This window comes from Ranitomeya imitator, chromosome 3 (genome assembly GCF_032444005.1).
Source record: "Ranitomeya imitator isolate aRanImi1 chromosome 3, aRanImi1.pri, whole genome shotgun sequence".
Lineage (NCBI taxonomy): Eukaryota > Metazoa > Chordata > Amphibia > Anura > Dendrobatidae > Ranitomeya > Ranitomeya imitator.
The window spans coordinates 164,841,449-164,913,537 of NC_091284.1; positions in this window are offsets into that span (position 1 = coordinate 164,841,449).

Sequence of the window (72,089 nt, forward strand, 5' to 3'; positions counted from 1 at the left end):
GGGTATTTAATGAACGACTTGCACTCACAACAAACACACGTATACAATTGTACACTAGCGCATGGCCGTGCGGTCATGCGAAGCTTATATAGCTGTAGTACTTTCAGGACCTTCCAATAAAGGACCAATGGGCAGCTGCCACAGAAGTTAGCCCTTTCAGGACCTGCCAGGAGGACCAATGGGAACCACTGCAGCATCTGAGCATGTGACCCTTGATCTCCAACGGGAGATCTCACCCTGGGCATGCTCAGAAGGGAAAAAGGAGGACTTAGTCCCAAAAGCGTCCGCTTGCTGCTGCCCAGCACTGGTTTTAATGGCAAAAGCTGGAGAAGCAACAGCAAGCCTAAACACAGAGTGAGACTGAGCCAGATGCAAGGACCGACGTCTCCGCTGAGCAGGTTTACCTGCGGCATGAGAAGAATGGGAGACCGCAGCAGAAGCGGCCTGAGATTCCCCCTGTGCAGAAGCGGGAACTCGACCCCTAACACTAGCTTTACCAACTTCCCAAAAAATATATTTGAGATGAATAAATTTGTCATGAATCACAATACTTCAAAGCCTTTAATGGACAAGGAAAATACTACAGGTATAATACTCTAAGGTCTCCTAGGACTGTATTGAATCAATTTTGAGCTCTTACAAACACAGGATTAATAATATCCAATGACTTCAACATATCTGGCTAAGGGAAAATGGATTCATGGGGCATGTATGAATCTAACATAGGACTATTAAAACAAGAAAGTGTGCAAAAATATTTTCTACAACTTGCAAACTTTGTGAAATACACAGCTGTGTTTACATTTCTGGATTATGGAGATTTTCCTTTTGTCTTAAAAAAATTGATGTCTTGCACATGCTTCAATCCAAAAAGCATGATTTCTGTGACTCACAAGCCTTGGATTTAGGATTTTAGTTTATTAACAAAACTAGGACCTAAAAGTATTAAAATACCCTCCTTATCTGCAGTGTGTGAGGAAAAAAATGGCAGTAATTAAAATGCTGCTACTGCAGTGTATCACAGTGTATCACAGATCACTCAATTCAAATTCACAATGGCTATGGAGGAACAGCCTTTTACATCACTGATGACATCCAGTTTTATTTTTTAATTATTATTTTAGTGGTTTAAAAAAATTCAGAACTCTGTAAGAAAACTCAGTTCATTTTGCCCTTTTCTGAGATCCAGAACTACGTGCAGATTTAAAAAATTACATAGTAAATGTGAAAACACTTGGTTAAGCATATATGAAACAGAACTTGCAAAGAATACAAATTAAATTAATGGAAAAATAAACTTTAAGAATGGTGCCAGGCAGCCAGAATAAGAAAAATGTGTCTCCTTTTTTCTGAAAACAGCACAATATTTGTCTACATTAGCGATAGGCATACCCATGGATGTTTGATTCCATAGTGTTTTCGCCGAACATTTAAAAAAGTTTGGTTCAGACACTAGAACAGTACCCGAACTCAAGACCGAACACTGACCCGATTCAAATGAATGGTGGGCTCTAACATCCGGTATTTCTCACGCTGTCATCTATGTTACAGTGTGAGAAAAATCATCTTTGATTAGCGGTAAATTCATTACCACCGGTCAGAACAATGTGGTTTCCACGCTGTCACACAGATGACAGCTTGTGAGCCAGCAGCTCTGGTTGGCGATAAAAAGGTTACCTCCAATCACAGGCATCCGCTGATGAGAGTACTACTCTCATCATCATACGCCTGGTCATACTGATAGCAGAGAGAGTAGGCGTATGCTGATGAGAGCATTCACCAGCCAGCACCTATGCAATAAATGAAAGCCAAAAAATGGCGTGGAGACCCCTCTATTTTTTCTAACCAGCATAGGTAAAGCTGAAAGATTCGGGCTGTCACCAGCCTAAAAATAGCAGCCCGCAACCGCCCCAGTGCTCCAACTCTGCTACATCTGGATTGCATGGAAATAAGTAACACGGCACTCTGGAGTAATACTGCTGGTGGTGGGCAAGTCGGGAAAGCCAAATCATTTGACAAGTTGAATCCTACTAAAATATTACCATATAAAATATTACCATTAGTGTTGAGCATTCCGATACCGCAAGTATCGGGTATCGGCCGATATTTGCGGTATCGGAATTCCGATACTGAATTCCGATACTTCCCGCGTATCGGATACCGGAATCGGAAGTTCCCAGAATTCAAATTGAACGCAGCAGCCAATGAGGAATGAATGAAAGTGTGGGCACATCCTGTTTAGCATGGTGGGCATGTAAGTACTGGCAAGGCTTGGATTGGCTGCTGAAATGATGTCACTCTGCACTATAAAAAAGCGCTGCCGCCATTTTGCGCTCACTCTGCTGTGATTTCAGTTAGGGACAGGACGCTGTGTTCTAACTGAGGGCCAGTTGAGCTAGCTAATTGCTTTATTTTCCTTTCCAAAGGCTAATTTAGCAAAACGCTGTGTGTTCTTCACTGTTCACCTTGCTCTTGCCTTGCAGCGCTGTTTTAACAGCGTTCTGCAAGGTCTCTGTGTGTGTGTGTGTGCAGCTCACTCTGTAGTCTGTGTGCAGCCATATACCCGGTTGTATTCAGCTCAGGGGGGGTTCACACTGCCTCACACAGTTGTTCTTTTTTGCTCTTAGTGCAGCCTGCTGCACATTTTTTCTCAAATTTCCTATTAGTGTTTTTCCACCAGTCTCCAGCTCTATTGTGGAAAAACACTACATAGGATAACCTAGAGGGGGGTTTTTGGGCCTTGCAGCGCCGTTTACGGCTGTCTGCACGGTCTCCGTGTGAGCCCAGCTCGCCCTGTAGTCTGTGTGCAGCCATAGCCGGTTGGATTCAGCTCAGGGTTCGTTACTGGCTCATACCTTGAGAAAAATTTTCCTTTTTTTCAAATAGTGCAGCCTGTTTAAAATTTGAAAAAAAAAATTCCTATTAGTGTCTTTCCACTCGTATCCAGCTAAATAGTGGAAAAACACTATATAGGATAACCTAGAGGAGGGTTTTTTGGCCTTGCAGCGCCGTTTACGGCTGTCTGCACGGTCTCCGTGTGAGCCCAGCTCGCCCTGTAGTCTGTGTGCAGCCATAGCCGGTTGGATTCAGCTCAGGGTTCGTTACTGGCTCATACCTTGAGAAAAATTTTCCTTTTTTTCAAATAGTGCAGCCTGTTTAAAATTTGAAAAAAAAAATTCCTATTAGTGTCTTTCCACTCGTATCCAGCTAAATAGTGGAAAAACACTATATAGGATAACCTAGAGGAGGGTTTTTTGGCCTTGCAGCGCCGTTTACGGCTGTCTGCACGGTCTCCGTGTGAGCCCAGCTCGCCCTGTAGTCTGTGTGCAGCCATAGCCGGTTGGATTCAGCTCAGGGTTCGTTACTGGCTCATACCTTGAGAAAAATTTTCCTTTTTTTCAAATAGTGCAGCCTGTTTAAAATTTGAAAAAAAAAATTCCTATTAGTGTCTTTCCACTCGTATCCAGCTAAATAGTGGAAAAACACTATATAGGATAACCTAGAGGAGGGTTTTTTGGCCTTGCAGCGCCGTTTACGGCTGTCTGCACGGTCTCCGTGTGAGCCCAGCTCGCCCTGTAGTCTGTGTGCAGCCATAGCCGGTTGGATTCAGCTCAGGGTGCGTTACTGCCTCATACCTTGAAAAACAATTTCCTTTTTTTCAAATAGTGCAGCCAGTTTAAAATTTGAAAAAAAAAATTCCTATTAGTGTCTTTCCACTTGTATCCAGCTAAATAGTGGAAAAACACTATATAGGATAACCTAGAGGAGGGTTTCTTGGCCTTGCAGCGCCGTTTACGGCTGTCTGCACGGTCTCCGTGTGATTTAAACTAGCTCTGTAGCCCGATCTGCACCAAAAAAAAGGTTAAGTTCACCAAACACAACTTACACTTGTGTAGGCCACATTTGAAAAATAATAAAGTTTAGTCCACAATTTACAACATTAGTGTTTCTTACACCTGTTAGGAGGAGCATTACAGGAATAAGCACACTAAGGCCTTAGTACTTTTCTGCTTATCTTTATCTGTCAACCAAGATGAAGAGGGCAGGGAGTAAGGCACGTGGGCGTGGGCGCGGAGCAGGGAGAGGAGCAGGGAGAGGACGTGGTGATTCTGTGCCTGCTGCGGGCGCCGGTGACTCGTCGTCACTCAGTTTCAGCAGGGAACAGTCCTTCATGCGCAGCTTTGTCGGAGAGCGCCGTGCACCGCTGCTGCGTGAAGACCAAATTGAAGCCGTTGTCGGGTGGATGGCAGCTAACGCCTCGGCATCGACTTCAGTTAGTGCCACATCCTCTCAGGCCCAGAGCACTGGAGAGCAGCCATCTGTCTCTTCACCACCTGCCAAATTGGCCAGGCAGTCAGAGAGCCCAGGACAGGAGCCGTCTCTACTTCTGTTCTCTGAATCTCTTGGCTTGGAAACAGGGGGCCAGCCAAGCAGCATTGGAGAAATGGAAGAAGAGGCAGTGTGCAGTGATGCCCAACACCTTTTTCTCTCTGACTCTGAAGAGGCAGGTGGGCCAGTGCCTCCGGTGACCACAGCGCAGTACGCATCTGATGATGAAACTCAGGTGCCGCTTTCTCGTGCGTACTGTGCTGCTGAGACTACCCAGGAGGAGCAGTTGGTGGCAGAGGGTAGTGGAGATGATGAGGTCCTTGACCCATCGTGGCGTGAGGAACAGGAAGGTGGTGGGAGCAGCTCAGAGGAAGAGCTTCCTCTTACGGGCCAAAGAGGGAGAGGGAGGGGGAAGACTGCGGAGCCTGTAGCCTCCACTTTGGCACCCGTTAGGAGCCTGTCTCTTTCCAAAGCCAAAAAGGGCGCTCCCAAGACTTGCAGTGCCTGGTCCTTTTTTGACACAGTTGCAGATGACATTTGTTTTGTCAAATGCAAGCTGTGTCATCATAAAGTAAAAAGAGGGAAAAATGTCAGCAACCTCAATACCACAAATATGTGGAAACATGTGCGGACCAGGCACGCGGTGGAGTTACAGAAACACACTGAAGATGTAGGCCAACCAACAGCGGCAGCTACCACCTCTTCAGCTCGTGTTGCCTCTTCCTCCAGCTCACGCACAGCTGGTTTGGCTTCCTCCCAGAGACCTTGTGTAATTCCACCCACAGCACCACCTTCCCAGTCATCCTCACACTCCCAGTCTACTCTACAGCCATCGGTAGTACAGGCATGGGAGAAAAGGCGGGCATTCTCGGCCAACCACCCCCGAGCACAGGCTCTGAATGCAGGCATTGCCAAACTGTTGTCCCTGGAAATGCTCTCGTTCAGGCTGGTGGAGACTGACAGCTTCCGTGACTTGATGGCATTGGCAGTCCCACAGTACAAGGTGCCCAGCCGCTTTTACTTCAGCAGGCAGGCTGTCCCTGCCCTGCACAGGCATGTTGAGGCAAACATAAAACATGCGCTACTGAACGCCGTCAGTAGCAAGGTCCACCTCACCACCGATGCGTGGACCAGTCAGCATGGACAGGGGCGATATGTTTCCCTCACTGCCCATTGGGTTAATGTTGTTGAGCCAGGTACAGATCGTGCGAGTGGCGCAGGACGTGTCCTGCCCACTCCAAGGATTGCAGGAATCCAGTCTGTACGCATCGACTCCTCCTCTTACACCAGTTCCTCTGATTCCTCTCTGCAGGATCCGTCACAGTCCACCTCCACATGGACCCGTGAACGTTTACCTATGACCGACATGAGCACAGCCGTGGCCAAACGTCAGCAGGCCGTCTTGAAACTAGTTTCATTGGGGCATCGAAGCCACACAGCGCAGGAGCTCTGGAATGCCATCAAGCAGGAGAGCGATGTGTGGTTACTGCCAGCGAATCTCCAGCCAGGCATGGTAGTGTGTGACAATGGCCGAAATCTGGTGGCAGCTTTGGCCCTTGGCAACCTCACTCACATCCCATGTCTGGCACATGTGCTCAATTTGGTTGTGCAGAGTTTTCTGAGGGACTATCCGGATCTTGATGCCCTGCTGCACAAGGTCCGCCTAGAGTGTGCTCACTTGCGGCGTTCCAGCTTGGCCAGATCCCGCATTGCTGCTCTGCAGCGCCGATTCCGCCTTCCGGAACACCGCATCATATGTGACCTACCTACCCGGTGGAATTCCACGTTACATATGTTGGAGCGGTTGTGTGAGCAGCAGCAAGCAGTTATGGAGTACCAGCTGCATCAGGCGCAAAGAAGTCGCAGTCAGCGCCGATCAGACTTCACAACCACAGAGTGGGCCACTATGAAGGACGTCTGCCAGGTTTTGCGTCCTTTTGATTATTCCACGCGGATGGCAAGTGCAGATGATGCACTAGTCAGCATGACTGTCCCCCTTATCTGCCTGCTTCAGCAAACTTTGCAAGGGTTAAGGGATGATGTGGTGGAAGAGGTGGAGGATGAGGAGTCACCTTTTCCATCAGCTTCTGGAGAGTCAGCGCCACGTGGTTCCTCACAAAGGGGTACGCAGGGGCCAATTTGTGAGGAGGATGAGGAGGAGTCAATGGAGGAGGAAGAGCTCCGTCCAGAGGAGGGAGCGACACAATTGTCCAGTGGTCAGTGTGTACAGCGAGGGTGGGGTGATGACGAGCGGGCAGAGATCATGTCTCAAGCAGGGGACAGCGTTTCTGGGCCGGTTGGCACTCTGCAGCACATGGTGGATTTCATGCTGCAGTGCCTGAGAAACGACCGCCGCATCGACCACATTCTCAACATGCCTGATTATTGGGTGTTCACCCTCCTCGATCCTCGCTACCGGGACAACGTCCAAAACCTCATCCCTGCGTTGACCCGGGAGCGTAAATTGCGGGAGTACCACGACACACTGGTGAATTCCATCATCTTCTCCTGTCCAACTGAGAGGAGTGCTGCTAGTGCTTTACAAAGCAGCTCAGTGCGTCGAGGCAGTGGGGGAGGCTCTGCCCAAAGAGGGAGCAGAAGCAGTGCCTCTGCCCAAGGCAAGCCCAGTATGGCACAACTCTGGCACACTTTTGTGTGCCCGCCCCAAATGTCTACACCATCACCGGCGGCTCCAGTCAGCAGGAGGCAACGGTTCCGTCAGATGGTGACAGACTACATGGCTTGCCCTCTTACTGTACTCCCAGACGGCTCTTCCCCGTTCAAGTTTTGGGTCTCTAAGCTGGATACATGGCCAGAGCTAAGCCAGTATGCATTGGAGGTGCTGGCTTGCCCTGCGGCTAGTGTCTTATCGGAACGTGTCTTTAGTGCCGCAGGTGGTGTACTAACAGACCGTCGCATGCGACTATCCTCCGATAACGTTGACCGGCTTACTTTCCTGAAAATGAACCAGGCCTGGATCTCGCAGGAATTTGCCACTCCTCTGCCTGATTAAGTAATTGGGTGTCATCCAGGTCTCCTGCTGTGTTCATCTTTCTACCACCTGAACTGCTATTCCTGGGCTCCAACACCGCCAGTTGCGGCTCAGAAGTGCAGGCTGCACAGTAAAAACATACGACCCAGTGTTATTGGGTTTCAGTAACGTCAGCTGATCCCCAGCTGTGTAGCCGGCAATGTGTCCTGCGACCGCCACGCTGGCACAACAACCTAAATGTAAGGGAACCTGTCCCCCCCCCCCCCCCCCGTCGTTTGTTACTGAAAGAGCCATCTTGTGCAGCAGTAATGCTGCACAAGGAAAAGGTAGCTCTTTTTTTTTAGCTCTTTGCACACGCAGAACTTAACACTTATAAAATGTGTTCACTGATACCGTTATACCGTCCCGGAGCTGGGACTTTCCTTCGTAATGTGACGCAGCACAGCCGTCATTCCTACCCCCTTGGTGCCATGCGCTGCCTCCTCAGCGTTGTTTTAAGCTGTCACGGAGCCTGCGCTGTTCTGTTATCCCTTGGGCATGCCCTATTTGCGCTGCCTGTCTTCTGACATAATTTGGTGTCAGGCTGGCTGCGCCTGTGCGGCCGCGGTGCCCGAGATCCCGCCTCGCAGTGTCTTCTGATTGAGTCACACTGCGGGCCTGGGATCCATGGGCATGCGCAGTGCATATCTTCCCCTCGGGCTCTCGCTCATTTCCCTCCGCCTTCTTTAGACTGTGCGCCGTCAGCTGATCCCTAGCATGCCACGGCCGTGACACCGCACAGTCTGAAGAAGAGGGAAGGAGGGGAGTGAGAGTCGAGGTTATGCACTGTGCATGCCCATGGTTCCAAGGCCCGCAGTGGGATTACGTTAGATGAGACTGCGAGGTGGGATCTGGAGCAGCGTGGACGCACAGGCACTGACAGCCTGACACCAAATTATGTCAGAAGACAGGCAGCGCTAATTGGGCATGGCCAAGGGCTAACAGAACAGCGCAGGCTCCGTGGCAGCTTAAAACAACGCTGAGGAGGCAGCGCACGGCATCAAGGGGATAGGAATGACAGCTGTGCTGTGTCCCATTACGAAGGAAATTCGCACCTCCGGAACGGTTTAACGGTATAAAGGGACACATTTTTAGTGTTTACTTCGGTGTTTGCAAGGAGCATAATTAAAAGAGCAACCTTTTCCTTTTGCATCCTTAGTGCTGCACAACATGGCTCTTTCAGCTACAAACGTCTTGGGGGGGGGGGTTAAAGGTTTCCTTTCAACTTGCTCCAATCAGGCTTCGGCCTACACTCTGTTCCTCTGCTCCTCCTGCTGTCCCTGGGCTCTAACACCGCCAGTTGGTGCCTGGAAGTGCTGTGTGCACAGTCAACAGTCGCTCCTCTGTTATTGGGGTTCAGTAACGTCAGCTGATCCCCAGCTGTGTGTGCGGCAATACCTCCAATCTGCTCCTCCTGCTGTCCCTGGGCTCTAACACCGCCAGTTGGTGCCTGGAAGTGCTGTGTGCACAGTCAACAGTCGCTCCTCTGTTATTGGGGTTCAGTAACGTCAGCTGATCCCCAGCTGTGTGTGCGGCAATACCTCCAATCTGCTCCTCCTGCTGTCCCTGGGCTCTAACACCGCCAGTTGGTGCCTGGAAGTGCTGTGTGCACAGTCAACAGTCGCTCCTCTGTTATTGGGGTTCAGTAACGTCAGCTGATCCCCAGCTGTGTATCCGGCAACGTGTCATGCGACCGCCACGCTGGCACAACTAAAATGTAAGGGGACCTGTCCCCCCCCCCCAGGCGTTTGTTACTGAAAGAGCCACCATGTGCAGCACTAATACTGCACAAGGGAAAGGTCGCTCTTGAAATTATGCTCCTTGCAAACGCTGAACTACACACTCATGTAATGTGTCCCCTCACACCGTCCAACCGTCCCGGAGGTGGGACTTTCCTTTGTAATGTGACACAGCACAGCCGTCATTGCTACCCCCTTGGCACCGTGCGCTGCCTCCTTAGCGTTGTTTGATTCCGTCATGGACCCTGCGCTGTTATGTTATCCCTTGGCCATGCACAGTTTGCGCTGCCCGTCCTCTGACATCATTTGTTGTCGTCCTGGCTGCGCCTGTGCGTCCACGCTGCCCGAAATCACACCTCGCAGTGTCGTCTAATGTGATCCCACAGTGGGCCTGGTATCCATGGCCATGCGCAGTGCATATACTAGCCTCTCACTCCCCTTCTTCACGCTTCTTCAGACTAGGCGGCGTCAGCTGATCCCTAATAGCATGCCACGGCCGTGACGCCGCACAGTCTGAAGAAGCAGGAAGGAGGTGAGTGAGAGGCGATGATATGCACTGCGCATGCCCATGGATCCCTGGCCCGCAGTGGGACTACATTAGATGACACTGCAAGGTTGGATCTCGGGCAGCTTGGACGCACAGGCACTGCCAGCCTGACACCTACATGATGTCAGAAGACGGGCACCGCTAACTGTGCATGGCCAAGGGATAACATTACAGTGCGGGCTCCGTGACAGAACCAAACAACGTTGAGGAGGTGGTGCCCGGCACCAAGGGGGTTGGAATGACGGCTGTGCTGTGTCACATTACAAAGGAAAGTCCCACTTCCGGGATGGTTTGACGGTGTGAGGGGACACATTATATGAGTGTGTACTTCAGCGTTTGCAAGGAGCATAATTTTCGGAGCCACCATTTTCCATGTGCAGTATTACTGCTGTACAAGATGGCTCTTTCAGCAACAAATGCCTGGGGGGGGGGGGTTAAAGGTTCCCTTTCAACTTGCTCCACTGCAGGCTTCGGCCTACACTCTGCTCCTCTTTGATTCCCTGGGTTTCAACACTGTCAGTTGCCACCTGGAAGTGTTGTCTACACAGAAAAAAACACTAGGTGATGTGTCAGTGGGGTTCAGCACCGCCAGCTGTTCCCCTGCTGTGTAGTCGGCAACGTGTCCAGCACAAGCCACGCTGGCACAACAGAACAAAAGCTGCCACCAGTGCAGGCTTCGGCCTACACTCTGCTCCTCTCCTCCTCCTGCTGACCCTGGGCTCAAACACCGCTAGTTTTTGCCCGGAAGTGCTAGCTGCACAGAGAAAAACACCAGCCAATGTGTTAGTGGGGTTCAGCAACGCCAGCTGTTCCCCTGCTGTGTAGCCGGCAACGTGACCTGCAAACGCCATGCAGGCACAGGAACTGAAATTAAAAGGGAACCTGGCCCCACCCCCCCAGGTGTTTCTATGTATAACAGCCACCTAGTACAGCAGTACTGCTGCATTTGTACAAGGTGGCTGACTTTTTCTCCTTGCCCACGTGGAACTCAACACGTACAAAATGTGTCTCATTGAGACCATTCCACTGTCCCTGAGGTGTGACTTTCCTTTGTAATGATACGCAGCACCCCCCTTGGTAGCGTTTCCCGTCTTTTGTCATCATGGTTAGCTGGCTGCGCCTGTGCATCCGCCCTGCTAGAAACAACGCCCCTCGTTGTCATATTTATTTTGTCAGCGAGGGTGTGGTTTATGGGCACGAGCAGTGCATATGTTCGCCTGTCTTAACTCATCTCCTTCCGCCTTCTTCAGACTGTGCGGCCTCCTGGCCGTGGTAGGCGATAAGGGATCAGCTGAGGCCGCCCAGTCTGGAGCCGGTGTAAGGACATGTGTAAGCGGCAAACCTATTTACTGCACAAGGCCACGAATCCCAGCCACGTAGTGTGATTGTTTGAAAACACACTGTGGGTCTGGGATTCATGTCCATCGCTAACCGCAACGGCCGACATGAAATGAGGTCAGAAGACAGGAAGCGCTCACAGCGCATGGCCAAGGGATCACAATAGCGCAGACTCCTGTACAGCAAATAACAACGCTCAGGAATCTGCGCCCAGTACCTAGGTGCAAATTTTGACACCTGTGCTGCGTCTCGTTAAAAAGACAAGTCACGCCTCCACAACTGTTTGACAGTATAATGGGCTAAATAGTGTACGTGTTTTAGTCAGCGTGTGCAAGGAGCAAAACAAATAGAGCAACCTTTTACTTGTGCAGCATTAATGCTGCACAAGGTGTGGCTCTTGTACCTTGCAACACCTGAGGGGGGGGTTAAAGGTAACCTTTGAAATTGGTTCAACTAGGCTTCGGCCTACACTCTGCTCCTCTACTCCTCCTGCTGACCCTGGGCTCAAACACCGCTAGTTTTTGCCCGGAAATGCTAGCTGCACAGAGAAAAACACCAGCCAATGTGTTAGTGGGGTTCAGCACCGCCAGCTGTTCCCCTGCTGTGTAGTCGGCAACGTGTCCAGCACAAGCCACGCTGGCACAACCGACCAAAAGCTGCCACCAGTGCAGGCTTCGGCCTACACTTTGCTCCTCTCCTCCTCCTGCTGACCCTGGGCTCAAACAACGCCAGTTTCTGCCCGGACATGCAATCTGCACAGAGAAAAACACCAGTCAATGTGTCAGTGGGGTTCAGCAACGCCAGCTGTTCCCCTGCTGTGTAGCTTGCAACGTGACCTGCAAACGCCACGCAGGCACATGAACTGAAATTGAAGGGAGCCTGCCCCCCACCCACAGGTGTTTCTATGTATATCAGCCACCTTGTACAGCAGTACTGCTGCATTTGTACGAGGTGGCTGACTTTTTCTCCTTGCCCACGTGGAACTCAACACGTACAAAATGTGTCTCATTAGAGACCATTACAATGTCCCTGAGGTGTGACTTTCCTTTGTAATGACACGCAGCACCACCCTTGTTAGCGCTGCCCGTCTTTTGACATCATTGGTTAGCTGGCTGCGCCTGTGCATCTCCCCTGCTCGAAACAACGGCCCTCGGTGTCTTATTTTTTTGGACAGCGAGGGTGTGATTGATGGGCATGTGCAGTGCATATGTTTGCCTGTGTTCACTCATCTCCTTCCGCCTTTTTCAGACTGGGTGTCCTCATGGCCGCGGCAGGCGATAAGGGATCAGATGAGGCCGCCCAGTCTGAAGCAGGTGTAAGGACATGTGTGAGCGGCAAACATATTTAGTGCACCAGGGCACGAATCCCAGCACCGCAGTGTGATTTTTTAAAAACACACTGTGGGTCTGGGATTCATGTCCATCGCTAACCGCAACGGCCGACATGAAATGAGGTCAGAAGACAGGAAGCGCTCACAGCGCATGGCCAAGGGATCACAATAGCGCAGACTCCTGTACAGCAAATAACAACGCTCAGGAATCTGCGCCCAGTACCTAGGTGCAAATTTTGACACCTGTGCTGCGTCTCGTTAAAAAGACAAGTCACGCCTCCACAACTGTTTGACAGTATAATGGGCTAAATAGTGTACGTGTTTTAGTCAGCGTGTGCAAGGAGCAAAACAAATAGAGCAACCTTTTACTTGTGCAGCATTAATGCTGCACAAGGTGTGGCTCTTGTACCTTGCAACACCTGAGGGGGGGGTTAAAGGTAACCTTTGAAATTGGTTCAACTAGGCTTCGGCCTACACTCTGCTCCTCTACTCCTCCTGCTGACCCTGGGCTCAAACACCGCTAGTTTTTGCCCGGAAATGCTAGCTGCACAGAGAAAAACACCAGCCAATGTGTTAGTGGGGTTCAGCACCGCCAGCTGTTCCCCTGCTGTGTAGTCGGCAACGTGTCCAGCACAAGCCACGCTGGCACAACCGACCAAAAGCTGCCACCAGTGCAGGCTTCGGCCTACACTTTGCTCCTCTCCTCCTCCTGCTGACCCTGGGCTCAAACAACGCCAGTTTCTGCCCGGACATGCTAGCTGCACAGAGAAAAACACCAGCCAATGTGTTAGTGGGGTTCAGCACCGCCTGCTGTTCCCCCGCTGTGTAGCCGGCATCGTGTCCAGCACAAGCCACGCTGGCACAACCGACCAAAAGCTGCCACCAGTGCAGGCTTCGGCCTACACTTTGCTCCTCTCCTCCTCCTGCTGACCCTGGGCTCAAACAACGCCAGTTTCTGCCCGGACATGCTAGCTGCACAGAGAAAAACACCAGCCAATGTGTTAGTGGGGTTCAGCAACGCCAGCTGTTCCCCTGCTGTGTAGCTTGCAACGTGACCTGCAAACGCCACGCAGGCACATGAACTGAAATTGAAGGGAGCCTGCCCCCCACCCACAGGTGTTTCTATGTATATCAGCCACCTTGTACAGCAGTACTGCTGCATTTGTACGAGGTGGCTGACTTTTTCTCCTTGCCCACGTGGAACTCAACACGTACAAAATGTGTCTCATTAGAGACCATTACAATGTCCCTGAGGTGTGACTTTCCTTTGTAATGACACGCAGCACCCCCATTGTTAGCGCTGCCCGTCTCCTGACATCATTGGTTGGCTGGCTGTGCCTGTGCGTCCCCCCTGCCCGACACAACGCCCCCCGTTGTCTCATATATTTTGACTGCGAGGGTGTGATTGATGGGCACGAGCAGTGCATATGTTCCCCTGTTTTCACTCCCCTCCTTCCGCCTTCTTCTGACTGTGCGGCCTCATGGCCGCGGCATGCGATAAGGGATCAGCTGAGGCCGCCCAGTCTGAAGCAGGTGTAAGGACATGTGTGAGCGGCGAACATATTTACTGCACAAGGCCACGAATCCCAGCACCGCAGTGTGACTTTAGGAAAAGCCACTGTGGGTCTGGGATTTATGGCCATCGTTAACCGCACCGGCCAACATGAAATGAGGTCATGAGACGGCCTGCACTAACAGGGTATTGCCAAGGGATAACACAAGAGCGCAGACTCCTGTACAGCAAATAACAACGCTCAGGAATCTGCGCCCAGTACCTAGGTGCAAATTTTGACACCTGTGCTGCGTCTCGTTAAAAAGACAAGTCACGCCTCCACAACTGTTTGACAGTATAATGGGCTAAATAGTGTACGTGTTTAATTCAGCGTGTGCAAGGAGCAAAATTAAATAGAGCAACCTTTGACTTGTGCATCATTAATGCTGTTCAAGGTGTGGCTCTTGTACCTTGCAACACCTGAGGGGGGGGGTTAAAGGTAACCTTGGAAATTGGTTCAACTAGGCTTCGGCCTACACTCTGCTCCTCTACTCCTCCTGCTGACCCTGGGCTCAAACACCGCTAGTTTTTGCCCGGAAATGCTAGCTGCACAGAGAAAAACACCAGCCAATGTGTTAGTGGGGTTCAGCACCGCCAGCTGTTCCCCCGCTGTGTAGCCGGCATCGTGTCCAGCACAAGCCACGCTGGCACAACCGACCAAAAGCTGCCACCAGTGCAGGCTTCGGCCTACACTTTGCTCCTCTCCTCCTCCTCCTGCTGACCCTGGGCTCTAACACCGCTAGTTTTTGCCCGGACATGCAATCTGCACAGAGAAAAACACCAGTCAATGTGTCAGTGGGGTTCAGCAACGTCAGCTGTTCCCCTGCTGTGTAGCTTGCAACGTGACCTGCAAACGCCACGCAGGCACATGAACTGAAATTGAAGGGAGCCTGCCCCCCACCCACAGGTGTTTCTATGTATAACAGCCACCTTGTACAGCAGTACTGCTGCATTTGTACGAGGTGGCTGACTTTTTCTCCTTGCCCACGTGGAACTCAACACGTACAAAATGTGTCTCATTAGAGACCATTACAATGTCCCTGAGGTGTGACTTTCCTTTGTAATGACACGCAGCACCACCCTTGTTAGCGCTGCCCGTCTTTTGACATCATTGGTTAGCTGGCTGCGCCTGTGCATCTCCCCTGCTCGAAACAACGCCCCTCGGTGTCTTATTTTTTTGGACAGCGAGGGTGTGATTGATGGGCATGTGCAGTGCATATGTTTGCCTGTGTTCACTCATCTCCTTCCGCCTTCTTCAGACTGGGTGTCCTCATGGCCTCGGCAGGCGATAAGGGATCAGATGAGGCCGTCCAGTCTGAAGCAGGTGTAAGGACATGTGTGAGCGGCAAACATATTTACTGCACCAGGGCACGAATCCCAGCACCGCAGTGTGATTTTTTAAAAACACACTGTGGGTCTGGGATTCATGTCCATCGCTAACCGCAACGGCCAACATGAAATGAGGTCATAAGACAGGAAGCGCTCACAGCGCATGGCCAAAGGATCACAAGAGCGCAGACTCCTGTACAGCAACTAACAACGCTCAGGAAGCTGCGCCCATGCAAAAAGGTGTTTTCGACACCTGTGCTGCTTTTCTTTAAAAAGACAAGTCACGCCTCCACTACTGTTAAACAGTATAATGGGCTAAATAGTCTACGTGTTGCATTCAGCTTGTGCAAGTAGACAAATTAATAGAGCAACCTTTTACTTGTGCAGCATTAATGCTGCAGAAGGAGTGGCTCTTGTTCTTTGTAACACCTGAGGGGGGGTTAAAGGTAACCTTTGAAATTGGTTCAACTAGGCTTCGGCCTACACTCTGCTCCTCTCCTCCTCCTGCTGACCCTGGGCTCTAACAACGCTAGTTTTTGCCCGGAAATGCTAGCTGCACAGAGAAAAACACCAGCCAATGTGTTAGTGGGGTTCAGCAACGCCAGCTGTTCCCCCGCTGTGTAGCCGGCATCGTGTCCAGCACAAGCCACGCTGGCACAACCGACCAAAAGCTGCCACCAGTGCAGGCTTCGGCCTACACTTTGCTCCTCTCCTCCTCCTCCTGCTGACCCTGGGCTCAAACACCGCTAGTTTTTGCCCGGAAATGCTAGCTGCACAGAGAAAAACACCAGCCAATGTGTTAGTGGGGTTCAGCAACGCCAGCTGTTCCCCCGCTGTGTAGCCGGCATTGTGTCCAGCACAAGCCACGCTGGCACAACCGACCAAAAGCTGCCACCAGTGCAGGCTTCGGCCTACACTTTGCTCCTCTCCTCCTCCTCCTGCTGACCCTGGGCTCAAACACCGCTAGTTTTTGCCCGGAAATGCTAGCTGCACAGAGAAAAACACCAGCCAATGTGTTAGTGGGGTTCAGCACCGCCAGCTGTTCCCCTGCTGTGCAGCTTGCAACGTGACCTGCAAACGCCACGCAGGCACATGAACTGAAATTGAAGGGAGCCTGGCCCCCACCCCCAGGTGTTTCTATGTATAACAGCCACCTTGTACAGCAGTACTGCTGCATTTGTACAAGGTGGCTGATGTTTTCTCCTTGCCCACGTGGAACTCAACACGTACAAAATGTGTCTCTTTGAGACCATTCCACTGTCCCTGAGGTGTGACTTTCCTTTCTAATGATACGCAGCACCCCCCTTGGTAGCGCTTCCCGTCTTCTGACATCATTGGTTGGCTACTTGCGCCTGTTCGTCCGCCCTGCCTGAATAAAATGCTCCTCGTTGTCTTAATTATTTTGACTGCGAGGGTGTGATTGATGGGCACGAGCAGTGCATATCTTCGCCTGTCTTAACTCATCTCCTTCAGCCTTCTTCAGACTGTGCAGCCTCATGGCCGCGGCATGCAAGAAGGGATCAGCAGAGGCCGCCCAGTCTGAAGCAGGTGTAAGGACGTGTGTGAGCGGCCAAAATATTTACTGCTCAAGGCCACGAATCCCAGCACCGCAGTGTGGCTTTATGAAAAGACACTGTGGGTCTGGGATTTATGGCCATCGTTAACCGCACCGGCCAACATGAAATGATGTCATAAGATGGGCAGCGCTAACAGGGCATTGCCAAGGGATAACACAAGAGCGCAGACTCCTGTACAGCAAATAACAACGCTCAGGAAGCTGCTCCAAGCACCAAGGCGTTATTTTGGACACCTGTGCTGCGTCTCATCAAAAAACCAAGTCACGCATCCACTACAGTTTGACTGTAGAATGGGGTAAATTGTGTATGTCTTTCATTCAGCGTGTGCAAGTAGACAAATTAATAGAGCAACCTTTCACTTGTGCAGCATTAATACTGCACAAGGTGTGTCTCTTGTACTTTGTAACACCTGAGGGGGGGGTTAAAGGTTTCCTTTGAAATTGGTTCAACTAAGCTTCGGCCTACACTCTGCTCCTCTCCTCCTCCTCCTGCTTCAACACGGGCTCTAACATCGCTAGTTTTTGCCCGCAAGTGCTAGCTGCACAGAGAAAAACACACGCCATTGTGTTAGTGGGGTTCAGCAACGCCAGCTGTTCCCCCAGTGTGTAGCCGGCAAAGTGTCCTGCAAACGCAACGCAGACACAAAGCTGCCTCCAGTGCAGGCTTCGGCCTACACTCATCTCCCCCTGCTTACCCTTTGCTCCAACACCGCTAGTTGGGGCTCTAGGAAGACAATCTTTAATAGGCAAGGCAACGCATCCGGGTTCCAGCACCGCCAGCTGGTTCTCGGCAGTGTTCTTGTCACAGGTACTCCCTCGTGCCAAGCCTGGTTTCAGCACCGTCAGCTGTTTCCGGGTTGTGTCAACTTCACTGAGACACCTATGCTTGCCTCGTCGTGGTGCGGTCGGGTTAGCCAACTCCAGGGTGCCTCCAGTTTAGGAGCTTCCTATGTGGGCTGCGTGAACTGGTAGTCAAGGCTGGTTCTGTAGTGCCAGTAGGCCCAGCTCCCCCTGTAGGACTGTTGGGGTTCGGTAACTGCGGCTGCCTCGCGGCCTAGCTGTTCTCTCCTCTCCTGTGGACCTTCGGGTCCACCACCTGGTTCCAGCACCGTCAGCTGGTTCCGGGCCGAGCCTTTGGCTTAGGTGCCTCCTCCTGGGTATCCGAGTTCCGCCAACGCCAGGCGGTCCTTGGTAGTGCTTTTAAGCGCGGGCACCTACAGCTTAGTAACCGGGTTCCAGCACCGTCAGCTGGTCCTCGGTCGTGCCATTGGCTCTTGCACACTGGGGCAACGCATCCGGGTTCCAGCACCGCCAGCTGGTTCTCGGCAGTGTTTTTGTCACAGGTACTCCCTCGTGCCAAGCCTGGTTTCAGCACCGTCAGCTGTTTCCGGGTTGTGTCAAGCTCACTGAGACACCTATGCTTGCCTCGTCGTGGTGCGGTCGGGTTAGCCAACTCCAGGGTGCCTCCAGTTTAGGAGCTTCCTATGTGGGCTGCGTGAACTGGTAGTCAAGGCTGGTTCTGTAGTGCCAGTAGGCCCAGCTCCCCCTGTAGGACTGTTGGGGTTCGGTAACTGCGGCTGCCTCGCGGCCTAGCTGTTCTCTCCTCTCCTGTGGACCTTCGGGTCCACCACCTGGTTCCAGCACCGTCAGCTGGTTCCGGGCCGAGCCTTTGGCTTAGGTGCCTCCTCCTGGGTATCCGAGTTCCGCCAACGCCAGGCGGTCCTTGGTAGTGCTTTTAAGCGCGGGCACCTACAGCTTAGTAACCGGGTTCCAGCACCGTCAGCTGGTCCTCGGTCGTGCCATTGGCTCTTGCACACTGGGGCAACGCATCCGGGTTCCAGCACCGCCAGCTGGTTCTCGGCAGTGTTTTTGTCACAGGTACTCCCTCGTGCCAAGCCTGGTTTCAGCACCGTCAGCTGTTTCCGGGTTGTGTCAACTTCACTGAGACACCTATGCTTGCCTCGTCGTGGTGCGGTCGGGTTAGCCAACTCCAGGGTGCCTCCAGTTTAGGAGCTTCCTATGTGGGCTGCGTGAACTGGTAGTCAAGGCTGGTTCTGTAGTGCCAGTAGGCCCAGCTCCCCCTGTAGGACTGTTGGGGTTCGGTAACTGCGGCTGCCTCGCGGCCTAGCTGTTCTCTCCTCTCCTGTGGACCTTCGGGTCCACCACCTGGTTCCAGCACCGTCAGCTGGTTCCGGGCCGAGCCTTTGGCTTAGGTGCCTCCTCCTGGGTATCCGAGTTCCGCCAACGCCAGGCGGTCCTTGGTAGTGCTTTTAAGCGCGGGCACCTACAGCTTAGTAACCGGGTTCCAGCACCGTCAGCTGGTCCTCGGTCGTGCCATTGGCTCTTGCACACTGGGGCAACGCATCCGGGTTCCAGCACCGCCAGCTGGTTCTCGGCAGTGTTTTTGTCACAGGTACTCCCTCGTGCCAAGCCTGGTTTCAGCACCGTCAGCTGTTTCCGGGTTGTGTCAAGCTCACTGAGACACCTATGCTTGCCTCGTCGTGGTGCGGTCGGGTTAGCCAACTCCAGGGTGCCTCCAGTTTAGGAGCTTCCTATGTGGGCTGCGTGAACTGGTAGTCAAGGCTGGTTCTGTAGTGCCAGTAGGCCCAGCTCCCCCTGTAGGACTGTTGGGGTTCGGTAACTGCGGCTGCCTCGCGGCCTAGCTGTTCTCTCCTCTCCTGTGGACCTTCGGGTCCACCACCTGGTTCCAGCACCGTCAGCTGGTTCCGGGCCGAGCCTTTGGCTTAGGTGCCTCCTCCTGGGTATCCGAGTTCCGCCAACGCCAGGCGGTCCTTGGTAGTGCTTTTAAGCGCGGGCACCTACAGCTTAGTAACCGGGTTCCAGCACCGTCAGCTGGTCCTCGGTCGTGCCATTGGCTCTTGCACACTGGGGCAACGCATCCGGGTTCCAGCACCGCCAGCTGGTTCTCGGCAGTGTTTTTGTCACAGGTACTCCCTCGTGCCAAGCCTGGTTTCAGCACCGTCAGCTGTTTCCGGGTTGTGTCAAGCTCACTGAGACACCTATGCTTGCCTCGTCGTGGTGCGGTCGGGTTAGCCAACTCCAGGGTGCCTCCAGTTTAGGAGCTTCCTATGTGGGCTGCGTGAACTGGTAGTCAAGGCTGGTTCTGTAGTGCCAGTAGGCCCAGCTCCCCCTGTAGGACTGTTGGGGTTCGGTAACTGCGGCTGCCTCGCGGCCTAGCTGTTCTCTCCTCTCCTGTGGACCTTCGGGTCCACCACCTGGTTCCAGCACCGTCAGCTGGTTCCGGGCCGAGCCTTTGGCTTAGGTGCCTCCTCCTGGGTATCCGAGTTCCGCCAACGCCAGGCGGTCCTTGGTAGTGCTTTTAAGCGCGGGCACCTACAGCTTAGTAACCGGGTTCCAGCACCGTCAGCTGGTCCTCGGTCGTGCCATTGGCTCTTGCACACTGGGGCAACGCATCCGGGTTCCAGCACCGCCAGCTGGTTCTCGGCAGTGTTTTTGTCACAGGTACTCCCTCGTGCCAAGCCTGGTTTCAGCACCGTCAGCTGTTTCCGGGTTGTGTCAAGCTCACTGAGACACCTATGCTTGCCTCGTCGTGGTGCGGTCGGGTTAGCCAACTCCAGGGTGCCTCCAGTTTAGGAGCTTCCTATGTGGGCTGCGTGAACTGGTAGTCAAGGCTGGTTCTGTAGTGCCAGTAGGCCCAGCTCCCCCTGTAGGACTGTTGGGGTTCGGTAACTGCGGCTGCCTCGCGGCCTAGCTGTTCTCTCCTCTCCTGTGGACCTTCGGGTCCACCACCTGGTTCCAGCACCGTCAGCTGGTTCCGGGCCGAGCCTTTGGCTTAGGTGCCTCCTCCTGGGTATCCGAGTTCCGCCAACGCCAGGCGGTCCTTGGTAGTGCTTTTAAGCGCGGGCACCTACAGCTTAGTAACCGGGTTCCAGCACCGTCAGCTGGTCCTCGGTCGTGCCATTGGCTCTTGCACACTGGGGCAACGCATCCGGGTTCCAGCACCGCCAGCTGGTTCTCGGCAGTGTTCTTGTCACAGGTACTCCCTCGTGCCAAGCCTGGTTTCAGCACCGTCAGCTGTTTCCGGGTTGTGTCAACTTCACTGAGACACCTATGCTTGCCTCGTCGTGGTGCGGTCGGGTTAGCCAACTCCAGGGTGCCTCCAGTTTAGGAGCTTCCTATGTGGGCTGCGTGAACTGGTAGTCAAGGCTGGTTCTGTAGTGCCAGTAGGCCCAGCTCCCCCTGTAGGACTGTTGGGGTTCGGTAACTGCGGCTGCCTCGCGGCCTAGCTGTTCTCTCCTCTCCTGTGGGCCTTCGGGTCCACCACCTGGTTCCAGCACCGTCAGCTGGTTCTCGGCAGTGTCTTTTGCTCTTGTACCTTCTGCTCCCCATCCTGGTTCCAGTACCGTCAGCTGGTTCCGGGCAGAGCCTTTGGCTTAGGTGCCTCCTTCTGGGTATCCAAGTTCCACCAACGTCAGGTGGTCCTTGGTAGTGCTTTCAGGCACGGGTACCTCCTGCTTAGTAACCGGGTTCCAGTAACGTCAGCTGGTCCTCGGTAGTTCCATTGGCTCTTGGACCTTCGGCTACCCATCCGGGTTCCAGTACCGTCAGCTGGTTCTCGGCAGTGTCTTTTGCTCTTGTACCTTCTGCTCCCCATCCTGGTTCCAGTAACGTCAGCTGGTTCCGGGCAGAGCCTTTGGCTTAGGTGCCTCCTTCTGGGTATCCGAGTTCCGTCAACGTCAGGCGGTCCTTGGTAGTGCTTTTTAGCACGGGTACCTCCTGCTTAGTAACCGGGTTCCAGTAACGTCAGCTGGTCCTCGGTAGTTCCATAGGCTCTTGAACCTTCGGGTAGCCATCCGAGTTCCAGTTCCATCAGCTGGTTCTTGGCATTTTCTCAGCCTTCTTGTACCTTCTGCTACATTTCCAAGTTGAAGACCCTAACGTCGACGACCCGGAAGACCACCACGATGACGACGACACGGAAGACCACCCCGATGACGACGACGACGACGGCGGAGATGACGACACTGGAGACGACGACCCTGGAGACGACAACATGGAAGACCGAGAAGCAGAAGAACAAGAGGCTGCAGAACAAAGAGCAGAAGAACATTAAGCATAAGACTTAATATCAGAGCAAAAGATATTATCTAAATTATATGCAGAAGAAGACTAAGCAGTGTATGGGGGTGAGTCCGTTCCTCCTCGTGGTGCCCCTGGATAAAGCCTGATGCTGCAGGCCAAACTGAACGCGGACAAATGTAACTTTTGTGACTGGCAGAACGGAAGGTGTAATCTTCAAACTTTTATAGATAACAACTACGGGAATGCCTGTCACAAATGAGAATATGATGAAGAAGTAGAATAGGAAGAATAATAACAGTGGAATAAAAAGAATATGTAGAATAAGAAGAATAATAATAGTTGAATAAAATGAATATGAAGAATGTAATAAAAAAAAAAAAATAGGTAGAAGATGAAGAAGAAGATGAATAAGGTGAAGAAGTTGATGTCAAAGATGCTGATGATGATGAAGATGAAAGTGTGGGAAAAGAAAAAAAAAAAGAAAAAAAAGAAGGGGAAGGGCGTGGAATAGTGAAACATCAATATCTGACAAAATAAAAAAAAAATTTACATAGTCAATATCTTTGTCACTCCGAACGTCTTAAAAAAAACAAAAAACATGCTATTCTATTTGATTGGGATAAACCTCTATGACTTTAATGTCTCCGCCACCTCCCCAAATACATCCGGCATTATTCTTAGTTGTTTTCCTTCATGTAGAATGAACCTACAAGGAAAGAAAGGGTTTATTTTAATTCCGATATTTTGGTCCCATTGACTTGCATTGGGATCGGGTATCGGTATCGGCGATATCCGATATTTTTTGAATATCGGCCGATCCAAACCGATACCGATACTTTCCGATATCGGAAGGTATCGCTCAACACTAATTACCATGTATTTTGCATTTCATGACATATTGTTGATCTTGTCTTGTTTTGTTTTTCTATTTTATGTATACTCTAGATTTCTCCAATAAGAAGATTCTGATGAAGGTCCTATGACTGACCGAAAATGTATAATTTAATTTATTTGGTCTGGATGTACAATAAAGAAGGAATCAATTTTTTTTCAAACATTGAGTGCCAAGTAATTTTTTTGCCACATATGGATTGTATGTCAGAATTGTGGCAAAATGCGACTTGAATCCAGAAGACACTGATGTGAGCCTGAGAACTCAGTTTCAGTGCCGAGCGCTGACACCAAAAGGTGACCAGCGTTCATAGTTATTTTTGATAACCACCAAAGCTGTCATCTTTACTTGCGCTGGTTATCACAAATAAAGAGGACCACACATCTTTTTTTTTCACAGTGTGCCCCTATCAATCACAGCCATGTCAATACTTGTAATAATTGTGATTGAGCCAGGAGTGCCCACACTGGCAAAGTTTGTTGATTAGTTGTGCTGCAGCCTTTCAGCAAATATTTACGGGCTGACAAACCCAAACAGTAGCACAAACTTCCTAGAGAATTTTAGTTCGGTACAGATCCTGAACTTTAAAGTTTGGGTTTGTTCATCCCTAGATTACACCTGTCCACACTTTGTATGTGATACAAACTATCCATGGAATATTGTGCCCATATATTGAATGCCAACGAAGTAGAACAAGAAGAACAAATATTCACCGAAATGAAAAGCTGAATAGATGACCAAAATAATTAACAAGGACATATTACTAATTATTATTAATAATTATAAAATTATTTTCGAAAACTAGATATTTTCGAGTAATAATACAAATGGAAGAGCTAAGCAATTCAATGCAGATCAAATTAGTGTTGCATTTTTAGGAATATTTGAATCTGCCAAAATTAAATATTTGCATATGTGTTAGGAGTCGAGTTTCCTCTGCTGCACAGGGGGAATCTCGATCCGTCTCCGCTGCGGTCTCCCATTCTCCTCCAGCCGCAGTGGAGCCTGCTCAGCAGGGACGTCGATCCCAGTGTCTCGCTCAGTCTGACTCTGTGAGAAGAGTTACTGCTGCTTCTCCAGCTTCTGCCTGTAAAGCCTATACTGGTCAGCAGCGAGTGGACTTCTCTGGGACTAAGTCCTTGTCTGCGCACACTGAGCATGCCCAGGGCAAGATCTCCCGTTGGAGATCGAGGGTCATGTGCTCAGACTCTGCAGCGCATTCTATTGGTCCTCTTGGCAGGTCTTGGAAGGGCAAAGTTTCTGTGGCCGCTTCCTGTCCTGCAACTATATAAACTGCGCATGACCGCATGGCCATGCGCTAGTGTACAATTTAATACGTGTGTTTGTTGTGAGTGCAAGTCGTTCTTTAAATACCCCTACCCTATTGTATGATTGTTCGCGTATGGAGTATGGCTGCTATCTAGCGCCCGACTTATCACTCAACGTGTCACACACGTGTCAGCGTCTACTGCTGTGACCGCCAGTGCGGTGCCACGCGCCAGTGTGCGCTTCCTGACCCACGTCTGGGTGCTTAGTGGTGCCTGCCAGCACGGCACAGTTCGCACTTCGGTGCCTTAATTATATAATTCCTTTCACACCCAGTAGCGGTGTAGTGCCAGCAAGGGTCTAATCGGACTACAATCCCTGTTGGGGTCTAGTTCGCTGACACTTGCTCGCGCTCTATGTGCGGTACCGCGGTCCTGTGATGCAACAGGATCGCTCTCTTCACGCTGGGTGAGGTTTAACCCACGCGTGTATACTTTTGAATACCGCCATATTGTCTGTCATTTCCTAGCAGCAGGTTTCACCTGCACGGTGGACCCCGGACTGCGAACGCATCTATATCATCTCTCTTGGTGCGTTCCGCCAGTCCTAACATTACACTAGCGCCAGGGTCTGGCTAGTGATGACAGACAAACAGCAATCTCTGCGGCATATCCAGCAGCTGGAGGGTAGGTTGGCGGCTCTCGAGAGCGCGACCTCAGCTGTGGATGTTACTGCAGTAGCTGTACAGGCTGCCAGCGTGGCTGCAGCTACTATGTCCATTGCCACCCCTGTTCCGACATTATCTCGCCTCCCGCTGCCAGAAAAATTTTCTGGTGATAGCAAGTTTTGTAGGGGATTTGTGAGTCAGTGCTCTATTCACCTCGAGCTCCTGGCTACACGTTTTCCCACAGAGCGGGCTAAGGTGGGATTTATTCTGTCTCTATTGTCGGACAGGGCGTTGGAATGGGCTACGCCGCTGTGGGAGCGTGGCGATCATGTGGTGCAGAGTGCTCCGCTGTTTCTGAGCGCTCTGAAACAGGTCTTTTTAGGACCTCAAGTCACCCATGATACTGCGCTCCAATTGCTGGCATTAACTCAGGGTGAGTCCTTGGTCAGTCATTTTGCCGTCCAATTCCGCACCTTAGCATCTGAGCTGGATTGGTCGGATAAAGCTCTTATCCCCATATTTTGGAGGGGCTTGGCTGACCACGTAAAGGACGCTCTGGCCACTAGGGAGATTCCTGCCACACTGGAGGAGTTAATAACTGTCTCCACTCGAATTGACCTCCGTTTTAACGAGCGGAGGTTAGAGCGAGCCCAGTGTAGGCAGAGGTTTCGGCTGGCTCCTACTTTCGCCAAACCTCTGGAATTTCCGGTCCTGGTTCCTGAGTCACATGAGGCCAGGGAAGTGTCACAAGCAGGATCTAAGTCCCGGACCGCTTGTGCACTCAGGGTCTGTCATGTTTGCCAGCAGTCAGGACATCTAGCCACCAGATGTCCTCAGCGGTCGAGGAAACGTCAGCGTCTAGTGGTAGTAGGTGGAGGTACACCAGACACGGCGACGTTTGCCTCTAAGTTGTCCTTTAAGGGGACAATTACTATTGGCTCATTCTCCCACTCGGTAGAGCTCTGCGTGGATTCTGGGGCGGAGGGCAATTTTATGTCTTCTGCCTTTGCCCAACGTCACGCAATACCCCTGGTTATGCTTGCTCAACCAGTAACGGTGCGAGTGGTGAATGAGTCGACATTGCCCTCACAGATAACACACCAGACCATCCCTTTTACTCTGTCCATGTCGCCATCTCATCAGGAGATAATTTCTCTGCTCGATATTCCGGAAGGAATTGATGAGGTCCTGTTGGGAATACCTTGGCTACGGTACCACTCTCCTCATATCGAGTGGTCCTCAGGCAGAATTCTGGGTTGGGGTGAATCTTGTGGGGGTAGGTGTCAGAGGGAGTGCGTTCAGGTTGCTACTACTGAGGTACCCGCAGATCTATCCTCTCTCCCCAAGCAGTATTGGTCTTATGCAGATGTGTTCTCCAAAAAGGCGGCGGAGGTCCTTCCGCCTCATCGCCCCTATGACTGTCCTATTGATCTCTTGCCTGGTGCTGAGCCTCCCCGGGGTCGAGTTTATCCGCTGTCTCTCCCGGAGACGGAGGCAATGTCACAGTACATCCAGGAAAATCTGGCAAGAGGATTCATTAGGAAGTCAGTGTCACCTGCTGGGGCAGGGTTCTTCTTCGTGCAGAAGAAGAATGGGGAATTGCGCCCATGCATAGACTACAGGGGTCTTAACGCCATCACCGTTAAGAATAAGTATCCTTTGCCCTTGATATCTGAGTTTTTCGATAGACTTCGGGGAGCAAGGGTATTTACTAAATTAGATTTGCGGGGTGCTTACAACCTGATTCGCATCCGTGACGGGGACGAATGGAAGACGGCCTTTAACACCAGGGATAGGCACTATGAATATCTGGTGATGCCCTTCGGGCTCTGTAATGCCCCAGCCGTTTTCCAAGACTTTGTGAACGATATCTTCCGGGATATGCTTTCCACCTCGGTCGTAGTCTATCTGGATGATATTCTTATCTACTCTCCAGATATTGACTCCCACCGGAGAGATGTTTGCAAAGTCTTCAACCTCCTACGGGCAAACTTCCTCTATGCCAAATTGGAGAAGTGTATGTTTGAGCAGGAGTCTTTACCTTTCCTGGACTACATCATCTCGGCCCAGGGATTGGCTATGGATCCTGCCAAACTACAGGCAGTGATGGACTGGCAGGAACCCCATTCTCTGAAAGCGGTGCAGCGCTTTATGGGGTTCATAAATTACTATCGTCAGTTCATTCCCCACTTCTCAACCCTGGTAGCTCCCTTGGTATCCCTCACCAAGAAGGGAGCGAATCCTAAATCGTGGTCCGAAGAGGTCTCCAAGGCCTTCACTTCTATTAAGTCCCACTTTGCTAGGGCTCCCATCTTACATTGTCCCGATGTGGATAAGCCATTCCTAATGGAGGTGGATGCCTCTTCCGTTGGTGCAGGAGCAGTCCTCTATCAAAAGGATGCTCAAGGTCGGAAGCATCCATGCTTCTTCTTCTCAAAAACCTTCTCACCAGCGGAGAGAAATTACTCCATCGGGGATAGGGAGTTGCTGGCAATGAAGTTGGCCTTTTCGGAATGGAGACATCTCTTGGAGGGTGCTCGGTTCCCATTCCAAGTCTTCACGGACCACAAGAATTTGGTCTATTTACAGACAGCCCAGCGGCTGAATTCTCGTCAGGCCAGATGGTCCTTGTTTTTCTCCCGGTTCCACTTCACTCTACATTATCTCGCCGGGGAGAAGAACATTCGTGCTGACGCTCTCTCTCGCTCCCTGGTGTCAACTGTGGAGGAGGAGGACGAGCCTCGGCTCATTGTCCCTTCAGAGAGTCTGAGAACCGTAGCTCTGGTTTCGCTTGAGTCTGTGCCTCCGGGCAAGACTTTTGTCCCCATCAATTTGCGTCCGGAGGTTCTCTCATGGGCTCATTCGTCCAGAGTGGGTGGACACTTTGGGGCAAAGAGGACATCTGAGTTGTTGGCGAGAATGTATTGGTGGCCACATATGGTTCGTGATGTTGGAGACTACGTTCGGGCATGTGTCTCTAGTGCCAAAAATAAGTCTCTCCGTCAACGGCCAGCTGGGTTGTTATACCCTCTGCCGGTGGCAGACAGGCCCTGGGAGATGGTCGGGATGGATTTTGTGGTGGGTTTGCCCAAGTCACGTGGCTGTACTGTCATTTGGGTTATCACCGACCATTTTTCTAAAATGGTGCATTTGGTGCCGCTTCCCCGGCTACCTTCTGCACGGGCCTTGGCAGCATTGTTTGTTAAACACATCTTCCGTCTTCACGGTATGCCAGACAAAATTGTCAGTGACCGGGGTCCCCAGTTTGCGTCTCGGTTCTGGAGAGAGCTTTGCCGCCTTCTCAGTATCGAGTTGAATCTCTCTTCGGCATATCATCCCGAGACGAATGGGTTGGTGGAGAGAGCCAACCAGACCTTGGTCACATATCTGCGACATTTTGTCTCTGCTAAACAAGATGACTGGGCATCTTTGCTACCGTGGGCGGAGTTTGCTCTTAACAATGCTGTAGCTGACTCCACTGGACAGACCCCATTCCTCCTTAACTATGGTCAGCATCCGCGGGTACCTGTGCCCATGCCCGTGTCTTCCGCCGATTCCAGGGTGGCAGACTGGGCTGTGGAGGCACGGGACATTTGGGATCGCACTCAGGATGCCATTCGGGCTTCCAAGGAGAGAATGAGGTCCTCTGCCGATGTTCATCGGCGCCCCGCTTCGACCTTTGCTCCTGGCGACTAGGTGTGGCTCTCCGCCCGTAACATCAGGCTGCGAGTTGAGTCCACTAAGTTTGCGCCTCGCTACTTGGGTCCCTTCAAGGTTCTTGAACAGGTTAATCCTGTGGTCTACCGCCTGGCTCTTCCTCCACGCTTGGGTATCACCGACACCTTTCATGTGTCCCTCTTGAAACCCGTATACATGTCCCGGTTTTCCGAGTCATCTGCCGGGACATCGGGTTCGTCTACGGACGATTACGAGGTGAACGCTATTTTGGGGTGTAAGGTGGTACGTGGCAAAAAGTTCTATCTGGTGAATTGGAAGGGTTATGGTCCAGAGAACAGGTCATGGGAGCCTGCTGAAAACATTCGGGCCCCACAGCTCATTGCTGCCTTCGAACGTAGCGAGGCCCAAGGAGGGGGGGGGGGTAATGTTAGGAGTCGAGTTTCCTCTGCTGCACAGGGGGAATCTCGATCCGTCTCCACTGCGGTCTCCCATTCTCCTCCAGCCGCAGTGGAGCCTGCTCAGCAGGGACGTTGATCCCAGCGTCTCGCTCAGTCTGACTCTGTGAGAAGAGTTACTGCTGCTTCTCCGCTTCTGCCTGTAAAGCCTATACTGGTCAGCAGCGATTGGACTTCTCTGGGACTAAATCCTTGTCTGCGCACACTGAGCATGCCCAGGGCAAGATCTCCCGTTGGAGATCGAGGGTCATGTGCTCAGACTCTGCAGCGCATTCTATTGGTCCTCTTGGCAGGACTTGAAAGGGCAAAGTTTCTGTGGCCGCTTCCTGTCCTGCAACTATATAAACTGCGCATGACCGCACGGCCATGCGCTAGTGTACAATTTAATACGTGTGTTTGTTGTGAGTGCAAGTCGTTCTTTAAATACCCCTACCCTATTGTATGATTGTTCGCGTATGGAGTATGGCTGCTATCTAGCGCCCGACTTATCACTCAACGTGTCACACACGTGTCAGCGTCTACTGCTGTGACCGCCAGTGCGGTGCCACGCGCCAGTGTGCGCTTCCTGACCCACGTCTGGGTGCTTAGTGGTGCCTGCCAGCACGGCACAGTTCGCACTTCGGTGCCTTAATTATATAATTGCTTTCACACCCAGTAGCGGTGTAGTGCCAGCAAGGGTCTAATCGGACTACAATCCCTGTTGGGGTCTAGTTCGCTGACCACTTGCTCGCGCTCTATGTGCGGTACCGCGGTCCTGTGACGCAACAGGATAGCTCTCTTCACGCTGGGTGAGGTTTAACCCACGCGTGTATACTTTTGAATACCGCCATATTGTCTGTCATTTCCTAGCAGCAGGTTTCACCTGCACGGTGGACCCCGGACTGCGAACGCATCTATATCATCTCTCTTGGTGCGTTCCGCCAGTCCTAACAATATGTTAAAGACTTTTAAATGGATTGGATAAAGGCCAAAGAGACCTTAGAATGTCATATATATCTTTTTATGACAATAGAGGAGATTTTGCAGTTTTTTTGAGTCTCAGGAAATTTAATTGTCGCAATTTGAATTTTTTATAGAAAAGTTTGCCGTAGCTAACGAATTTGATTTTTAAAAGATTTGCTCATCTTTGCAAATATTTTTTGTAAAGGCTAGTTTTTTCTAGGTATATAGATTTTAATGAAACAATAATTGACTGCAAATTTGTGGAACAAACTTTATATGGACAAAAACAAGCTTGTTGCATTAATTTATAAATAAAAACATGGCCATGACAACTAAGAGTAATGCATATAAGTACTATTGTGTGGTATTTAAATGGAGTGTTCTCAGGTTCGTAAATTGCCTTTATTAGTTACATGAAATTAAGTTTTTTTTCTACCTGCTGTGATTCCACTGCAATAAAAGTTTTTGTCTTATAGTGCAGAATTGTTACATCTCTATTGTATTGTACTCTATAACTGCCCTCAAATAAGTTGTTATCAGAGGGCAGCACTAGCGTCACACAGCTTCTATCACCACCCCTGAAGATGATTTGTTTGAGGGCAGTGAGAGAAGAGGTAGAACAGTGCAGGTGTTGCTCACTCTGCTTCAATGTCCCCCCTTGACAACATCTTTTTACATTATGTTTTACAGTAAGAAGCTGTGATGGTGAGGACAAAAGCAGAGAGCCGATACTTCACTCAACTCTTCTATCTCTTCTTTCAACTCCATGGAACCAGGACATCTTCCGAGGACAACGATGGAAGAAACTTTAGAAACTATAGCACCACCTCCTGATCACTTCCTATTCCAGGAGGGATGATAAATACCGCTAAAAGTGAGTGCAGCTCCAACCTTCAGTAATGACTCATTTGAGGCTCATCTCAAATGAACCATTACAGAAAGTGAAGTTAAAATATGCTAGGGATTAGCAGGATAGTGAGAAGTGTATGGTATTCGAAAATAAAGCTAATTACAAAAGTGGTTATGGTGTTTATTGTGAAAATAAAAATTCTTGAAAGGAAATTTTAGATATCATTATTGTAATCATTTATTTTTTATAGTGCCACTTATTCCATAGTGCTTTGCATGTGAAAAGGGATATGCATAACAAAAAAAAAGGCAAGCACAATGATCTTGAACAAAACGAGTCACCGATTGGAACAGAAGGAGAGAGGATCTTGTCCACGAGCAGAGATGAGTGAACTTGTTCGGAAAACATTCGCCAATCTCAAATTCAGCATGAACTTTGCACATTCGGATTTGTGTTCTTCACATTACGGTGCTTTTTCCCTAAAAAACAGCAAAAGTCGGCCAAAGTTTGGTAAATGATCGAGTTCACTAAGGGCTTTTTCAGACGTCAGATTTTCCGGTAGAAGCACAGGCCGCAAAACGTTTTGTACGTGTGCATGACATACAGATGACATGAGTGTGACAGTGTGCACATGGGAATAATGGTTTCCCTAACTTGCCATGGAGGTTGGCACCCTAGGGGGAACAAAGTGGCACCCCGACTCTCCTTCACTGACCCTGTTACAACCTGTAAAGAAATAGCAACACAGTGATTAACAAACAGCAAACACAAAAACAGCATACATTAAAGCACTATTAAGAGCATGGGAGTATTATCTGGAGAGCAGTACACACCAATCTCTTGTAGGTACTGAGCATCATGCTGGAAGGGAATAGAGCCACATGGAAATATTGGTAGACAGGGTATGCACCCTAGCTTGAATTCTGATTCTACCTTGCCATGGAGGTTTGCACCCCAGAAATTGAATTGGCATCCCCGCTCAACATCGGCTTGCCCTTCGTGACCATTAAAAACCTTATCCAGGGGAAAAAGATTACTCATTTACAATCAATAATAGGTTTATAGCACAACTATCACTGCGCGTGAAGAATGTTGCAAGCACCCAAACAATAACAAGTAAATATTTGTGAAAAGAGGGCAAAACAGTAATGTTAATGGTTTATATGTAAGAGACAGCTGTCAAAGTATATCAGTCATATTCACACAAACATCTAAAAATGGAAGTGGGTATTAGCTAAAATGAATGTGTGGGTATTAATAAGCCAAATTACAGATCCTTTTCTTAACAGATCCCTCAAAGACATCTGAAAAAGGAGGGGGGTAAATTGTAAGGTACTAATGATTCCAAGCTACCCCTCGAGAGAGCCTGGCATTCCTTGGCCACTATATTAGAATAAAGCCTTCACTAAGATAGTGACAAAATACAGAACGTGTATAGTCACTCAGTCAAAAGCAAAGGATCTATTGCACCTTTGTATAGGAGGTAATAGGAGACACACTGGCGTTCACAGGCTTAGTCTAGGCTGAAGCTGCTGGTAATTTGACAGCCTCTGTATGCAATCCTGTCTCAGTCATTCTAGTAGTCTGGATGCACATCACACTCTTCGGGAACAGAGCAAGTGCTGCATTACTCATTTAATTTCTGACCTAGAGCTGTCCCTTATTTTATATGCATTTTTTTAGTTTTGGCACATTAGGTCTGTAGCATGGCAGTTGTTTGCTTCAAAGATTTTAATCTATTCCTGTTATGACCTGGTGGCCTTGGAACAGCATGAGACGTACTCTGGAGAAGGTGGAACCTGTACTGACCGCAAACCCTGAACTTAACAGCGCAACTAGAAGTAGCCGTGGGGGGGTACCTAACACTCCCTAGACCCCTCGGCACAGCCTAAGAGCTAACTACCCCTAAAGACAGAAACAGGAAACCTATCTTGCCTCAGAGAAAATCCCCAAAGGATAGACAGCCTCCCACAAATATTGACTGTGAGAGGAGAGGGAAATAACATACGCAGAAATAAAATCAGGATTTAGCATAGGAGGCCATACTAGCTAAAAAGAAAGAATAGAACAGAGTACTATGCAGTCAGTATTAAAACACTAGAAAATATCCACCACAGAAAATACAAAACACCACATCTGACTAAAGACATGGAGGGTATATCTGCATCTCCAGAGAAACAGCTAGGCTGCAAAAAATCCTTCACAGGCTAAGCTGGACAAGACAAAAACATGAAAATGTACAGAACTATATGGTCCACAGCAGGTGGACAGCAAAAACAAAGCCAGGACTTATCTTTGAAGAAAAGCACAGCAAACAGGAGAGACCAGAAGGGATTTGAATCCTCCAAAAACAATGGACAACTGGCACTGACTAAAGGATCAAGCAAGGCTATATAGCCCAGCCCAAATTGCAAAAAATAGATACACCTGATAAATGCTGCGATCCAACTACCGCAGCACTACCACTCATAACCACCGGAGGAAGCCCAAGAGCAGAATTCACAACAGTACCCCCCTTGAGGAGGGGTCACCGAACCCGCACCAGAGCCCCCAGGCCGATCAGGACGAGCCAAATGAAAGGCACGAACCAAATCGTCAGCATGTACATCGGAGGCAACAACCCAAGAATTATCCTCCTGGCCATAACCCTTCCATTTGACCAGATACTGAAGCCTCCGCCTCGAAAAACGAGAATCCAAAATCTTCTCAACCACATACTCCAACTCCCCATCAATCAACACCGGGGCCGGAGGATCAACAGAGGGAACAACGGGCACTACATTCTTCCGCAACAAAGATCTATGGAACACATTATGGATGGAAAAAGAGGCTGGAAGGGCCAAACGAAAAGACACTGGATTGATAATCTCAGAAATCCTATAAGGACCAATAAACCGAGGCTTGAACTTAGGGGAATAAACCTTCATAGGAACATGACGGGAAGACAACCAGACCAAATCCCCAACCCGAAGCCGGGAACCAACACACCGACGATGGTTAGCAAAACGTTGATCCGCCTCCTGAGACAACACCAAATTGTCCACCACATGAGCCCAAATCTGCTGCAGCCTGTCAACCACAGAATCCACACCAGGACAATCAGAAGGCTCAACCTGCCCTGAAGAAAAACGAGGATGAAAACCAAAATTACAAAAAAAGGCGAAACCAAGGTAGCAGAACTAGCCCGATTATTAAGGGCAAACTCGGCCAATGGCAAGAAAGCCACCCAATCATCCTGATCAGCAGACACAAAGCATCTCGAATAAGTTTCCAAAGTCTGATTAGTTCGCTCGGTCTGGCCATTTGTCTGAGGATGAAATGCGGAAGAAAAAGACAAATCAATGCCCAGACTAGCACAAAAGGCCCGCCAAAACCTAGAAACAAACTGGGAACACAATATTCTCCGGAATGCCATGCAAACGCACCACATGCTGAAAAAACAACGGAACCAAATCAGAAGAGGAAGGCAATTTAGGCAAAGGTACCAAATGAACCATCTTAGAAAACCGGTCACAAACCACCCAGATAACCGACATCCTCTGGGAAACCGGAAGATCTGAAATAAAATCCATAGAAATATGCGTCCAAGGTCTCTCAGGGACCGGCAAAGGCAAAAGCAACCCACTAGCACGGGAACAGCAAGGCTTAGCCCGCGCACAAATCCCACAGGACTGCACAAAAGAACGCACATCCCGCGACAAAGAAGGCCACCAAAAGGACCTACCAACCAAATCTCTGGTACCAAAAATCCCAGGATGGCCAGCCAACACAGAACAATGAACCTCAGAAATCACTTTACTAGTCCATCTATCAGGAACAAACAGTTTCCCCACTGGACAGCGGTCAGGTTTATCAGCCTGAAACTCCTGAAGAACCCGTCGTAAATCAGGGGAGATGGCAGAAAGAATCACCCCTTCCTTCAGAATGCCGACCGGCTCAAGAACCCCAGGGGAATCAGGAAAAAAACTCCTAGAGAGGGCATCCGCCTTAACATTCTTAGTACCAGGAATGTACAAGACCACAAAATCAAAACAGGAGAAAAACAGTGACCATCGAGCCTGTCTAGGATTCAGCCATTTGGCAGACTCGAGGTAAATCAGATTCTTATGATCGGTCAGGACCACAATACGGTGATTGGCCCCCTCAAGCCAATGTCGCCACTCCTCAAATGCCCACTTCATAGCCAACAACTCCCGATTGCCGACATCATAATTGTGTTCCGCAGGCGAAAACTTCCGACAAAAGAAGGCACACGGTTTCATCAAGGAACCATCAGAATTCCTCTGAGACAAAACGGCCCCTGCCCCAATCTCAGACGCGTCAACCTCAACCTGAAATGGAAGAGAAACATCCGGCTGACGCAACACAGGGGCAGAAGTAAATCGGCGTTTAAGCTCCTGAAAGGCAGAAACAGCCGCAGAGGACCAATTCGTCACATCAGCGCCTTTCTTCGTCAAATCGGTCAGAGGTTTAACCACACTGGAGAAGTTGGCAATGAAACGACGATAAAAATTAGCAAAGCCCAAGAATTTCTGAAGGCTCTTCACAGATGTGGGCTGAATCCAATCATGAATGGCCTGAACCTTAACCGAATCCATTTCTATACAGGTCCTTCTCAAAAAATTAGCATATAGTGTTAAATTTCATTATTTACCGTAATGTAATGATTACAAGTAAACTTTCATATATTATAGATTAATTATCCACCAACTGAAATTTGTCACGTCTTTTATTTTTTTAATACTGATGATTTTGGCATACAACTCCTGATAACCCAAAAAACCTGTCTCAATAAATTAGCATATTTCACCTATCCAATCAAATAAAAGTGTTTTTTAATAACAAACAAAAAAACCATCAAATAATAATGTTCAGTTATGCACTCAATACTTGGTCGGGAATCCTTTGGCAGAAATGACTGCTTCAATGCGGCGTGGCATGGAGGCAATCAGCCTGTGACACTGCTGAGATGTTATGGAGGCCCAGGATGCTTCAATAGCGGCCTTAAGCTCATCCAGAGTGTTGGGTCTTGCGTCTCTCAACTTTCTCTTCACAATATCCCACAGATTCTCTATGGGGTTCAGGTCAGGAGAGTTGGCAGGCCAATTGAGCACAGTAATACCATGGTCAGTAAACCATTTACCAGTGGTTTTGGCACTGTGAGCAGGTGCCAGGTCGTGCTGAAAAATGAAATCTTCATCTCCATAAAGCATTTCAGCCGATGGAAGCATGAAGTGCTCCAAAATCTCCTGATAGCTAGCTGCATTGACCCTGCCCTTGATGAAACACAGTGGACCAACACCAGCAGCTGACATGGCACCCCACACCATCACTGACTGTGGGTACTTGACACTGGACTTCAGGCATTTTGGCATTTCCTTCTCCCCAGTCTTCCTCCAGACTCTGGCACCTTGCTTTCCGAATGACATGCAAAATTTGCTTTCATCAGAAAAAAGGACTTGGGACCACTTAGCAACAGTCCAGTGCTGCTTCTCTGTAGCCCATTTCGGCACCTGTAGCCCATTTCCTGCACACGCCTGTGCACGGTGGCTCTGGATGTTTCCACACCAGACTCAGTCCACTGCTTCCTCAGGTTCCCCAAGGTCTGGAATCGGTCCTTCTCCACAATCTTCCTCAGGGTCCGGTCTCCTCTTCTCGTTGTACAGCGTTTTCTGCCACATTGTTTCCTTCCAACAGACTTACCATTGAGGTGCCTTGATACAGCACTCTGGGAACAGCCTATTTGTTGAGAAATTTCTTTCTGGGTCTTACCCTCTTGCTTGAGGGTGTCAATGATGGCCTTCTTGACATCTGTCAGGTCGCTAGTCTTACCCATGATGGGGGTTTTGAGTAATGAACCAGGCAGGGAGTTTATAAAAGCCTCAGGTATCTTTTGCATGTGTTTAGAGTTAATTAGTTGATTCAGAAGATTAGGGTAATAGGTCGTTTAGAGAACCTTTTCTTGATATGCTAATTTATTGAGACAGGTTTTTTGGGTTATCAGGAGTTGTATGCCAAAATCATCAGTATTAAAACAATAAAAGACGTGACAAATTTCAGTTGGTGGATAATGAATCTATAATATATGAAAGTTTAATTGTAATCATTACATTATGGTAAATAATGAAATTTAACACTATATGCTAATTTTTTGAGAAGGACCTGTAGATGCGGGAGAAAAAATGAAGCCCAAAAAAGAAACCTTCTGCACTCCAAAGAGGCACTTTGACCCCTTCACAATTAAAGCATTATTACGGAGGATCTGAAATACCATCCTGACTTGTTTCACATGAGACTCCCAATCATCGGAAAAAATCAAAATATCATCCAAATATACAACCATGAATTTATCAAGATAACTCCGAAAGATATCATGCATGAAGGATTGGAACACAGATGGAGCATTAGAGAGTCCGAATGGCATCACAAGGTATTCAAAATGGCCTTCGGGCGTATTAAATGCAGTTTTCCATTCGTCACCCTGCTTAATACGAATAAGATTATATGCCCCTCGAAGGTCAATCTTAGTAAACCAGCTGTTAGGGGTCGAGTTCCCGCTTCTGCACAGGGGGAATCTCGAGCCACCTCCGCTGCGGTCTCCCATTCTTGTCCAGCCGCAGTGGAGTCTGCTCAGCAAAGACATCGGTCCCAGCGTCTTGCTCATTCTCACTCTGTTCTGAGAGTTACTTCTGCTTCTCCAGTCTCTGCCATTAAAGTCAGTGCTGGTCAGCAGCGAGCGGACTTCTCTGGGACTAAGTCCTTGTCTGCACGTACTGAGCATGCCCAGGGTAAGATCTCCCATTGGAGATCGAGGGTCATGTGCTCAGGCTCTGCAGCACATTCCATTGGTCCTCTTGGCAGGTCTTGGAAGGGCAAAGGTGCTGTGGCCACTTCCTGTGCTGCTGCTATATAAACTGCGCATGACCGCACGGCCATGCGCTAGTATTGTCTTTCAATCGCTAATGTGTGTATGTTGTGAGTGCAAGTCGTCCTTGGATACCCCTACCCTATTGAATGACTGTTCGCGGAAGGTGTATGGCTGCTACCTAGCGCCCGACTTATCCTTCAGCACTAGTAACACATTATAGCGTTCAGTTGCTGTGACCGCCAGTACGGCGCCGTGCACTTCCTCTGTGCTTTAATATTGCTCTTCAGTTTCCTTACACACCCAGTTGCGGTGTTGTGCCAGCAAGGGTCTAATCGGACTTTAATCCTAGTTGGGGTTGAGTTCGCTGACTACTTGCTCGCGCTTTAGGTGCGGTACCGCGGTCCTGTGCCTTAACAGGATTGCTTCTTTCACGCTGGGTGAGGTTAACCCACGCGTGTATACTTTAGTGTACCGCCATATAGTCTGCTAATTGCTAGCAGCAGGTTTTCACCTGCACGGTGGACCCCGGACTGCGAACGCATCTATACCATCTGTCTTGGTGCGTTCCGCCAGTCCTAACAGAATACTAGCGCCAGGCTCTGGCTAGTAAAATGGCGGACGACCAGCGTTTACAGCGGTACATCCAGCAGCTGGAGGGAAGGTTGGCGGCTCTTGAGCGTTCAACCTCAGCTGTGGATGTTACTGCTGTCGCTGTTCAGGCTGCAAGTGTGGCTGCAGCTACCTTGTCCACTGCCGCCCCTGTACCGACGCTATCTCGCCTCCCGCTACCAGAGAAATTTTCTGGTGACAGTAAATCCTGTAGGGGTTTCGTGAGTCAGTGCTCAATACATCTCGAGCTTCTGGCCTCTCGTTTCCCTACAGAGCGGGCTAAGGTGGGCTTTATAATTTCCTTATTGTCGGACAGGGCGTTGCAGTGGGCTACGCCGCTGTGGGAGCGTGGCGATCATGTGGTGCAGAGTGCTCCGTTATTCCTGAGCACTCTGAAACAGGTCTTTCTAGGACCTCGTGTCACCCATGACACGGCGCTCCAACTGTTGGCACTGACTCAGGGCTTGTCCTTGGTCAGCCTTTTTGCCGTCCATTTCCGCACTCTAGCATCTGAGCTGGAGTGGTCGGATAAAGCCCTTATCCCTATATTTTGGAGGGGGCTGGCTGACCACGTTAAGGATGCTCTGGCCACTAGGGAGATTCCCGCCACACTGGAAGAGTTAATAACAGTATCTACTCGCATCGACCTCCGTTTTCACGAGCGGAGGTTAGAGCGAGCCCAGTGTAGGCAGAGGTTTCGGCTGGCTCCCACCTTCGCCAAACCTTTGGAATCTCCAGTCCAGGCTCCTGAGTTCCAGGAACCTAAGGTGGTGTCACGAGCGGGATCTAAGTCCCAGACTGCTCGTGCACTCCAGGGTTGCCATGTATGCCAACAGTCAGGACATCTTGCCACCAGATGTCATCAGCGGTCGAGGAAACGTCAGCGTCTAGTGGTAGTAGGTGGAGGTGCACTAGACACTGCGACGTTTGCCTCCAAATTGTCCTTTAAGGCGACAATTACCTTTGGATCATCCTTCCACTCGGTAGACCTCTGCGTGGATTCTGGGGCGGAGGGCAATTTTATGTCTTCTGCCTTCGCCCAACGTCACGCAATACCCCTGGTTATGCTATCTCAACCAGTAACGGTACGAGTGGTGAAGGGGTCGACACTCCCCGCACAGATAACACATCAGACCATCCCTGTTACTCTGTCCATGTCGCCATCCCATCAGGAGATTATTTCTCTGCTCATCATTCCTGAGGGTATTGATGAGGTCCTGTTGGGGATACCTTGGCTACAGTACCACTCTCCTCACATCGAGTGGTCCTCAGGCAGAATTCTGGGATGGGGTGAATCATGTGGGGGAAGGTGTCACTGAGAGTGCGTTCAGGTTGCTACTACTGAGGTACCCGCAGATCTATCCTCTCTCCCCAAGCAATATTGGTCTTATGCAGACGTGTTCTCCAAAAAGGCGGCGGAGACCCTTCCGCCCCATCGCCCCTATGACTGTCCTATCGATCTCTTGCCTGGTGCGGAGCCTCCCCGGGGTCGAGTTTATCCATTATCTCTCCCGGAGATGGAGGCCATGTCTCAGTACATTCAAGAGAATCTGGCAAGAGGGTTTATCAGGAAGTCAGTGTCACCTGCTGGGGCAGGGTTCTTCTTCGTGCAGAAGAAGAATGGGGAACTACGTCCATGCATAGACTACAGAGGTCTTAACGCTATCACTGTTAAGAACAAGTATCCTTTGCCCTTGATATCCGAGCTCTTCGATAGGCTTCGGGGAGCTAGAGTGTTTACTAAATTAGATCTGCGGGGTGCTTACAACCTGATTCGCATCCGTGAGGGGGACGAATGGAAAACGGCGTTTAACACCAGAGATGGGCACTATGAGTATCTGGTGATGCCCTTCGGGCTCTGTAATGCCCCAGCCGTTTTTCAAGACTTTGTCAACGACATCTTCCGGGATATGCTTTCCACCTCAGTTGTAGTCTATCTGGATGATATTCTCATCTTTTCTCCAGATATTGACTCCCACCGGAGAGATGTTGGCAGAGTCTTCGACCTCCTACGGGCAAACTCTCTTTACGCTAAGTTGGAGAAGTGTATGTTTGAGCAGGAGTCTTTGCCGTTCCTGGGCTATATCATCTCCGCCCAGGGATTGGCTATGGATCCTGCCAAACTACAGGCTGTGATGGACTGGCAAGAGCCCCATTCTCTTAAAGCGGTGCAACACTTTATGAGGTTCATTAACTATTACCGCCAGTTCATTCCCAACTTCTCAACTCTGGTAGCTCCCTTGGTAGCCCTCACCAAGAAGGGAGCGAATCCTAAATTGTGGTCGGAAGAGGTCTCCAAGGCCTTCACTTCTATTAAGTCCCACTTTGCTAGCGCTCCCATCTTACATCGTCCCGATGTGGATAAGCCATTCCTAATGGAGGTGGATGCCTCATCCGTTGGTGCTGGAGCAGTCCTCTATCAGAAGGATGCTCAAGGTCGGAAGCATCCTTGCTTCTTCTTCTCTAAGACCTTCTCGCCAGCAGAGAGACACTACTCCATCAGGGATAGGGAGCTGCTAGCAATGAAGTTGGCCTTTTCAGAGTGGAGACATCTTCTGGAAGGTGCGCGGTTTCCCTTCCAGGTTTACACTGACCACAAAAAGTTGGTCTACTTACAAACAGCCCAGCGGCTAAATTCTCGCCAAGCCAGATGGTCCTTGTTCTTTTCCCGGTTCCACTTTTCTCTTCATTTTCTCGCCGGGGAGAAGAATATTCGTGCTGATGCTCTCTCTCTCGCTCCCTTATGTCAACTGAAGAGGAGGAAGAGGAGCCTCGGCTTATTGTTCCTTCAAGAGCCTGAGAACCGTAGCGCCGGTTTCGCTTGAGTCTGTGCCTCCGGGCAAGACTTTTGTGCCCATTAATTTGCGACTGAAGGTTCTCTCTTGGGCTCATTCGTCCAGAGTGGGTGGACACTTTGGGACAAAGAGGACATCTGAGCTACTGGCGAGGACGTACTGGTGGCCGCATATGGTCCGGGATGTCAGGGATTATATTCTGTCGTGTGTCTCCTGCGCCAAAAATAAATCTCCGCGTCAAAGGCCAGCTGGGTTGCTCTATCCCTTGCCGGTGGCAGATAGGCCCTGGGAGATGGTCGGGATGGACTTTGTTGTGGGTTTGCCCAAGTCTTGCGGCTGTACCATCATTTGGGTCATCACCGATCATTTCTCGAAAATGGTGCATTTGGTGCCGCTACCACGGTTACCTTCTGCACGGGCCTTGGCTGCGTTGTTCATTAAGCACATCTTCCGCCTACATGGTATGCCTGACAAAATTGTCAGTGACCGGGGTCCCCAGTTTGCGTCTCGGTTCTGGAGAGAGCTATGTCGTCTTCTCAGTATTGAGTTGAATCTCTCTTCCGCTTATCATCCCGAGATGAATGGGTTGGTAGAGAGGGCCAACCAGACCTTGGTCACATACCTGCGACATTTTGTTTCAGCCAGGCAGGATGACTGGGCATCCTTGCTATCATGGGCAGAGTTTGCGCTGAACAACGCCGTAGCCGACTCCACTGGACAAACCCCATTCCTCCTCAACTATGGTCAGCATCCACGGGTACCTGTGCCTATGCCCGTGTCTTCCGCAGACTCCAGGGTGGCAGACTGGGCTGTGGAGGCCCGGGATATTTGGGACCGCACTCAGGATGCCATTCGGGCCTCTAAGGAGAGAATGAAGTCCTCCGCCGATACTCATCAGCGCCCCGCTCCGACCTTTGCTCCTGGCGACTTGGTGTGGCTCTCCGCCCGTAACATCAGGCTGCGAGTTGAGTCCACTAAATTTGCTCCTCGCTACTTGGGTCCCTTCAAGGTCCTCGAACAGGTTAATCCTGTGGTCTACCGTCTGGCTCTTCCTCCATGCCTTGGTATCACCGACACCTTTCATGTGTCCCTCCTTAAGCCCGTATACATGTCCCGGTTTTCTGAGTCATCTGCCGGGACATCGGGTTCGTCTACGGACGATTTCGAGGTGAACGCTATCTTGGAGTGCAAGGTGGTACGTGGCAAAAAAATTTTTTGGGTGGACTGGAAGGGTTACGGCCCTGAGGATAGGTCCTGGGAGCCTGCTGAGCACATTCGGGCTCCGCAGCTCATTGCTGCCTTCGAGCGTAGCGAGGCCCAAGGAAGGGGGCGCCATGTTAGGGGTCGAATTCCCACTTCTGCACAGGGGGAATCTCGAGCCACCTCCGCTGCGGTCTCCCATTCTTGTCCAGCCGCAGTGGAGTCTGCTCAGCAGGGTCATGTGCTCAGGCTCTGCAGCACATTCCATTGGTCCTCTTGGCAGGTATTGGAAGGGCAAAGGTGCTGTGGCCACTTCCTGTGCTGCTGCTATATAAACTGCGCATGACCGCATGGCCATGCGCTAGTATTGTCTTTCAATCGCTAATGTGTGTATGTTGTGAGTGCAAGTCGTCCTTGGATACCCCTACCCTATTGAATGACTGTTCGCGGAAGGTGTATGGCTGCTACCTAGCGCCCGACTTATCCTTCAGCACTAGTCACACATTATAGCGTCCAGTTGCTGTGACTGCCAGTACGGCGCCGTGCACTTCCTCTGTGCTTTAATATTGCTCTTCAGTTTCCTTACACACCCAGTTGCGGTGTTGTGCCAGCAAGGGTCTAATCGGACTTTAATCCTAGTTGGGGTTGAGTTCGCTGACTACTTGCTCGCGCTTTAGGTGCGGTACCGCGGTCCTGTGCCTTAACAGGATTGCTTCTTTCACGCTGGGTGAGGTTAACCCACGCGTGTATACTTTAGTGTACCGCCATATAGTCTGCTAATTGCTAGCAGCAGGTTTTCACCTGCACGGTGGACCCCGGACTGCGAACGCATCTATACCATCTGTCTTGGTGCGTTCCGCCAGTCCTTACACCAGCTAGCCCCCTTAATCCTAGCAAACAAATCAGTAAGCAAAGGCAACGAGTATTGAAATTTGACCGTGATCTTATTCAAGAGGCGATAATCAATACAGGGTCTCAAGGAGCCATCCTTCTTGGCAACAAAAAAAAAACCTGCTCCCAATGGTGAAGAAGATGGCCGAATATGCCCCTTCTCCAAAGACTCCTTAATATAGCTCCGCATGGCGGCATGTTCAGGCATAGACAGGTTGAAAAGTCGGCCCTTAGGGAACTTACAACCTGGAATCAAGTCAATAGCACAATCACAGTCCCTATGTGATGGAAGGGAACTGGATTTGGGCTCATCAAATACATCCTGGAAATCTGACAAAAACTCAGGAATTTCAGAAGAGGGGGAAGAGGAAATTGACATCAAAGGAACATGACCATGAACCCCCTGACAACCCCAACTAGTCACAGACATAGATTTGCAATCTAACACTGGATTATGTAGCTGTAACCATGGAAAACCCAGCACAATATCATCATGCAAATTATGCAACACCAGAAAACGACAATCTTCCTGATTGGCTGGCGCCATGCGCATGGTCAACTGTGTCCAAAACTGAGGTTTATTTTTAGCCAACGGTGTAGCATCAATGCCCCTTAAAGGAATAAGGTTCTGCAAAGGCTGCAAGGGGAAACCACAACGTCTGGCAAATTCTAAGTCCATTAAGTTCAGAGCGGCGCCTGAATCCACAAATGCCATAACAGAAAATGATGATAATGAGCAGATCAAGGTCACAGATAACAGAAATTTAGGTTGTACAGTACTGATGGTAACAGAACTAGGGATTATCTTTGTACGCTTAGGGCAATCAGAAATAATATGAGCAGAATCGCCGCAGTAAAAACACAACCTATTCTGACGCCTGAATCTTTGACGTTCAGCTTTAGACAAAATCCTATCACACTGCATAGGCTCAGGGCTCCGCTCAGAGGAAAACGCCACAGTGTGCACAATTCTGCACTCGCGCAAGCGCCGATCAATCTGAATGGCCAGAGACATAGAATCAATCAGACCAGCAGGCGTGGGGAACCCCACCATAACATCTTTAATGGATTCAGAAAGACCCTTTCTGAAAATTGCCGCCAAGGCATCCTCATTCCATTTAGTCAGTACAGACCATTTTCTAAATTTCTGGCAATACGATTCTGCCGCTTCTTGACCTTGACACAGGTCCAGCAAGATTTTCTCAGCTTGATCCACAGAATTAGGCTCATCATACAATAACCCCAATGCTTGAAAGAAAGAATCAACATTAAGCAAAGCAGGATTGCCAGTTTCCAGGGAAAATGCCCAATCCTGTGGGTCACCACGCAGCATGGATATGGTGATTTTAACCTGCTGAATGGGATCACCAGAAGACCGGGGTCTCAATGCAAGAAACAGTTTACAGTTATTTTTGAAACTCAAAAATTTGGATCTGTCACCGAAGAATAAATCAGGAGTGGGAATCCTAGGTTCTAAGGCAGGAGTCTGAACAATATAATCTGAAATACCCTGTACCCTAGCAGCAAGCTGATCCACACGAGAAACTAACTCCTGAACACTCATGTTATTACTAGGTTCCGCAGCCACCCAGAGATTAAGAGAGAGGAACAGACCAAACAGGCTAAGGAAAAAAAATGGCTCAAAATCTTTTCTCCCTTCTTCTGAGATGCAATTAACTCATTGTTGGCCAGTTGTACTGTTATGATCTGGTGGCCTTGGAGCAGCATGAGACGTACTCTGGAGAAGGTGGAACCTGTACTGACCGCAAACCCTGAACTTAACAGCGCAACTAGAAGTAGCCGTGGGAGGTACCTAACACTCCCTAGACCCCTCGACACAGCCTAAGAGCTAACTACCCCTAAAGACAGAAACAGGAAACCTATCTTGCCTCAGAGAAAATCCCCAAAGGATAGACAGCCCCCCACAAATATTGACTGTGAGAGGAGAGGGAAATAACATACGCAGAAATGAAATCAGGATTTAGCATAGGAGGCCATACTAGCTAAAAAGAAAGAATAGAACAGAGTACTATGCGGTCAGTATTAAAACACTAGAAAATATCCACCACAGAAGATACAAAACACCACATCTGACTAAAGACATGGAGGGTATATCTGCATCTCCAGAGAAATAGCTAGGCTGCAAAAAATCCTTCACAGACTAAGCTGGACAAGACAAAAACATGAAAATACACAGAACTATATGGTCCACAGCAGGTGGACAGCAAAAACAAAGCCAGGACTTATCTTTGAAGAAAAGCACAGCAAACAGGAGAGACCAGAAGGGATGTGAGTCCTCCAAAAACAATGGACAACTGGCACTGACTAAAGGATCAAGCAAGGCTATATAGCCCAGACCAAATTGCAAAAGATAGATAGACCTGATAAATGCTGCGATCCAACTACCGCAGCACTACCACTCATAACCACCGGAGGGAGCCTAAGAGCAGAATTCACAACAATTCCACCTGTCCATTGGCTTATAACAAGGATTATATACCTTCACTGAGTTAATTTACACATCCAATAGCCTAGAGAAGAGTGGCTCTACTAGATGAAACCTTGGTAAAAACCCTACATAATAAGGTCTGTCAAAAATTACCAACAGTTAAACCCTTTAAAGTTGTGATATACTTCAAGGTGTTTCACAATGTGTCCAGGAAATTATAAACAACAAAGAGCTGCTTTAAGGTTAATAATGAACACATTCAAAACAGCTATCAGAGACCCACAGGAACATATTATAATTAATAGTCCAGAGCAAGACACATAAAAAGATGTTTTGATATTCATCACTACACGTTTCTCCTCCTCTAATGGTAGGGGTTCGTCAGAGGATTCATGTATAAGAAAGAAGCATCAGGCTGGACATTCTTCCAGATAAGAATGATGGTGTACTTGTCTGGAATGCAATCAGCCTTCCAAATTTACCGTATAATATACAGCAGGGCTCACCTTTTCTGGGTCAGGTCCACCTCATTGTCATAATTTGGCACCAAAGACACCAACTCCTTCTCATGAAAGGGTCTTTGATTAGTGGAGATATGATTACGTATATACAATACCACCATTGGACGAATGGTTATAAGTAAAGAAACTGCCACCAAAATTAGTGGAACACAAATTCATTCCACAGCTAGGTCACTTGATCATAAGGTCACCGGTCCACATAACTGGAACACTAACAGACACAGTGGAACACAAATGCATTATGCATCTCGGCCACCTGAACAGAAATCCACCAGCCACATCACCGGATGTGTGCACATACTCCAAAGCACAGTGGGATGCCATTGGCTGTCATCATTATCAAAATCTCGCCGGCCATGTGACCAGAAGTGCGCACCAGCTAATAGTCCCTACATTTTTTCCGTATATAGAATAGCAGGTACTGTGCCCATAAGACCCAAATCACCATGGAAAACTTGTAACGGCACTTGCACTGAATTACGTGAGCTAAACTAAGTTAATTGGCTGTGAACTACTAGGAGTTTTATGATGGCATTGCAAGCATGAGAACTTTCTGATGCTCGCAGTGATGTCAGGTCATAAGAGTTCATCGTGAGGCACTGAGCAGCACTAGCACACTTTGCTCAGAGTCTTTGCTGGATGACAGACTTTATAGTTGCATCATACAACAAAGCAGCCTGCCATCTACATATAGCAGAGCAAGACCCATGATGGGACAAATGGATTATTATCTTCCCTTTGGACAGGTGAAGAATATTGTTGTTTATTATTATAATTTTGTAACATGAGATAATGGCTTCTGTGGACTGGACGATGATGTTAGTATGGTGTAATTTAGATTCATTAAAGGAGTCTGTGTCATTCTTTCAATTAAAGGACTTTATTCTGGGTGTCAAATAAATAAGGCAGCAGACTGCGGCGCTAAAACATGCAAACATGAAACATGAAAATTGAACTGCATTACTGCACTAGAAATATGAAAAAATTAGAGCGTTTAGCGCATAAATTGGCCAATTCATGTGTACCTGGTAGCCACATAAGGGCATCTCTCGTATACCAGGTCCTAAAACTTTCCTTCCCTCGCTGAGAATAAATGTCTTCATCTGAATGGGTACCTGTGAAACCTCTTCTTAGACTAAAATTTTCTTTCTCTGTGGAGGGGTAATGGACCTGTTGTGATTAAAACACCTGCAGCTAGGAGGCGGAGTGCTCAGTTAGAAGGCTAAAGAATACAAATTTCAAAAAACTGACCGTCACATCCAAACATAGAATAAGTGTGAACAGGTGCTGAACGTAGTCACCAACTCATATATAGCCTTCTGACTGAGAACTCCGCCTCTTAGCTGCAGGTGTTTTAATCACAACAGGTCCATTACCCCTCCACAGAGAGAGAGAGAATTTTAGTCTTATTTATTTGACTATGTATGAGTTGGTGACTCTAGGTTCAGCACCTGTTCACACTTATTCTATGTTTGGCTGTGACGGTCAGTTTTTTGAAATTTTTATTCTTTATGTGTGATAATTTACAATATAACTATAGTATTAATAATGGATAGGTGTCTTATAGACGCCTCTTCATTACTAATCAGTAGGTTTGATGTCACCATACAAGACAAAGTTGACATCAACCCCACAACTATGAACCCCACTTGCCAACACCACAGGGCAAGTGAGAAAAGCCAGGAAAAGTGTCAGAATAGGAGTATATAATAGATCAGACACATCTGGGCATCTGTGGGCTGCTATTTTTAGGCTGGGGGCCCCTTACCATCCTGATAATAGCAGCCCCAAACTGTTAGCTTTAACTTGGCTTGTTGTCAAATGAAAAATAAAAAGCATGGGGACCTCTTATTCTTAACCCCTTCCCGACCTGTGACACAGCGTATGCGTCATGAAAGTCGGTGCCAATCCGACCTGTGACGCATATGCTGTGTCACAGAAAGATCGCGTCCCTGCAGATCGGGTGAAAGGGTTAACTCCCATTTCACCCGATCTGCAGGGACAGGGGGAGTGGTAGTTTAGCCCAGGGGGGGTGGCTTCACCCCCTCGTGGCTACGATCGCTCTGATTGGCTGTTGAAAGTGAAACTGCCAATCAGAGCGATTTGTAATATTTCACCTAAAAAAATGGTGAAATATTACAATCCAGCCATGGCCGATGCTGCAATATCATCGGCCATGGCTGGAAATACTAATGTGCCCCCACCCCACCCCACCGATCGCCCCCCCAGCCCCCCGATCTGTGGCCCGCTCCCCTCCGTCCTGTGCTCCGCTCCCCCGTCCTCCTGTCCGCTCCCCCCGTGCTCCAATCACACCCCCCCGTGCTCCAATCAAACCCCCCCGCACTCCGATCCCCCCCCGTGCTCCGAACCACCCCCCCTGCACACCGATCCACCCCCCCTGCACACCGATCCACCCGCCCGCACACCGATCACTCTCCCCCATGCTCCGATCCCTCCCCCCCCGTGCTCCGACGCCCCCCCGTGCCCTGATCTCCCCCCCTGTGCCCTGATCTCCCCCCCTTATACTTACCGATCCTGGCGGGGTCCGTCCGTCTTCTTCCCCGAGCGCCGCCATGTTCCAAAATGGCGGGCGCATGCGCAGTGCGCCCGCCGAATCTGCCGGCCGGCAGATTCGTTCCAATGTGAATTTTGATCACTGTGATATAATCTATCACAGTGGTCAAAATAAAAAAACAGTAAATGACCCCCCCCATTTGTCCCCCATAGATAGGGACAATAATAAAATAAAGAATTTTTTTTTTTTTTCACTAAGGTTGGAGTTAGAACTAGGGTTAGGGTTAGGGGTAGGGTTAGGGGTAGGGTTAGGGGTAGGGTTAGGGGTAGGGGTAGGGGTAGGGTTAGGGGTAGGGTTTCGGTATGTGCACACGTATTCTGGTCCTCTGCGGATTTTTCCGCAGCGGATTTGATAAATCCGCAGTGCTAAACCGCTGCGGATTTATGGCAGATTTACCGCGGTTTTTCTGCGCATTTCACTGCGGTTTTACAACTGCGATTTTCTATTGGAGCAGTTGTAAAACCGCTGTGGAATCCGCAGAAAGAAGTGACATGCTGCGGAATGTAAACCGCTGCGTTTCCGTGCAGTTTTTCCGCAGCATGTGTACAGCGATTTTTGTTTCCCATAGGTTTACATTGAACTGTAAGCTCATGGGAAACTGCTGCGGATCCGCAGCGTTTTCCGAAGCGTGTGCACATACCTTTAGAATTAGGCTATGTGCACACGGTGCGGATTTGGCTGCGGATCCGCAGCGGATTGGCCGCTGCGGATCCGCAGCAGTGTTCCATCAGGTTTACAGTACCATGTAAACCTATGGAAAACCAAATCCGCTGTGCCCATGGTGCGGAAAATACCGCACGGAAACGCTGCGTTGCATTTTCCGCAGCATGTCAATTCTTTGTGCGGATTCCGCAGCGTTTTACACCTGTTCCTCAATAGGAATCCGCAGGTGAAATCCGCAGTAAATCCGCAGGTAAAACGCAGAGCCTTTTACCCGCGGATTTTTCAAAAATGGTGCGGAAAAATCTCACACGAATCCGCAACGTGGGTACATAGCCTTAGGGTTAGGGTTGGGTTGGAATTAGGGTTGTGGTTAGGGTTAGGGGTGTGTTGGGGTTAGGGTTGTGGTTAGGGGTGTGTTGCGGTTAGGGTTGTGGTTAGGGTTACGGCTACAGTTGGGATAAGGGTTAGGGGTGTGTTGGCGTTAGAATTGAGGGGTTTCCACTGTTTAGGCACATCAGGGGGTCTCCAAACGCAACATGGCGCCACCATTGATTCCAGCCAATCTTTTATTCAAAAAGTCAAATGGTGCTCCTTCCCTTCCGAGCCCCGACGTGTGCCCAAACAGTGGTTTACCCCCACATATGGGGTATCAGTGTACTCAGGACAAACTGGGCAACAATTACTGGGGTCCAATTTCTCCTGTTACCCTTGAGAAAATAAAAAATTGCTTGCTAAAACATCATTTTTGAGGAAAGTAAAATGATTTTTTATTTTCACGGCTCTGCGTTGTAAACGTCTGTGAAGCACTTGGGGGTTCAAAGTGCTCACCACATATCTAGATAAGTTCCTTGGGGGGTCTAGTTTCCAAAATGGGGTCACTTGTGGGGGGTTTCTACTGTTTAGGCACACCAGGGGCTCTGCAAACGCAACGTGACGCCCGCAGACCATTCCATCAAAGTCTGCATTTCAAAACGTCACTACTTGACTTCCGAGCCCCGACATGTGCCCAAACAGTGGTTTACCCCCACATATGGGGTATCCGCGTACTCAGGACAAACTGGGCAACAATTACTGGGGTCCAATTTCTCCTGTTACCCTTGAGAAAATAAAAAATTGCTTGCTAAAACATCATTTTTGAGGAAAGAAAAATGATTTTTTATTTTCACGGCTCTGCGTTGTAAACGTCTGTGAAGCACTTGGGGGTTCAAAGTGCTCACCACATATCTAGATAAGTTCCTTGGGGGGTCTAGTTTCCAAAATGGGGTCACTTGTTGGGGGTTTCTACTGTTTAGGCACACCAGGGGCTCTGCAAACGCAACGTGACGCCCGCAGACCATTCCATCAAAGTCTGCATTTCAAAAGTCACTACTTCCCTTCTGAGCCCCGACGTGTGCCCAAACAGTGGTTTACCCCCACATATGGGGTATCAGCGTACTCAGGAGAAACTGGACAACTACTTTTGGGGTCCAATTTCTCCTGTAACCCTTGGGAAAATAAAAAATTCTGGGCTAAAAAATTATTTTTGAGGAAAGAAAACGTATTTATTATTTTCACTGCTCTGTGTTATAAACTTCTGTGAAGCACTTGGGGGTTCAAAGTGCTCACCTCACATCTAGATAAGTTCCTTTCGGGGTCTAGTTTCTAAAATGGGGTCACTTGTGGGGGGTTTCTACTGTTTAGCCACATCAGGGGCTCTGCAAACGCAACGTAACGCCCGCAGAGCATTCCATCAAAGTCTGCATTTCAAAATGTCACTACTTGACTTCCGAGCCCCGACATGTGCCCAAACTGTGGTTTACCCCCACATATGGGGTATCAGCATACTCAGGAGAAACTGTACAACAACTTTTGGGGTCAAATTTCTCCTTTTACCCTTGGGAAAATAATAAATTGCAGGCTAAAAAATCATTTTAGAGAAAATAAAATTTTTATTTTATTTTCATGGCTCTGCGTTATAAACTTCTGTGAAGCACTTGGAAGTTCAAAGTCCTCACCACACATCTAGATTAGTTCCTTTGGGGGTCTAGTTTCCAAAATGGGGTCATATGTGGGGGATCTCCAATGTTTAGGCACACAGGGGCTCTCCAAACGTGACATGGTGTCCGCTAATGATTGGAGCTAATTTTCCATTTAAAAAGCCAATTGGCGTGCCTTCCCTTCCGAGCCCTGCCGTGCGCCCAAACAGTGGTTTACCCCCACATATGGGGTATCAGCGTACTCAGGACAAACTGGACAACAACATTTGCAGTCCAATTTCTCCTATTACCCTTGGCAAAATAGGAAATTCCAGGCTAAAAATCATTTTTGAGGAAAGAAAAATTATTTTTTATTTTCATGGCTCTGCATTATAAACTTCTGTGAAGCACCTGGGGGTTTAAAGTGCTCAATATGCATCTAGATAAGTTCCTTGGGGGGTCTAGTTTCCAAAATGGGGTCACTTGTGGGGGAGCTCCAATGCATAGGCACACAGGGGCTCTCTAAACGCGACATCGTGTCCGCTAACAATTGGAGCTAATTTTCCATTCAAAAAGTCAAATGGCGCGCCTTCCCTTCCGAGCCCTGCCGTGTGCCCAAACAGTGGTTTACCCCCACATATGAGGTATCGACGTACTCGGGAGAAATTGCCCAACAAATTTTAGGATTCATTTTATCCTATTGCCCATGTGAAAATGAAAAACTGAGGCGAAAAGAATTTTTTTGTGAAAAAAAAAGTACTTTTTCATTTTTACAGATCAATTTGTGAAGCACCTGAGGGTTTAAAGTGCTCAATATGCATCTAGATAAGTTCCTTGGGGGGTCTAGTTTCCAAAATGGGGTCATTTGTGGGGGAGCTCCAATGTTTAGGCACACGGGGGCTCTCCAAACACGACATGGTGTCCGCTAACGATGGAGATAATTTTTCATTCAAAAAGTCAAATGGCGCTCCTTCCCTTCCGAACCTTACCATGTGCCCAAACAATGGTTTACTCCCACATGTGAGGTATTGGTGTACTCTTGAGAAATTGCCCAACAAATTTTAGGATCCATTTTATCCTGTTGCCCATGTGAAAATGAAAAAAATTGAGGCTAAAAGAATTTTTTTGTGAAAAAAAAGTACTTTTTTATTTTTACGGATCAATTTGTGAAGCCCCCGGGGGTTCAAAGTTCTCACTATGCATCTAGATAAGTTCCTTGGGGCGTCTAGTTTCCAAAATGGGGTCACGTGTGGGGGAGCTCCAATTTTTAGGCACACGGGGGCTCTCCAAACGTGACATGGTGTCCGCTAAAGAGTGGAGCCAATTTTTCATTCAAAAAGTCAAATGGCGCTCCTTCCCTTCCAAGCCCTGCCGTGCGCCCAAACAGTGGTTTACCCCCACATATGAGGTATCAGCGTACTCAGGACAAATTGGACAACAACTTTCGTGGTTCAGTTTCTCCTTGTACCATTGGGAAAATAAAAAAAATGTTGCTAATAGATAATTTTTGTGACTAAAAAGTTAAATGTTCATTTTTTCCTTCCATGTTGCTTCTGCTGCTGTGAAGCACCTGAAGGGTTAAAAAACTTCTTGAATGTGGTTTTGAGCACCTTGAGGGGTGCATTTTTTAGAATGGTGTCACTTTTGGGTATTTTCAGCCATATAGACCCCTCAAACTGACTTCAAATGTGAGGTGGTCCCTAAAAAAAATGGTTTTGTAAATTTCGTTGTAAAAATGAGAAATCGCTGGTCAAATTTTAACTCTTATAACTTCCTAGCAAAAAAAAATTTTGTTTCCAAAATTGTGCTGGTGTAAAGTAGACATGTGGGAAATGTTATTTATTAACTATTTTGTGTCACATAACTCTCTGGTTTAACAGAATAAAAATTCAAAATGTGAAAATTGCGAAATTTTCAAAATTTTCGCCAAATTTCCGTTTTTATCACAAATAAACGCAGAATTTATTGACCTAAATTTACCACTAACATGAAGCCCAATATGTCACGAAAAAACAATCTCAGAACCGCTAGGATCCGTTGAAGCGTTCCTGAGTTATTACCTCATAAAGGGACACTGGTCAGAATTGCAAAAAACGGCCAGGTCATTAAGGTCAAAATAGGCTGGGTCATGAAGGGGTTAATAACCAGCCTGGCTAATACTGATAACTGTGGGTTGCAGCCCGGCTGGTTACCAAAATACAGGGGAACCCACGTCAATTTTTTGTTTAATTATTTATTTATAGTGTAATTGATGTGTCCATTGATGATACTATTCCTGGAGTATGCTCCTAATTTGAGCTGTTTTGGCAGCTTTTTGCCCCCATGAAGTTGTTGTCTATAAATTTGGTGTTCTTTCCCATTGAATTCAAATAAGGTTCGGATATGGCCATCATGTTCTGCAAACATTAGGTCGTTCGCCAAGCCGAACCGAACCTTGAAAGGTTTGCTCATGTCTACCCGTGAGGGCTCACAATCTACAAGAGATGGGTGAGGAGGACAGATCTGGTCATGCAGCTGTTTAGTGGAACAAGGGTCACTGCAGATTGTACGCTTGTCTTGGTATTGGACCACCCCTTGAATATCTCTGTTGCATGATTGCAGATCAATATGTAGATTTGTCTCATTATGTTTTTATTCACAGTAGACATTACAATGGAGATTATGGAACTCTTTGCTTTATTCACTTCAGATGAGTAATTGATCCAAGCATTTATTATGAAATTTGGAATTTATTGATACTTTCCCACTACCTCTCAGAGATTAACCTCTTCTGAACTAACACTTGATGATAATAGTTAAACTATGTGAATTTATAATTTTTAACTCTAAATGTGGTTAACCTATTTAGTCACCTTATCTGAACCGTCTTCCTATGCCTATTATTTTCTTCCAAGGAAGTAAATCATCAATGTAGTAATGCAGCAATGTCCTGACAGAGATATCAACCTTTAAAGTCATTCGCCTAGAAGAATTTATTCCAAAGAACCTGTACAATGCTGAACATCATGTATTCAGAAGAGAGCAGTTTTGGACAAAGTACCTCAGATGTATATTTTGCAGATCCTCCATGATATTACATTGATAATAAATTGCAAATGTTGGCATAGAAATAGAGAAAATGCTAATAAAATTAGTTTCATAAAATATAACCACATTTACAAATGAAACAAATGTAACTCCAGCTGTCTTCCACCAGAAGTTAATGTTAAACATTTTAACATTGATTTTTTTTTTACTGATTTTCATTGGAAGAAATAAATCAGTCAACTGTTTTCCGTTAGGAAATAGGATAATATTATGTTTTGTACATACAATGCCTTCATGATGACATATATTGCTTTGCATTTCAGCTCTCTGGCATCTCTTGAAAATGCAATCCACATCTAGGAGTAACATTTTTAAAAAGTGTTTTTTCCCCCACATATGTCAATTTTAATAAAAAAGTGCACAAAACCTTGCAACTGCCCATGACCTTCCTTGAAGTTTTCATGCTGGAAAAAAACCATATGTAAAGCAGCAATGTATTAATCATCACATGTTTTAGACTGAAGTGCGGTTAAATTGCAAAAAAAGTGCAATTCTACAACTGTTTTTTTTTTCACCATGTTCATCAAATGGTAAAATTGACTTGCGACTATGATTTTCCAGGTCATTTCAAGTTCGTAGATACCAAACATGTCTAGGTGAAAAAAAATCCAAAGTTTGTAAAAAAAAAAAAATTGCGCCATTTTTGAGACCAATTGTGTCTTCATTTTTTGGGGTCTGGGGCTGAATGAGGGCATATTTTTTGAGTACCGAGCTGACATTTTTATTTATACCATTTTGGTGTAGATATGATCTTTTAATCGCCCGTTATTGCATTTTAATGCAATGTTGTGACGACCAAAAAATTCTGGCAGTTTGGCTTTTTCCTTCACTATGCCATTCACCAATCAAATTTATTAGTTTTATAGCTTGATAGATGAGGCGATTCTGAATGTGGCGATAGAAAATATGTGTATTTTCAATTTTTTTATTGTCTTATTTTGAATAGGATGAATGGGGGGTGATTTGAATTTTTATATTTTTCATTTTTCTCATGTTTTTAAAAATATATTTTTTTCATTTTACATTTACTTCAATAGTCTCCAAGGCAGACTAGAAGCTGTGTTCATCCAATCGCTTGTGCTGCAAAGAGAAGGGCTGCAGTCCTGCTCTATGTAGCAGAAATGCTCACTTGCTATGAGCGCCACCCACTGGGTGGCGCTCATAGCAATCCGGCAATGACAACCACAGAGGTTGTCATGCCAACCCATCAGCGACCCGCGGTCATGTGGCACGGGCGCCGATGGGAGGGATTAGAGACACGCTTCCAACTAAATCACATTAAATGCCCCTGTCGAGATTGACAGCAGCATTTAACAGGTTAACAGCCATGGGTTGATTACGATTTCACCCATGTCTGTTAGGGGCACATGTCAGGTCATGAAATCAGCTGACATGTGCAGGGAAATATGTAGGCTCATCACTGGAGCCCATATCATAGGGAGAGACACGGCATGCGCAATACATGTGTATCACATCGTAAATGGGTTAAATATGAAATTAAGCACTGATGTCCCAATGTCAAAAATAAAAGTAATATAGGCATTCAATTCTTAACACTTTATAATAAGGTGCCAATAGTATTGGCACTCCCCATTATGTCCCTGCACACCTTCACACTTGTTGCAGTCTTATTATCAATGACAAGATTGACTGATACACATGTCACGCTATAGGATATTAGGAAAATTCATTTCGGAATGCAGTTAAAAAAAATGCATATGACCCAAAAGAAGGGTTTTACTTTCTGTTCCCAAAAGAGCAGGAGGAATGGCGTGCGGATGCTGGCTAAATTCAGGAACCATTTGTCACCCACATGTCTTTTTGATCAGATTTTCATATGCACTTTAGAATTTACTGTAAACTGTATGGTTAATGCATTGAATGGTTTAATTGGTAGCGACCATGTATTTGCTAGTTTATGGATAACATTTGTAGTTTTTATGTTTTTTTTTATATTTAGACCTTATATTACTTAGTCACAATGATTCACAGTTATGAGCTTGGTATTTTTAGAATTCTTGGTGGTCCTAAGCAATTTCCTTTGTAAATCTGCATTTGAACTTCTGGGACAGATGTTAAAACTTTCGGAAAATCGTTCACATAAACATGTTGGTAGTAACCACAGGTGTATACAGCACGGGTCATTGCACATATGGTAAATGAAACTAATGGTTTGTGTCCACACACATTTCCTTTTTTCTCCTTCCATCCTTTTTCTGGTTTAGAAACTCTTTGCACATTTTGTACCCTTGTGAAAAAAAGCAAATGCATCTAAAATATAAAAATTGTAGCAGCCACATGAAAGTTATAAAATTAAATAAATCTTATGATTATCTTATGTATCTAACATTGTTGTTTAATACTATTAGTTATATAATTTCATGCTGACAAATCTGAAACCCTTAACTTTTTATGAAAATCTATCTAGATCAGTAGTTAGGTAGGAAATTATTACTTTGTGTAATGTTAAGAAATATTCCCATGTAATCTTCTGTGAAAAGTAAATAAAAAAACCTTAATATGGTCTTTACAAATTTCTAAATTTGTACTTATAGCTGTAGCATTCATCATTTGCATTTGCATTTATATTGCTAGGATGTCTGTTAGGAAGAAACCCCTTCTGGCTTTTACTTAATAGCAAATAACAGTGATCACAGTTGGTCAGTGATCACCATTACCAAGAATGGGCTTAGCAAATTGACTAGAAAAGCCTCAGCATCTTCTAAGGTCAGGGGAAGGTTTGGTTTAAACAAATGGTGCAATGACATACATTACCGTATATTTAAATACAATTTCCAATTTTACTTTAGATTGGTCATGGAGAAAGCTATAAAATTGGACCCAATGCAATATGCTAATGCTATACACTTTGCAGAGGGAACTAAACAGTTTAAAACCATTCAACATTATTTTAATTGGTGGAAATAAACATTACTTTTTTGATTAAAAGATGTTAAGTTTTATTTTGCTAATCATCATCATCTGATTGCACTTGAGAATTTCTTGGACCAATGGAACGCACATGTTAAATAATTGTGCTCTTCACTAAATGGCACTGTCTCATCATTATGGACACTTTGTCGTAGTATTTTTAGTAGTATTTCTACTTCTAAGCTATGTTCACTTAGCGTTTTAGCATGTTTAGTGTCTTCATTGGGGCTTAAGTGCAAAATTGGATTTGTGCATTTGTGCTGAGGAGACCAATGACTATAATAATGCAGACAATATCATAGTGTACTACATTGTATATTATTTTTGGCTGTATACTCCTACACAAATAGGTGTATACAGATGAAACTTATGTTCAATGAAAAACAAAGTGGCTCTATCTTCATTGTTATAGTCATTAGCTTAGAAGTACAAATACTACGAAAAATGACAACCATGACAAAATGCCCATAATCATGGGATATGGTGTTAGGGCTAGCGGAACGCACCAAATAATTATAAGGATGGAATAAGGTGCATTCACAGCCCGGGGTCCACCGTGCAGAGATGGAACCTGCTGCTGAGTAATGACGGATTATATGGTGGTATAATGTGGATACACACACGGGTTAGCTTCACCCGGTATGAAGGAAGCGAACCCTGTTGCATCACAGGCCGCAGTACCGCACAAAGAGCGCAAGCAAAGAGTCACAGAACTCTGTCCCAAGACTCAGGGAAAGAGTACCTCTAGACCTCTTGCGCTCAACACCGCTACTAGGGTGTCAGAGATTGATAGAACTAAAATTTACTGCACAAGAATGCGTGCAATGTCGCTATGGCAGATGCCACTAACCACCCAGACTTGGGCCAGGAAAGTGCTCTATTAGCGCATGGCGCCGCACTGGCGGTCACTGCTATCAGACACTGTATCGGGTGCTAACTGTGCGGGATAGCACTGTCAGGCGCCAGGTAGCTTCCACCATTCGCGAACAGTCAACAACACTAGGGATGGGAATGATTCGGAGCTTTCATCCATCGACAGGCATACATCCACATATACAAAATAATAAGTTTATACTAGCGCATGGCGTGCGACCATGCAAACCTTTTATAGCGGAAGCTCTCCAGGGCCTTCCTAGTGGTCCAATAGGAGCAGCTACAGGACCTGAGCATGTGACCCCCGACCTCCAATGAGAGGTCATCCCTTGGGCATGCTCAGAAAAGAAAAGCAGGACTTAGTCCCAGGGACGCCTGCTCGCCACTGATCAGTACTGGTTACAATGGCTGAGCTTGGAAGGACAACACTAACAAGCCGCACAGTATCAGCTTGAGCCAGACCCTGGGACCTATGTCTCTGCTGAGCAGGCTCCACTGCAGCTGGAGGAGAATGGGAGACCGCAGCAAAGATGATTTGAGATTCATCCTGTGCAGCAGTGGGAACTCGACACCTAACATATGGCAACATAGATGTGTCTTGATGTTGGAAAGGCATTATTTAATTGGAACTTAGTGCCAGCTATTTTCTGTTCACTTAATTATGACAGAAAGCATTACTAATCAATATTTCTGACCACTGTTTGAACTAATTTTAAGGGCTCTGTCTCAGACTAATAGTGATCTGTGCACTATTTTCTTTGCTTTATATTATCAGTGGAATTTATTATGTAACAATATTTATTAGAATATAGCACACATGTATGTGTATAGAAATATACAAAGGATATTTTCTCTTTGTACAACAACTAGAACTTTTATAAATATAAATAGGAACAAATCAAATTGAATGTATCATCTAAAATATGTAATAATAACTTAAACCACATAGTAAAACATAATTTTTGGTTCAAATTTGTTTCATTTTATGATAAGCAGGTGACTACTGAAAAATGTCAGTAAGCAAAAAATGAAACTTGACAGCAAAAAAGAAAACAGAAATATTTTTGGATTTGTATGTTAATGTACAAAATTATATGGAAAGTTAAAAAAAAAACACCAGAAAGCTAAATCTTTATTAAGCCTTTTCTCATCTTTATTTACATTTTATTCCAAATGTTAAAAGCCATGTCTTTTTCATTTGTGCTAATATTACTGGATAATGACTTTCTGTTTTAGAAGTTGCATTCTAAAGAATACCATTCTGAGAACTGTACGGCTATATATATATACAGCTCTGGCAAAAATAAATAGACCACCACATCAAAACCCTATTATGGGCAGCCCAATCTCCAGACCTGAACCCCATTGAAAGCCTCTGGAATATAATCAAGAGGATGATGGATAGCCACAAGCCATCAAAGAAGAACTGCTTAAATTTTTGCACCAGAAGCAGTGTGAAAGACTGGTGGAAAGCATGCCAAGATGCATGAAAGCTGTGATTAAAAATCATGGTTATTCCACAAAATATTGATTTCTGAACTCTTCTTGAGTTAAAATATTAGTATTGTTGTTTCTTAACTTGTTTTCTTTGCATTATTTAAGGTCTGAAAGCATTGGGTTTTTTTTAATTTTGACCATTTCTCCTTTTCAGAAAAAAAATACAAAATTTATTGCTTGGAAATTCGGAGACATGTTGTAAGAAGTTTATAGAATAAAAGAACAATTTACATTTTACTCAAAAATATACCTATAAAGAGAAATATCAGACAAACTGAACATTTTTCAGTGGTCTCTTAATGTTTGCCAGAGCTGTAGCTTTTTCTTCATTTTTTTTTTCAACATTGATTATATACCGTATTTTGCGGATTATGAGACACATATCAAATTTTGAGAAAACTAGGAAAAAAAAGTTTTTTAATAAAATGGTGGTGCTTCTTATAATCCATGCATCTTATTGCTTACCGGAGTTGGTGACTGCAGTGAAACAGGGTCCCAAGATCGCTGCAGGATGAGGCAAGAGTGGAGCGTTGCTGCTGGCCGCAGGCTGGGATGAGGGGGTGTTCGGATGTGCGGTACAGCGCGCCGCTGCAGGTGTTCGCTGCTGTGGGTGTTAAGTGTGGCGGGTGTTAAGTGCTGTGGGTGTTCGGTGATGCAGGTGTTCGGTGAGGTGGGGGCTCTGCCAACATCTTGTAAAAGCCCCCACAGTTACATGGTTTCCTATGTGGTGGACTGGACTCTGGGAAAATGGCTGCCGTCTGGGGAGGTGCATGTGCAGATGGAGATCTCGGCAACAAGATCTCAGGAGATGAGATCTCAGTGCTGAAATCTTATCTCACGAGATCTTGGTGCCAAGATCTCCTTTTGTGTATGTAATGTACCGGTGCGCTTCTACAGGACCTGTAGAAGCGCACCGGCGCGAAACGGTCTGTCGTCTCGTGACATCCACGCTCTCCCATAAGATCCTGCTACTGCAAAAGTTTTTTATGCCACAATAAAGTCTGGAAATTGGATATCGGGCGGTGAGTGCCTTCTTTCAAGTTCTTCAGTGGTACATTGGATACAAGTTTGTTCGTTTCATGAGAGGCACCCGGACCCGACCCAACGGCAAGTATACACGCGATAACGGAGTATTCCATGACCCAGTGTCTCGGCTATTGACCGGCGGTGAGTGCGGATTTTTCTTCTTGTTAGTACAGTTCCTTTTGTGTATGTGCCTCCCCCGGCCGGCAGCCATTTTCCCAGAGTCCAGTCCACCGCATAGGAAACCATGTAACTGCAGGGGCTCTGGGCTTTCTCAAGATGTTGGCAGCACCCGCACATCCGAACACCCCTCCTCCTCATCCTGCGGCCTGCAGCAATGCCCCACTCTTCCCTCTTCTAGCAGCAACCCTGGGACCCTGCTCCACTGCAGCCGGTAAGGTACATCCGCATTATAAGACGCACCCGCCTCCTGATGAACTCTTATCATGGGAGGGATATGCATCAAGGCTGTTTCAGCATCTTTAATGGATTACAGATAAGCTTTTGATTTAATCATTTTTTACATGGTTTATACTCTGGGCAGAGTGCAATAAGTTGTTTTTGTTGGTTTAACTCTGAAAATCCCCACATGTGATATCTAATAACGTGTTGCTGAGATTACACTCTACTGTGTGGTAGTGATGGGCGAGCACTAAAATGCTCTGGTGCTCGTTGCGCGGGTCGAGCAAATTGGAATACTCGGGTACTTGGCCAGAACAACGAGTTTTATACATTGGCAGGAAGGCGAGCCCTGCTGCATAGTCAGTCATATGCACCCCATTAGGCCTTGGAACCCACATACTGGATGGGCCCATGAAAATCCACTTCACAATATGATTTTTCTGCTCAATACTCCTTTGTTTTGTACATTGGCAGGAAGGCGAGCCCTGCTGCATAGTCAGTCATATGCCCCCCATTAGGCCTTGGAACCCACATACTGGATGGGCCCATGAAAATCCACTTTACATTATGCATTTTGTGCTCCATACTCCTTTGTTTTATACATTGGCAGGAAGGCGAGCCCTGCAGCATAGTCATATGCATCCCATTAGGCCTTGGAACCCACATACTGGATGGGCCCATGAAAATTCACTTCACATTATGCATTTTGTGCTTCATAGTCCTTTGTTTTATACATTTACAGGAAGGCGAGGCCTGCTGCATAGTCAGTCATATGCACACCATTAGGCCTTGGAACGCACATACTGGATGGGCCCATGAAAATCCACTTCACAATATGCATTGTGTGCTCCATACTCCTTTGTTTTATACATTGGCAGAAAGGCGAGGCTTGCTGCATAGTCAGTCATATGCACCCCATTAGGCCTTGGAACGCACATACTGGATGGGCCCAAATCCACTTCACATTATGCATTTTGTGCTCCATACTCCTTTTTTTATATACATTGGCAGGAAGGCCAGCCCTGCTGTATTGTCAGTCATATGCCCCCCATTAGGCCTTGGAACCCACATACTGGATGGGCCCATGAAAATCCACTTCACAATATGCATTTTCTGCTCCATACTCATTTGTTTTATACATTGGCAGGTAGACAAGCCCTGCTGCATAGTCAGTCATATGCACCCCATTAGGCCTTGGAACCCACATACTGGATGGGCCCATGAAAATCCACTTCACAATATGATTTTTCTGCTCAATACTCCTTTGTTTTGTACATTGGCAGGAAGGCGAGCCCTGCTGCATAGTCAGTCATATGCCCCCCATTAGGCCTTGGAACCCACATACTGGATGGGCCCAAATCCACTTCACATTATGCATTTTGTGCTCCATACTCCTTTTTTTATATACATTGGCAGGAAGGCCAGCCCTGCTGTATAGTCAGTCATATGCCCCCCATTAGGCCTTGGAACCCACATACTGGATGGGCCCATGAAAATCCACTTCACAATATGCATTTTCTGCTCCATACTCATTTGTTTCATACATTGGCAGGAAGGTGAGCCCTGCTGCATTGTCAGTCATATGCACACCATTAGGCATTGGAACCCACATACTGGATGGGCCCAGGAAAATCCACTTCACATTATGGATTTTGTGCTCCTTACTCCTTTGCTTTATATATTGGCATTAAGGCGAGCCCTGCTGCATAGTCAGTCATATGGACCCAATTAGGCCTTGGAACCCACATACTGGATGGGCCCATGAAAATCCACTTCACAATATACATTTTGTGCTCCATACTCCTTTTTTATGCATTGACAGGAAGTCGAGCCCTACTGCATAGTCATATGCACCCCATTAGGCCTTGGGACCCACATACTGGATGGGCCCAGGAAAATCCACTTCACAATATGCATTTTGTGCTCCATACTCCTTTGTTTTATACATTGGCAGGAAGGCGAGCCCTGCTGCATAGTCATATGCACCCCATTAGGCCTTTGAACCCACATACTGGATGGGCCCATGAAAATCCACTTCACAATATGCATTTTGTGCTCCATACTCCTTTGTTTTATACATTGGCATGACGGTGAGCTCTGCTGCATAGTTAGTCATATGCACCCCATTAAGCCATGGAACCCACATACTGGATGGGTCCATGAAAATCCACTTCACAATATGCATTTTGTGCTCCATACTCCTTTGTTTTATACATTGGCAGGAAGGCGAGCCCTGCTGCATAGTCATTTGCAGCCCATTAGGCCTTGGAACCCACATACTGGATGGGCTCATGAAAATCCACTTCACAATATGATTTTTCTGCTCAATACTCCTTTGTTTTGTACATTGGCAGGAAGGCGAGCCCTGCTGCATAGTCAGTCATATGCCCCCCATTAGGCCTTGGAACCCACATACTGGATGGGCCTATGAAAATCCACTTCACATTATGCATTTTGTGCTCCATACTCCTTTGTTTTATACATTGGCACGAAGGCGAGCCCTGCTGCATAGTCATATGCACCTCATTAGGCCTGGGAGCGCACATACTGGATGGGCCCATGAAAATCCACTTCACAATATGCATTTTGTGCTCCATACTCCTTTGTTTTATACATTGGCAGGAAGGCGAGCCCTGCTGCATAGTCAGTCATATGCCCCCCATTAGGTCTTGGAACGCATATACTGGATGAGCCCATGAAAATCCACTTCACATTATGCATTTTGTGCTCCATACTCCTTTGCTTTATACATTGGCAGGAAGGTGAGCCCTGCTGCATAGTCATATGCTCCCCAATAGGCATTGGAACCCACATACTGGATGGGCCCAGGAAAATCCACTTCACATTATGGATTTTGTGCTCCTTACTCCTTTGCTTTATACATTGGCATTAAGGCGAGCCCTGCTGCATAGTCAGTCATATGGACCCAATTAGGCCTTGGGACTCACATACTGGATGGGCCCAGGAAAATCGACTTCACAATATGCATTTTGTGCTCCATAATCCTTTTTTTATGCATTTACAGGAAGTCGAGCCCTACTGCATAGTCATATGCACCCCATTAGGCCTTGGAACCCACATACTGGATGGGCCCAGGAAAATCCACTTCACAATATGCATTTTGTGCTCCATACTCCTTTGTTTTATACATTGGCATGACGGTGAGCTCTGCTGCATAGTCAGTCGTATGCACCCCATTAAGCCATGGAACCCACATACTGGATGGGTCCATGAAAATCCACTTCACAATATGCATTGTGTGCTCCATACTTCTTTCTTTTATACATTGACAGGACGGCGAGCCCTGCTGCATAGTGAGTCATATGCACCCCATTAGGCCTTTGAACCCATATACTGGATGGGCCCATGAAAATCCACTTCACAATATGCATTTTGTGCTCCATACTCCTTTGTTTTATACATTGGCAGGAAGGCGAGCCCTGCTGCATAGTCATATGTACCTCATTAGGCTTTGGAACAGACATACTGGATGGGCCATGAAAATCCACTTCACAATATGCATTTTGTGCTCCATACTCCTTTGTTTTATACATTGGCAGGAAGGCGAGTCCCGCTGCATAGTCATATGCACACCATTATGCCTTGGAACCCACATACTGGACAGGCCCAGGAAAATCCACTTCATATTATGCATTTTCTGCTCCATACTCCTTTGTTTTATACATTGACAGGTAGACAAGCCCTGCTGCATAGTCAGTCATATGCACCCCATTGGGCCTTGGAACGCACATACTGCATGGGCCCATGAAAATCCACTTCACATAATGCATTTTGTGCTCCATACTCCTTTGTTTTATACATTGGCAGGAAGGCCAACCCTTCTGCATAGTCAGTCATATGCACCCCATTAGACCTTGGAACCCACATAGTGGATGGGCCCAGGAAAATCCACTTCACATTATGCATTTTGTGCTCCTTACTACTTTGTTTTATACATTGTCAGGAAGGCCAGCCCTGCTGCATAGTCATATGAACCCCATTAAGCCTTGGAACCCACATACTGGATGGGCCCAGGAAAATCCACTTCACATTATGCATTTTGTGCTCCATACTCCTTTGTTTTATACATTGGCAGGAAGGCCAGCCCTGCTGCATAGTCATTTGCACCCCATTAGGCCTTGGAACCCACATACTGGATGGGCCCATGAAAATCCACTTCACAATATGATTTTTCTGCTCAATACTCCTTTGTTTTGTACATTGGCAGGAAGGCGAGCCCTGCTGCATAGTCAGTCATATGCCCCCCATTAGGCCTTGGAACCCACATACTGGATGGGCCCATGAAAATCCACTTCACATTATGCATTTTGTGCTCCATACTGCTTTGTTTTATACATTGGCAGGAAGGCGAGCCCTGCTGCATAGTCATTTGCACCCCATTAGGCCTTGGAACCCACATACTGGATGGGCCCATGAAAATCCACTTCACAATATGATTTTTCTGCTCAATACTCCTTTGTTTTGTACATTGGCAGGAAGGCGAGCCCTGCTGCATAGTCAGTCATATGCCCCCCATTAGGCCTTGGAACCCACATACTGGATGGGCCCATGAAAATCCACTTCACATTATGCATTTTGTGCTCCATACTCCTTTGTTTTATACATTGGCAGGAAGGCGAGCCCTGCTGCATAGTCATATGCACCCCATTAAGCCTTGGAAAACACATACTGGATGGGCCCATGAAAATTCACTTCACATTATGCATTTTGTGCTTCATACTCCTTTGTTTTATACATTGACAGGAAGGCGAGGCCTGCTGCATAGTCAGTCATATGCACCACATTAGGCCTTGGAACGCACATACTGGATGGGCCCAGGAAAATCCACTTCACAATATGCATTGTGTGCTCCATACTCCTTTGTTTTATACATTGGCAGGAAGGCCAGCCCTGCTGCATAGTCATATGAACCCCATTAAGCCTTGGAACCCACATCCTGGATGGGCCCAGGAAAATCCACTTCACATTATGCATTTTTTGCTCCATACTCCTTTGTTTTATACATTGGCAGGAAGGCCAGCCCTGCTGCATAGTCATTTGCACCCCATTAGGCCTTGGAACCCACATACTGGATGTGCCCATGAAAATCCACTTCACAATATGATTTTTCTGCTCAATACTCCTTTGTTTTGTACATTGGCAGGAAGGCGAGCCCTGCTGCATAGTCAGTCATATGCCCCCCATTAGGCCTTGGAACCCACATACTGGATGGGCCCATGAAAATCCACTTCACATTATGCATTTTGTGCTCCATACTCCTTTGTTTTATACATTGGCAGAAAGGCGAGCCCTGCAGCATAGTCATATGCATCCCATTAGGCTTTGGAACCCACATACTGGATGGGCCCATGAAAATTCACTTCACATTATGCATTTTGTGCTTCATACTCCTTTGTTTTATACATTTACAGGAAGGCGAGGCCTGCTGCATAGTCAGTCATATGCATCCCATTAGGCCTTGGAACCCACATACTGGATGGGCCCATGAAAATCCACTTCACATTATGCATTGTGTGCTCCATACTCCTTTGTTTTATACATTGGCAGAAAGGCGAGGCTTGCTGCATAGTCAGTCATATGCACCCCATTAGGCCTTGGAACGCACATACTGGATGGGCCCATGAAAATCCACTTCACAATATGCATTGTGTGCTCCATACTCCTTTGTTTTATACATTGGCAGGAAGGCGAGCCCTGCTGCATAGTCATATACACCCCATTAGGCCTTGGAACGCAAATACTGGATGAGCCCATGAAAATCCACTTCACATTATGCATTTTGTCCTCCATACTCCTTTGTTTTATACATTGGCAGGAAGGCCAGCCCTGCTGCATAGTCATATACAGCCCATTAGGCCATGGAACCCACATAGTGGATGGGCCCAGAAAAATCCACTTCATAATATACATTTTCTGCTCCATACTCCTTTGTTTTATAAATTGGCAGGAAGGTGAGCCCTGCTGCATAATCAGTCATATGCTCCCAATTAGGCCTTTGAACCCACATACTCGATGGCCCATGAAAATCCACTTCACAATATGCATTTTGTGCTCCATACTCCTTTTTTTATATACATTGGCAGGAAGGCGAGCCCTGTTGCATAGTCAGTCATATGCACCGCATTAAGCCTTGGAACCCACATACTGGATGGGTCCATGAAAATCCACTTCACAATATGCATTTTATGCTCCATACTCCTTTGTTTTATTCATTGACAGGACGGCGAGCCTTGCTGCATTGTCAGTCATATGCACCCCATTATGCCTTGGAACCCACATACTGGACAGGCCCAGGAAAATCCACGTCATATTATGCATTTTGTGCTCAATACTCCTTTGTTTTATACATTGGCAGGTAGACAAGCCCTGCTGCATAGTCAGTCATATGCACCCCATTAGGCCTTGGAACCCACATACTGGATGGGCCCAGGAAAATCCACTTCACATTATGCATTTTGTACTCCATACTCCTTTGTTTTATACATTGGCAGGAAGGCGAGCCCTGCTGCATAGTCAGTCATATGCCCCCCATTAGGCCTTGGAACCCACATACTGGATGGGCCCATGAAAATCCACTTTACATTATGCATTTTGTGCTCCATACTCCTTTGTTTTATACATTGGCAGGAAGGCGAGGCCTGCTGCATAGTCAGTCATATGCACACCATTAGGCCTTGGAACGCACATACTGGATGGGCCCATGAAAATTCACTTCACATTATGCATTTTGTGCTTCATACTCCTTTGTTTTATACATTTACAGGAAGGCGAGGCCTGCTGCATAGTCAGTCATATGCACACCATTAGGCCTTGGAACGCACATACTGGATGGGCCCATGAAAATCCACTTCACAATATGCATTGTGTGCTCCATACTCCTTTGTTTTATACATTGGCAGAAAGGCGAGGCTTGCTGCATAGTCAGTCATATGCACCCCATTAGGCCTTGGAACGCACATACTGGATGGGCCCATGAAAATCCACTTCACAATATGCATTGTGTGCTCCATACTCCTTTGTTTTATACATTGGCAGGAAGGCGAGCCCTGCTGCATAGTCATATACAGCCCATTAGGCCATGGAACCCACATAGTGGATGGGCCCAGAAAAATCCACTTCATAATATACATTTTCTGCTCCATACTCCTTTGTTTTATAAATTGGCAGGAAGGTGAGCCCTGTTGCATAGTCAGTCATATGCACCCCATTAGGCCTTGGAACCCACATACTGGATGGGCCCATGAAAATCCACTTCACATTATGAATTTTATGCTCCATACTCCTTTGTTTTATTCATTGACAGGACGGCGAGCCTTGCTGCATTGTCAGTCATATGCACCCCATTATGCCTTGGAACCCACATACTGGACAGGCCCTGGAAAATCCACGTCATATTATGCATTTTGTGCTCAATACTCCTTTGTTTTATACATTGGCAGGAAGGCGAGCCCTGCTGCATAGTCAGTCATATGCACCCCATTAGGCCTTGGAACCCACATACTGGATGGGCCCATGAAAATCCACTTCACAATATGATTTTTCTGCTCAATACTCCTTTGTTTTGTACATTGGCAGGAAGGCGAGCCCTGATGCATAGTCAGTCATATGCCCCCCATTAGGCCTTGGAACCCACATACTGGATGGGCCCATGAAAATCCACTTCACATTATGCATTTTGTGCTCCATACTCCTTTTTTTATATACATTGGCAGGAAGGCGAGCCCTGCTGCATAGTCAGTCATATGCACCCCATTAGGCTTTGGAACCCACATACTGGATGTGCCCATGAAAATCCACTTCACAATATGCATTTTCTGCTCCATACTCATTTGTTTCATACATTGGCAGGAAGGTGAGTCCTGCTGCATTGTCCGTCATATGCACACCATTAGGCATTGGAACCCACATACTGGATGGGCCCATGAAAATCCACTTCACATTATGGATTTTGTGCTCCTTACTCCTTTGCTTTATACATTGGCATTAAGGCGAGCCCTGCTGCATAGTCACTCATATGGACCCAATTAGGCCTTGGAACCCACATACTGGATGGGCCCATGAAAATCCACTTCACAATATACATTTTGTGCTCCATACTCCTTTTTTTATGCATTGACAAGAAGTTAAGCCCTACTGCATAGTCATATGCACCCCATTAGTCCTTGGGACCCACATACTGGATGGGCCCAGGAAAATCCACTTCACATTATGCATTTTGTGCTCCATACTCCTTTGATTTATACATTGACAGGACGGCGAGCCTTGCTGCATAGTCAGTCATATGCACCCCATTAGGCCTTTGAACCCACATACTGGATGGGCCCATGAAAATCCACTTCACAATATACATTTTGTGCTCCATACTCCTTTTTTTATGCATTTACAGGAAGTCGAGCCCTACTGCATAGTCATATGCACCCCATTAGGCCTTGGAACCCACATACTGGATGGGCCCAGGAAAATCCACTTCACAATATGCATTTTGTGCTCCATACTCCTTTGATTTATACATTGACAGGACGGCGAGCCTTGCTGCATAGTCAGTCATATGCACCCCATTAGGCCTTTGAACCCACATACTGGATGGGCCCATGAAAATCCACTTCACAATACACATTTTGTGCTCCATACTCCTTTTTTTATGCATTTACAGGAAGTCGAGCCCTACTGCATAGTCATATGCACCTCATTAGGCCTTGGAACCCACATACTGGATGGGCCCAGGAAAATCCACTTCACAATATGCATTTTGTGCTCCATACTCCTTTGTTTTATACATTGGCATGACGGTGAGCTCTGCTGCATAGTTAGTCATATGCACCCCATTTAGCAATGGAACCCACATACTGGATGGGTCCATGAAAATCCACTTCACAATATGCATTTTATGCTCCATACTCCTTTGTTTTATACATTGACAGGACGGCGAGCCTTGCTGCATAGTCAGTCATATGCACCCAATTATGCCTTGGAATCCACATACTGGACAGGCCCAAGAAAATCCACTTCATATTATGCATTTTGTGCTCCATACTCCTTTGTTTTATACATTGGCAGGTAGACAAGCCCTGCTGCAAAGTCAGTCATATGCACCCCATTAGGCCTTGGAGCCCACATTCTGGATGGGCCCAGGAAAATCCACTTCACAATACGCATTTTGTGCTCCATACTCCTTTGTTTTATACATTGGCAGGAAGGCCAGCCCTGCTGCATAGTCATATACAACCCATTAGGCCATGGAACCCACATAGTGGATGGGCCCAGGAAAATCCACTTCATAATATACATTTTCTGCACCATACTCCTTTGTTTTATACATTGGCAGAAAGGTGAGCCCCGCTGCATAATCAGTCATATGCACCCAATTAGGCCTTTGAACCCACATACTCGATGGGCCCATGAAAATCCACTTCACAATATGCATTTTGTGCTCCATACTCATTTGTTTCATACATTGGCAGGAAGGTGAGCCCTGCTGCATTGTCCATCATATGCACACCATTAGGCATTGGAACCCACATACTGGATGGGCCCAGGAAAATCCACTTCACATTATGGATTTTGTGCTCCTTACTCCTTTGCTTTATATATTGGCAGGAAGGCCAACCCTTCTGCATAGTCAGTCATATGCACCCCATTAGGCCTTGGAACCCACATACTGGATGGGCCCAGGAAAATCCACTTCACATTATGCATTTTGTGCTCCTTACTACTTTGTTTTATACATTGTCAGGAAGGCCAGCCCTGCTGCATAGTCATATGCACCCCATTAAGCCTTGGAACCCATATACTGGATGGGCCCAGGAAAATCCACTTCACATTATGCATTTTGTGCTCCATACTCCTTTGTTTTATACATTGGCAGGAAGGCCAGCCCTACTGCATAGTCATTTGCACCCCATTAGGCCTTGGAACCCACATACTGGATGGGCCCATGAAAATCCACTTCACAATATGATTTTTCTGCTCAATACTCCTTTATTTTGTACATTGGCAGGAAGGCGAGCCCTGCTGCATAGTCAGTCATATGCCCCCCATTAGGCCTTGGAACCCACATACTGGATGGGCCCATGAAAATCCACTTCACATTATGCATTTTTTGCTCCATACTCCTTTGTTTTATACATTGGCAGGAAGGCGAGCCCTGCTGCATAGTCATTTGCACCCCATTAGGCCTTGGAACCCACATACTGGATGGGCCCATGAAAATCCACTTCACAATATGATTTTTCTGCTCAATACTCCTTTGTTTTGTACATTGGCAGGAAGGCGAGCCCTGCTGCATAGTCAGTCATATGCCCCCAATTAGGCCTTGGAACCCACATACTGGATGGGCCCATGAAAATCCACTTCACATTATGCATTTTGTGCTCCATACTCCTTTGTTTTATACATTGGCAGGAAGGCGAGCCCTGCTGCATAGTCATATGCACCCCATTAAGCCTTGGAAAACACATACTGGATGGGCCCATGAAAATTCACTTCACATTATGCATTTTGTGCTTCATACTCCTTTGTTTTATACATTGACAGGAAGGCGAGGCCTGCTGCATAGTCAGTCATATGCACCCCATTAGGCCTTGGAACGCACATACTGGATGGGCCCATGAAAATCCACTTCACATTATGCATTTTGTGCTCCATACTCCTTTGTTTTATCCATTGGCAGGAAGGCGAGGCTTGCTGCATAGTCAGTCATATGCACCCCATTAGGCCTTGGAACCCACATACTGGAACGGCCCATGAAAATCCACTTCACAATATGCATTGTGTGCTCCATACTCTTTTGTTTTATACATTGGCAGGAAGGCCAGCCCTGCTGCATAGTCATATGCACCTCATTGGGCCTTGGAGCACACATTCTGGATGGGCCCATGAAAATCCACTTCACAATATGCGTTTTGTGATCCATACTCCTTTGTTTTATACATTGGCAGGAAGGCGTGCCCTGCTGCATAGTCAGTCATATGCTCCCCATTAGGTTTTGAAGCCCACATACTGGATGGGCCCATGAAAATCCACTTCACAATATGCATTTTGTGCTCCATACTCCTTTGTTTTATCATTGACAGGAAGGCGAGCCTTGCTGCATAGTCAGTTATATGCACCCCATTAGGCCTTGGAACCCACATACTGGATGGGCC